Source organism: Mya arenaria, chromosome 10 (genome assembly GCF_026914265.1).
Source record: "Mya arenaria isolate MELC-2E11 chromosome 10, ASM2691426v1".
Classification (NCBI taxonomy): Eukaryota; Metazoa; Mollusca; class Bivalvia; order Myida; family Myidae; genus Mya; species Mya arenaria.
This window is the reverse complement of record NC_069131.1, coordinates 5,171,200-5,243,288: the sequence shown is the minus strand read 5'-3', so window position 1 is coordinate 5,243,288 and position 72,089 is coordinate 5,171,200. Positions and strand designations below refer to the sequence as shown.

The following is a 72,089-nucleotide window of genomic DNA, read 5'->3' as shown; positions in this document are numbered from 1 at the left end:
TATGTTATGTTTCTCGTAATACTAAACTTCAACACTGTGTTTTTATCATTTTTATTTTTCGATTGTTATTATAACGTTCTTGGTTCTAATGATTTTAAAAATATGTTAATATACGACGGTTAAGAACCAATATTTGTTAATGATATAAAGATAGGGATATGCAAAAGTCAAATAGAAAGAAGGCAAATCGTTGAACTCGTTACCTCTGGTTCTGGATCAATAACTGTATCGACTGCACTACTTGGGACTCATATGAATTGGTTATTCGATTATAAACACATGCCTTAATGGCTGTGGAATATGTCAAGTTGCATTGTGTTGTATAGGCAAATTGAATATTCAGTACTTTGGAACAAACTTATAATGTCGCATACGGTTTGCGTAAAAGCTGTTTGGTATTTAGAAGTGTTGAACGGTCCAGTTAACCCTTTTCTGTATTACATCGTTGTCAAAATAATATTAAATTAGAGCGAATACGCCGGAATGCCCATCCAATTGATAGTTTAACGTCTTCCTGCTGATTTTCCATACAGGAAGGAGAGCAAGAAGACGTATGAAGATATATCACCAGGAAGAAGCCAAGATGAACCCTACACAACATTGGCAGCTGCGAGCACGAGTATACACATTTTGTTCCTTGTAGTTTTGTTATACTGTCAGTGTATAGTTAATACATCATAGTAAGAATCTCAGTGACAACATGTGTTTCCTTATTATTTGAACTTTTATCAAAAGCAATGCTAACTGTGACAACAGTTTCCTGGTACATTTCAAAGCATTGCCTTCGAATACCACAGGTATCAGGATATCATTTTATATACCCTTTTCAGATACATTGATAATTTGAAGGTAATCATTTTAACGCCTGAAATTTTCAAGTTAAAATGGTATAGAGTGTATTCAAAAATGTTTTGGACAACAAAAGTCGTTCATGCAAAAATAGTCTCATAGTCTCATGCTTCTGTAATGGGCAGAGTTATGGGGACTGAAGTATATGCAAAGTTTTGAAGCTGTGCATGTTTATGCTTGAACAAGATATCTGATGGTTCCTGCTAGTGGTTGTAATGATGCAGTTTTAGCTGACTTAGTGAGATAACCTATCAGTATCATGTCTGCTACTTTTATAAATACGAAGAATGATAGATATGTTAAAAACGTTAAGATATATTTTTACTATGATAACATTGGTTTTTGATGTAGGTGGTCAAACATACAATAATTTGTATACCAATGGGTTTGAATATTTATGGGAACGACAAAATGTTGGTATTCAAAAACTGTTTGCATATCAATATGTTCAACAGAACAAACCAAATAGCACTGCACCAAACGAATGGTCGCTGATCAAACACTCAACACTAAATTCACCCAATAGACAGTTATTGAACAAAACATACACTGCAACAAATTAAACAGACACTGAAGAAATCAAACAGACATTGAATAGACAAAAATAGATACTGAACAAACGAACAGCATGCAAACACTAAGCAAACTGAACACACGCTGATAAAATATACATAAAACTAAAGAAAAAAACATGAGCTGAAATGGCCGAACCAACACTAAACACATCAAATATACATTGTTTAAACCACACACATACAAAACAATTCATGTAGACATTTAACAAACGAACATACACTGCAAATTCAAACTGATATTGAACAAACAAAATATACACTAAAACAAATCTAGCACACACTGAACAAACCAAACGGACACGGAATACACCACATAAACAAACAGACGATAAATATCAATAAATAAAGCAAACAGACGCTAAACATCAAAAGGACAGTGAACCATACATACAGTTAATGTTCAAACTGACACTGAACACGACAAACACTGAACAAATTAAACATATACGCAACACACTAAACACTGAACAAATGAAACATGCACTTAACACACCAATCGGACACTTAACCATATAGTAACTCAACAAACATACACTGAACAAACAAATATTTACTTAACATACAAAGCTGATACTGAACAAATAAACAGGCAATAAACTAACCATACAGACACTCATGAAACAAAGTGTTTGTTCAACACACCGGACAGATACTTAAAATATCATACAACTATTGAACAAGATAAATTAATGTTAACATACAAAACAGATACTTAACAAACCATATGGCCACTGAACGCAACAATCAAAATCTTAACGAAACACACCAACTATAAACAAAACAAAACAAACAGTATTTACCAAGCAGACAGTGAATACGTAGGAGTTCCATGGGGATTAAAGCAGTGTTTAAGAGCAGCTAAGCTTCACAGGCTTACAAAATGCCCTAATTCCTTAGATTCTTTACAGTATTTACAAGCAAAGCCAACTATCTGTTTTCTTCTGGAACAATTTTTAAAGAATTATGTGATCGTCAAATTCAATGATTTCTTTAGTTTACATTTGGACCTTATACAAACATAGTAATAAAAATACATCTGTAAGTATGCCTGTATGTATTTATCAACTGTTAGTACCAAGTACTATTAATTAACTACTACGTACTGGACGGCAGTGTTTTAACAGCTAACGACAATACATGCCAAATCTCACCCAATATCGACCAATGTCGGCCAATACAAGTTTCTGCCGTTTTAATTTGCTACTTAACTCGCCAAATACGGGATTAGAGGAATGGACCATGTTCAACTCGCCCTAATATTTTGAGGTGAATGAGATAAATGTTGAAGCAAAATGTTTTTATCATTCTTATATTCAACAGCGTTTTTATTATTTTTAATTGTTAACCTGTAATCTTAAACCAATACGGTGTAACGTATAGATATTCATTTTTATCTTCATCCTACAGTATAATAATTTAGAATAACAATAGGAAACGTCGTCAAAAAGACTTGCAAATATCAGTAGTCAAGTACAATGTAAACGAAACAACCGCCGTATAAGTGTTAAACTTTTGAAAGATATAGTTTTTTATCTGATATATAAAATATTAAAAAGGTATGTTGAGATATAAACCATAATGGAGTTGCCATCTGTAACCATTTCTTTACAAATTCAATACAAATTTAAATTGCCGAAACCTTTGTTAAAGCGAGACATTCATATCGAAGAGTTTTAAAACCTACAATTCAACAAACTATCACAACAATACGACTCTTTAACAAACTCATATACTTAGGTAAAAATACATACCAATCAGTCCGATTGGATTAATGTTAAAGGGACTAGACAACATACGAAAACATTGCAAGGAAAAAAGAGAATTGTCAAACACTTACATAAAATTGAAATCGTTGTACATTGTAGCCACGCAACACCGTTCTGTCGGGATCTGGATGGTGGTAGGCTACATTGGGGCGTTGCTGATGTTCATAATATTCGTCCGCATCTGATACAATACCGCGGTAGAAGCATGGGCAGGGCGAAGATCAAGAGTTATTTAAATGTTTTTTTGGCGGTATTTCGACTGACAGCGACGAGACGGGTAGTCAGTACAAGTTGACAAGAGCGGTAATAGCGACGATTACAAGGGTAACAATACTGTAAAAACAACGGCGATGGGGCATACATCAAAACTGACGAATTGAACAAATGACGCCGACTGGTGATGTTGACGTCGACGGCAGAAATGACGTAGGGAGCATAAATTTCGGCCACCAAACTGTACACAGAAGTTTGCATATATCAGGTAAAATTACATGTTATGACAACAGTGAATGTGAAATAAAATTTTGCTTTAATAACCACATTCGATAAAGTACATAAATTCAACTTTCGCTTTGATATGAAAACCTTATATCCTTTTGACAAATGAAATGTTAAAGCTTATCGATATGAAATTTTTATGGTCAGATATATTTTCAACAGTTCCATGACATATAAGGCTATTGTCTTAATTGTTTCCTTATGCAAATAATTGGATACAAGTGGATAATGCCATTAAGAGGATGCATTATGATGACAAAGACAAAAACGCTTGTTTTGCTTTTTTTGAACCTTCGTTAATACTGCAATATATTATTCTTGTATCTAATATAAGAGTCTTTACCTGATGGTTTGGGTTAAGTGAGAAATATGTGTATAAACTATCAACTGGCGGAACTTTTCGCATTTTTCTTTTATTATAACGGTCGAATTACATAACCATAATTGCCAATTTTCCATTCAATGCAGTTGTGATTCACTAATTCAACCATGCATTGCAAGTTGCAAAGGAGATCATGATACAAGTAAAATATCATAAGCAAATGAGTTAACTCCCATGGTTAAAAAGACCGAGCAGCATAGGTTGATATGGTCCAGTTAATAGACGGTTATATACAGTTGACAACATTCCTCCATATATGAAAGATTAAAAGATTGCGATTGCTTCTAATAAATCAATGATGAATGAACTTATGCAGAGGTACACCTTTATTTGATCTGAAAGCCCTGTTTTTGGTTTGAATTAAAAAATGCTGATGAAAGTAATATAAACCATTTCCATTATTGAACTAAAATATGACAAAAAGGAGACAGGTCTATCGATACGCATTTGGGTTTTAACTTTCTTTTTACCTGTAAAGCGGGATTGGTAAACTGGCTTTCCAATCAGCAGGATACTTATCCTGTTCCAGAATGAAATTAAGTAGAGCAGATAACATACCCTCGCCGCCATGTACTACATTCTTATTTAAAATTCATTCTATTCACGGGCTTGCAACCCACTTTAATGATTTGATCGCGCACTGTACCTGCTCAGCGTAGTACTCCAGTCATAGATACCTTTATTTTGATCACAGTTATTTAAATATCTTTCTTAGCCCTTCCACTGTAATTGAATCATTATTAGGCATAAACGCTTTCATAAAATAGCGTTTGCAAACGTGAGATTTTTATCCGAATATGATATCATTTTAACTATCATCTCATTGCCAATATCTGGCATTATACTTCTTTTGTTTTTCAGCAGCTTCCAGAGAAAATTTTAATCAAGCTCAGCAGCAGAATGTAAGCCATCACCAACTTTTGTTTTAGAATATTTTCGCGTTGTTCCGTGTATTCGCCAACAGTCACTATTCGCGGCTATTTAGTTACAGAGAAATGTATGCTGAATATTTCCTGGGCGCCCTTCTTCAATTCACAATCTTTGCATGTAACAAGCCTTGTTGTGGGTGGCATTTATGTCACGGAGGCAGTAGGGTTGAGCCTCAATTTTGAATTTGAAATGCTATAAGTCACATACTGATTTTTGAAAAGTTTAGTTTTAACGTCGCTGAGAACGTCAGGGTATCCACTGTTGGTCCAGGCGTTGCCGCCCCCCCCTCCTTAATTGCTTTCGTAACAGTGGCTATGTTTTGACACGCTACATTGCTGTTTTTGTATGGAGCTGGCCGCAATATAAAACCGGAAATATTTAGATGTTTAATCCTCCGATACTGTACATGAAAGTAAACCTCTGCCGTAATTGCCCCATATCAGATGTTTCAGGATTAGAACCTTGCACAAAATACATAGACGTTTCACTAATTAATTTTCAACGCATCATGTCAAACATAAGGACTTGTCGGTATAATTTTGTAAGACAAGATCAAACAGTGGCTGCAAAAACTTTAAAAGGTTTATTCATTGTAAATATCATCAAAGCGTATCGTTCACCAAACCAGGATTTAGGATCAATAATTGTCACTCGCATCATAAATGATAAACTACGCTATAGCGAACTTCCTGGTTTGAATTTAACATTGTGGATATATGAATTATACAAAGTTTGTTGAGTTGAAAGCTGGATACCAAAAAATGCAGATAAAGGCTAAAAACATTCTTTTGAAAACAATATTCTTCGTTTCCTTCGGATTTTGCCTTTGCGGTGGTAAGCTGAATACTATATTGTGCATCATTTAAGATTGATTTAATTTTACAACAGTCTTGTACTAAAGAGATATGTAAATATTAGTATAGTATGTTGATATTCAAGTAATCTTTAAATCAAGTTATATAGTTCAGAAATGCGTCTCTTTGATCTGATTAAATGTAAACGTGTACAATTAAAACAATAAAGTAGTTTTATCAATCGCTCTGCAAGTTGCCCAATATGTAATTTTAAGTGTAATGACATGCTGTCGCATTAGCTAATGTGGCAGTGACTTTGTAATTGTTACGTATATTCCCAAATAAGAAATAGTTCGACGATATGCATTTTCATATGAGCCCTTAGCAAATTCTTTGTTTAATTCATAGAACATGATAGTTCTTCAACGAATTCTCTTGCGTAAAACGGTTAATATATCTCGTGTTAATCATTGTGGCTTTAAACAATATCAACTTTAAAAAAGAAACAAATGATTAACTATTCTTTCAATCCTTTCGCGAGAAATCACATTCAATAAAAACCTCGATCTTGTTTCTTCCTCGTTACTATCCATATCTTCAGAGGCATCTTCTGTTCTAATAAATCGAAAATACTTCAGAACTTCACAGGAGAGGTTGGGAATGTTTTATCCTTTCGTTAACACTTTTTTTGTTTCACTGTATATATTAATGGGGTTGTACTCCGTATGATGAAATAGCGAAAAAAAGAAAGTTGTCGGAAACTGACATAAACTTGATATCGATGTGTACAATGCATTGAAACTTATCAACTGAAGTACCACATAGTTTACAATTAATTTATTTTTCGCAGTTTTGGGGTATTTTACCATTAAAATATATTACTAGGTATCTCTACCTAGTAGAATTCATTCCTTATGCGTGATTGGCTAGTCTGTGTTATCACGTGATATTACCAAGTAAGGTATCTGAAATATTCCAACAGTTAAGGTTAAGCCTTCATAGCACAATAGATACATTTTTTTACATTTTGGTATTTCTTTACAATTATGATATCAAAGAGTAAACAAATTCATTGAATATTTGTCCTGAGATTCGTTACAGAAAAAAAACTTGTTTTGGTGCCAATCTGTTGTACAGTCCCTTTAAGTTTCAGTAAGGTGTGTAATATAATAATCGTAATGTAACATATACCAATTTTAAGTAAAACAACACAGCTATCAAATTAAGGTATTTTCTAACCTAATTTTATACGTCTTACTATATATAGAGTTCATCTACTTAAACATCCTTTTATCGTTGTGTTTTAAATATGGGTCAATATTAATTTAAGATATATATATTGTCTGTTTCGTCGGAAATTACAGAGTGTGTTTATTATATAACGGAGATACAGTGAACACGATTGGATATAACACCAAAGAAATATACCATTCAATATTCCTTTATCAAAATATAAAAAATGATTTATAAAAAAAGTATTTTATTTGTCATTTTAAACAATTACTTGTTCAGGTTATCATATATGATTTTGAAATTCGAAGATGCTGTTAATAGTTAAACTACTTTTGTTTTTTGTAGACGTATTGTAGGACTAAGACACACCCATAACACATCTGATTTAATAGTGTACACTCATACACCCAAACACAAGAAAGCATAAACCGTACTTGTATGATGGGTTTTCTCGCTAAGTATGGGTAACTAATGAATAAGTGTATACCATTGGAGAAAAACCTATTGCTGCACGTGATAGACGGACAAATCTTTAATATCAATGGAAATGTGTTTTACAAGATTCGAAAGCACTTTGACTTGAACTCAGCCTGTATCTCTCCTTTGGGTACTATTTATCTAAAACTCTCTCATTTCCAGGCATACTGTAACACACATACTGAAGTTCATCTCTCTCCGGAAACTAATTGGCCGATTAATGATTATTAAGAAGCAATTAATCAAATAAAAAGTCATTCAACCTGTATTTATTGTTATGTATTATTATTATAAGGTTGATATCGTTGAAACAACTAAATCTTTGTAATGTATTGTTTTGATATCTGTAAGTCATTCTTATATCTTATACTATCTTTAGGTATCCAATGTGATTCCAACTGCACTGACTGTGTCACCAGTGAGTCCTCTGGAGCATGCCTTAAGTGCAAAGACGGCTTCTATTCAAACCAGTTTAATTGTCAACCTTGTACTTATCCAAATTGCAAAACATGTTCTAATCCGTTATATTGTGACACCTGCCGAGACGGTTTTTGGGGTGAAAACTGTGACGCAAAATGTGCAGAAGGGTGTGTTGATAGAAAATGCAATACTACTAACGGTTTGTGTTCTTGTCTTATGAACTATTACGGAAATAAATGCGAAGGACAATGTTCAGACCATTGCCTACCTTCCACTTGCTTTGGTGAAAGTGGAAACTGTGCATGTAAACAAGGTTATTATGGGGCATCATGTCGCTACAAATGTGGCGATTATTGCGCCGATTGTATGAATATCACGTCATGCTCATTGTGTGAAACAGGAAAGTTCGGTAGTTCGTGTCAATTCTATTGTCAATGCGATGTCAATGCATGTGATATTGAGACCGGAATGTGTCTCCCTTGTGGAGCAGACTGTTTGTCTTGCAATAATAACGTGTGCACTTCATGTGTAACCGGTAAATTTGGAAGTCGATGTGAGCATACGTGCTTGTCTACTTGCTATTATGGATGTGACATTGAAGGGAATTGTCAGTTGTGTGATTCAGGGTATCATGGGCATAAATGTGAATTTCAATGCAATTGCGAGTTCGGGTGCGATCAACTTCATGGTCACTGTTTGAATGACACTTGTCCAATAAACTGTAATGGTACTTGTGATGATTCTTCACTTACATGTTATTCATGTAATCGTGGTTATGACGGACCATATTGCAACTTAACGTGCCCTATTAAATGTGCTGATTCACGATGTTATACCAATGGAAGCTGTTTGTCATGTAAATCGGGATATTACGGTAACAGTTGCAACATTGAATGTCAACAGAACTGTGAGAGTAATAAATGTCGTCAAAATGATGGATTATGCGAGGTCTGCCCTGCGAACTGTGTATCATGTGAGTCCAACACCGCTTGTGCACGTTGCAAAGAATCTAAGTATGGACAAATCTGCCATTTATCTTGCAACGACGAGTGTTTAGATAAAATGTGCAATATCAAAGGTGTATGTTTCAATTGTTCTTCGGTATCTACTTTTGGTAGTTACTGCAATTTAACATGCAATCATAAATGTTACTTGTCTACTTGTGATAGGAAAACAGGTGCTTGTAATAGCTGTAAAAATAACTCAGTGTTTGGAATGTTTTGTAATGAAACATGCAGTCCGCATTGTCTTGGTAACGAATGTAAACGAGAGAGTGGGGTGTGCTTAAACGGATGCAGGGATGGTTACTTTGGAACTATGTGTGATCAGGAATGTTCTCAAGGATGCCGAAATAATGCTGGAACAATATGTGATCTAGAAGGTACATGTCTTGGAGGATGCACTGAAGGATACGTTGGCAAAATATGCAAACCAGGTACAACGCTAAAAGTGTTTCATTAAATAATTAGCTTGCAAAGTACCGAAAATAAAGATATCAACAGTAAAATTTCGACTGAATGAAAATAACACAGAGATAAAACATGGTATTTCATGTAAAAGCTTTAAGGAAAATGTATTTTATTGAATATTACATAAATTAAGTTCGTATTCAAAGTGTACGTATTCGGAATGTTGCATGAGATCTTTAAAACACACCTTATTTTGTTAATTATCAATGTTTTATATTTCACACGGATGTACCCAGCGTCCGGATTGTTTTAAAACGTATACGGGTTTGCTTCAAATCCCGTGAACGACTATAGTTAGGTATAAATAGGACTTAAACGAAATATTTTACCAGAATAATAAGGTTGTACTGTATTGGTGAACATTTTTCATAGACACTATCTTTGGTAACATTATTTCATATATTCGTTGCATGGAAGCTATCCGTCAAATAATTTAGGCATAAGGTAATAACCAAAATTCCGCAAAATACAAATTTCAAACACAATCTCTATCTTTCTGTTATAACAGATATGCTATTTATCAGCGTCAGACTTTTCTGTTTGTTACTTTACAATTGCAACTAAAGATATTCATCATATGCGAATCAAACAACAATTCCCTTCAAATACATCTTATTCACTTCCAAATACAAGAACAAGGCTTACCTTTTTCAAACTTTACTCTGCAACCCTAGAAATGGCGCGATGTTTACTTAGATATGTATAGTATAAATTTCTTGCTCTCGATGAGAATATATTGCAATATTTAATGACACTTTAAAAGCAAATATTTACAAGAATTTATTAAACACATAACATATTATATCAGTGTTCAAAGCTGAAACGATTGACAATGTTCACGGTACTGAGTTATTTTGAACTTAAGACTAAATCATGTTCCTAGTGTTTTATTTTGTCTTTTGATAACACTAAATTTAATTAACAATTACACACGTATACATAGTTGATGTCGAGACTAGAAACAATTGAACCAGATTCTATACTTGAATTACCCTAGTCATCACCAATAAAAAAGATATTTAAGTAACATTCTTTCACGATAATCACTTCGTTTGTTTACCTTTATCGTCATCGCATGTAAACTTCCGGTATTGATAAGTAGGCGTTAATGATGATCCTGGTAGCCTAGCTGGTCCTTAAATTATGATCGGACACCCCGAAACAGCGTGCGAGATTGTTTATCCGATTCTACCTTCTATATCCATTAATTTGTTAGGAAGCTGCTCCATGGTACTTTTTTAAACACCTTTTGTTGTGTAACGCTGCACGTGCACTTCTTCGAATGCAATTATTCTAATGAAAGGGCGCATTTGAAAAGTTTCTCTCTACGTTTTGTTTTCTTTTTGCTATAAATTGTAACATATGTATTATTAAGACATTAAAAATGAATTATGAATAATTGAAAATAAACGTAAAATCTCTTTCATCTTTGAACACACAGATAGGCCATTTATCCAAAAGATTCGAAATAGCAAAAGCCCAAAAAGGAATATATAACGACTACCTTATTCTTTATTTAATCGCGAATAATGGACATAAACGATGAACATTGATGTTTTCAATGTCCTATTTCTTTACGAGAGAATTACGCAAACTTGGTGTACAAAAAATGTTTGCTGAAAGGCATTGTCTATTCAAGCTTTGATTAGTGCTTAAAGTGGTAAAGGACGCAGCAAACTCCGAATACGGAATAAGGATATGGTTATTTATTCCATTTCAATTCGCGAATTATGAATATAAACGATGAACTTTCCTTTTCTTCTTTTTTTGACAATAATTATGTAGCATTAATCTTTACAGAACAGTTGTAAGAATGCATTATCTATTTAAGCAATGCTCAGTGTTTAGAGTGCTTTAAACATGCTTCGACATTTGACGAAATGACAATGCAACATTAATCTACACCGACTGTCTGCACAAATATTAGTCCTTTTAAGCGTTACTTGGGTCTTACCGTGCTATAAAACGCATAAAACTTCATACAAGGAATACGGAACTCAATTCGATTTTCTTATTCAAATGCTAATAAAGAAAACTTGGCATGGTTTATTTCCGTGTTGACGAACTAATTATGTAACAATGGTCTTTACATGTATTATCTATTTAAGCGGTTCTCATTTTTACACAGCAGACTGCAGTTGTCGTACAATGTGGTATTCCAAGTGTCGCCTGTACGCGTTGTAAAATCCGAAAACCAATACTAAAATATGGTTTCATGTTCATTTGTTATAAAAACTTTCTATTCGTAATATGGAAATTATTCAAAAAATGAAACCTCTTATCACTTATTAGTCTTTAAGACTGGTGGGTATAGAATACTTGTTATATTAAGAACAATATTATTCTTCCATTGCAGCAGCCGTCGATCACATTGTCGATTACATTGTACCAGGAAACGTTATAACAACGTCTCATTATTCTAGATTATTAATGATTTCATCATGGGTTTTAGAAGGCCGTAACCAACAGACTGAATAAACTCACTCTGGTTCTGTGATCGGTGGAGCGGTTGGCGGTGTGCTTGGCGTGTGTGCTGTCGTAGCGCTGGTGGTGGTTGTCCTGGTATTGAAGAAAAAAGGGATTATTTCGTAAATGTTTCCTCATGAAATCATAACGTTAAAGCGATAAAGAATTACACTATGTTATGTTTTTCGTAATACTGAACTTCAGCGCTGTGTTTGTATCATTTAATTTTCAATTGTTATTATAAAGTTCTTGGTTCTAATGATTTTAAAAATATGTTAATGTACGACGGTTAAGAATCAATATCTGTTAACGATATAAAGATAGGGATATGCAAAAGTCAAATAGTAAGAAGGCAAATAGTTGAACCCGTTACCTCTGGTTCTGGAGTCAATAACTGTATCGACTGCACTACTTTGGGACTCATACGAAGTGGATATTCGATTATAAACACATGCCTTAATGGCGGTGGAATTTGTCAAGTTGCATTGTGTTGTATAGGCAGATTGAATATTCAGTACTTTAGAACAAAAGTATAATGTCGCATACGGTTTGCGTAAAAGCTGTTTGATATTTAGAAGTGTGTTAAACGGTCCAGTTAACCCTTTTCTGTATTACATCGTTGTCAAATATTAAATTAGAGCGAATACGCCGGAATACCCATCCAATTGATAGTTTAACGTCTTCCTGCTCATTTTCCATATAGGAAGGAGAGCAAGAAGACGTATGAGGATATATCACCAGGAAGAAGTCAAGATGAACCCTACACAACATTGGCAGCTTCGAGCACGAGTATACACATTTTGTTCCTTGTAGTTTTGTTATACTGTCAGTGTATAGTTAATACATCATAGTAAGATTTTCAGTGACAACATGTTATTCCTTATTATTTGAACTTTTATCAAAAGCAATGCTAACTGTGACTACAGTTGAGTTTCCTGGTACATTTCAAAGCATTGCCTTCGAATATCACAGGTATCAGGATATCATTTTATATACAATTTTCAGATACATTGATGATTTAAAGGTGCTCATTTTGGCGCCTGAATTTATCAAGTTAAAATGGTATAGAGAGAATTCCAAAATAATGATCATAAGCAAATAAAATAGTTCCTATATAAAGCAATCTTAAATCAAATTACGCGGTAGTACAAACTTATAAAAACAAATATTAAACCTATTTAAACTATTTTTGTTGGCCAAAATGTATGAGACCGAGAGCTTTGTTAATACTTGCATCCTTCCATACTAAATGTTTTAGATGCTTAGTTAATAATTAGCATCATTTCCGTTACAGCCAAGTACGAAATACCGATTCGGAGACAAGGTCCGAGCTGACCATCGAAGGTGAAGACAACAGGGTGTATTACAATGATGAGAGGGCCTACTACAAGAATGTCGGTGGAAATGTTCATAAAACATGAACATGTACACAAACAGATAGAGCACATGTGTTTATAGTATGTTTCCACCGGTGTTTACAACCGCTTACTTAATGTATCAGCGCTGTGTTTGGTTTAGATTTAACGGCATTATTAGGTAATCCATGTACACTGCACAAATTATATAAATGTTTCGAGTCATTAAAATATTTTTGTAGGTCTACACGAACTACTCGTTCCTACATTTGCATTATATGTTTAAAAGCTTTTCATGCAAAAATAGTCTCATAGTCTTATGCTTCTGTAATGGGCAGAGTTATGGGGACTGAAGTATATGCACAGTTTTGAAGCAGTACATGTTTATTCTTGAACAAGATATCTGATGGTTCCTCCTAGTGGTTGTAATGATGCAGTTTTAGCTGACTTAGTCAGATACCCTATTAATAGCATGTCTGCTAGTTTTATAAATACGAAGAATGATAGATATGTTAAAAACGTAAAGATATGTATTTTACTATGATAACATTGGTTTTTAATGTAGGTGGTCAAACATACAATAATTTGTATACCAATGGGTTTGAATATATATGGAAACGACACAATGTTGGTATTCAAAAACTGTTTGCATATCAATATGTTCAACGGAACAAACCAAAGAGCACTGCACCAAACGAATGGTCGCTGATCAAACACACAACACTAAATTCACCCAATAGACAGTTATTGAACACAACATACAATGCAACAAACCAAACAGACACTGAAGAAATTAAACAGACACTGAATAGACAAATATAGCTACTTAACAAAAGACAGCATGCAAACACGAAACAAACTGAACACACGCTGATAAAATATACATAAAACTAAACAAAGAAACATGAGCTGAAATGGCCGAACCAACACTGAACACATCAAATATACATTGTTTAAACCACACACATACAAAACAATTCATGTAGACATTTAACAAACGAACATACACTGCAAATTCAAACTGATATTGAACAAACAAAATATACACTAAAACAAATCTAGCACACACTGAACAAACCAAACGGACACGGAATACACCACATAAAAACAGACAATAAATAAAGCAAACAGACGCTAAACATCAAAAGGACAATGAACCATACGCACAGTTAGTGTTCAAACTGACACTGAACACGACAAACACTGAACAAATTTAACATATACGCAACACACTAAACACTGAACAAATGAAACATGCACCTAACACACCAATCGGACACTTAACCATATAGTAACTCAACAAACATACACTGAACAAACAAATATTTACTTAACATACAAAGCTGATACTGAACAAATAAACAGGCAATAAACTAACCATACAGACACTCATGAAACAAAGTGTTTGTTCAACCCACCGGACAGATACATACAACTATTGAACAAGATAAATTAATGTTAACATACAAAACAGATACTTAACAAACCATATGGCCACTGAACGCAACAATCAAAATCTTAACGAAACACACCAACTATAAACAAAACAAAACAAAACAAACAGTATTTACCAAGCAGACAGTGAATACGTAGGAGTTCCATGGGGATTAAAGCAGTGTTTAAGAGCAGCTAAGCTTCACAGGCTTACAAAATGCCCTAATTCCTTAGATTCTTCACAATATTTACAAGCAAAGCCAACTATCTGTTTTCTTCTGGAACAATTTTTAAAGAATTATGTGATCGTCAAATTCAATGATTTCTTTAGTTTACATTTGGACCTTATACAAACATAGTAATAAAAATACATCTGTAAGTATGCCTGTATGTATTTATCAACTGTTAGTACCAAGTACTATTAATTAACTACTACGTACTGGACGGTAGTGTTTTAACAGCTAACGACAATACATGCCAAACCTCACCCAATATCGACCAATGTCGGCCAATACAAGTTTCTGCCGTTTTAATTTGCTACTTAACTCGCCAAATACGGGATTAGAGGAATGGACCATGTTCAACTCGCCCTAATATTTTGAGGTGAATGAGATAAATGTTGAAGCAAAATGTTTTTATCATTCTTATATTCAACAGTGTTTTTAATATTTTTAATTGTTAACCTGTAATCTTAAACCAATACGGTGTAACGTAAAGATATTCATTTTAATCTTCATCCCATAACGAATCCTACAGTATAAAAATTTAGAATAACAATAGGAAACCTCGTCAAAAAGACTTGCAAATATCAGTAGTCAAGTACAATGTAAACGAAACAACCGCCGTATAAGTGTTAAACTTTTGAAAGATATAGTTTTTCATCTGATAAATAAAATATTAAAAAGGTATGTTGAGATATAAACCAAAATGGAGTTGCCATCTGTAACCATTTCTTTACAAATTCAATACAAATTTAAATTGCCGAAACCTTTGTTAAAGCGAGACATTCATATCGAAGATTTTTAAAACCTACAATTCAACAAACTATCACAACAATACGACTCTTTAACAAACTCATATACTTAGGTAAAAATACATACCAATCAGTCCGATTGGATTAATGTTAAAGGGACTAGACAACATATGAAAACATTGCAAGGAAAAAAGAGAATTGTCAAACACTTACATAAAATTGAAATCGTTGTACATTGTAGCCACGCAACACCGTTCTGTTGGGATCTGGATGGTGGTAGGCTACATTGGGGCGTTGCTGATGTTCATAATATTCGTCCGCATCTGATACAATACCGCGGTAGAAGCATGGGCAGGGCGAAGATCAACTGTCATTTAAATGTTTGATTGGCGGTATTTCGACTGACAGCGACGAGACGGGTAGTCAGTACAAGTTGACAAGAGCGGTAATAGCGACGATTACAAGGGTAACAATACTGTAAAATCAACGGCGATGGGATATACATCAAACTGACGAATTGAACAAATGACGCCGACTGGTGATGTTGACGTCGACGGCAGAAATGACGTAGGGATAAGAAATTTCGGCCACCAAACTGTACACAGATGTTTGCATAGATCAGGTAAAATTACATGTAATGACAACAGTGAATGTAGAAATAAAATCTGCTTTAATAACCACATTCGAAAATACAGTACATACATTCAACTTTCGCTCTTATACCAAAACCTTATATCCTTTTGACAAATGAAATGTTTAGGCTTATCGATATTAAAATTTCATGGTCAGATATATTTTCAACAGTTCGATGCCATATAATGCTTTTGTCTTTATTGTTTCCTTATGCAAATAAGTGGATATAGTTGTCAATTTTCCACTCAATGCAGTTGTGATGCAATAATTAAACCATACATTGCAAGTTGCAAGGGAGATAATGATACAAGTAAAATATCATCTACAAATGAGTTAACTCCCATGGTTAAAAAGACCGAGCATCATAGGATGCTATGGTCCAGTTAATAGACGGTTAAATACAGTTGACAACATTCATCCTTATTTGACGGATTTTAAGATTGCGATTGTTCTAATTAATCAATGATGCATAGTCTCATGCAGGTTCAATGCAGCAGAGGCACACCTTAATTTTATCTGAAAGCGTACAATGCTGATGAAAGGTTATATAGACCATTTCAATTATTAAACTAAAATATTGCACCAAACAGACAGGTCTACCGATACGCTGTTGGTTTTTTTTATTCCGGCTTGCCATTAAAGCCGAATTAGAAAACTTGCGTTCCAATTAGCAGTATACTTCTATTGTTCCATAACGAATTTAAGTAGAGCAGATAACATACCCTTGCCGCCATGCACTACATTCTTATTTAAAATTTGTTTTTTCCCTGGGCTTTTTACCCACTTTGATGACTTGATGACGCACTGTACCTGCTCAACATAACAGTCAAATAATATATATTCTATATTTTGATCACAGTTTAAATATCTGTCTTTGCTCTTCCACTGTAATTGAATTTTTCGGCCTAAACCGTTTCATAAAAAAGCTTTTGCGAACGTTGATGAGATTTTCATCCCATTATGATATCATTGTCACTATCATTTCATTGCTAATATCTGGCGTTATACTTCTTTTGTTTGTCAGCAGCTTCCAGAATAATTTTGAATCAAGCTCAGCCGCAGAATGTAAGCTATCACCAAATTTTGTTTTATAATATCTTCGCGTTGTTCCGTGTTTTCGTCAACAGTCACTATTTGCGGCTATTTAGTTCCAGAGTGATGTATGCCTAATATTCCCTAGGCGCCCTTCTTTAATCTACAGTCGTTGCATGTAGCAAGCCTTGTTGTGGGTGGCATTTATGTCACTGGGGCAGTAGGCTTGAGCCTCATTATTGAATTTGAAATGCGATAAGTGACAAACTGACTTTTGAGAGTTTTAGTAATAACGTTGCTGAGAACGTCAGGGTATCCACTGTTGGTCTATGCGCTGCTAAGGCCCCCGTTTATTGCTAACAGTGGCTATGTTCTGACACGCTACATTGCGGTATTTGGATGGAGTTGGCCGAATAATTACTTTTATGCAATATAAAATCGGGAGTATACAGATGTTTAACCCTACGTTGAAAGTAATCCTCTGCACAAAATACATAGAACAATTCATATCACTTATTAATTTTCAACACATATTGTCAAACATAAGGACTTGTCGGTGTAATTTTGCAATATAAGACCAAATAGTAAATGCAAAAACTTTACACATTTTTTCATTATAAGTATCACTTAAGCGTATCGTTTACCAAATCAGTATTTACGATTAATAAATTGCCACTCGCATCATAGATGATATAATACGCTGTAGCAAACTTCCTGGTTTGAATATAAAATTGTGGACATATGAGTAATACCAAGTTTGTTAAGTTTAAAGCTGAATAATGGAGATAAAGGATCAAAACGTTCTTTTGAAAATAGTATTATTCGTTTCCTACGGACTTTGTCTGTGCGGTGGTAAGTTGAACATTAAATTATACAGCATTTTAAAATTAATTATTTTTTTAACCCAAGAGTTTTGTACTAAAGAGATATGTAAATACTATTATAGTATGTTGTTGAAATTCAAGTAATCTTTAAATCAAGATACATATAGACAGAAAGTCGTCTCTTCGATTAAATTTAATAAAGTGTAAACGTTTACCAGTAAAACAATAAAGTATTTTATCAATCGCGCTGCAGAAAATATATAGTTGCCCATTCTGTACATCTAAGTGTTATGACATGTTTTTGCATGAAGCGGCAGGGACTTCATTTGTGTTTACGTATATGTCCTTATAGGAGATATTTCGACGATAATTTCGCATATTCCTGTCAGTCGCTTTGGAATAAATATTTGAACTAATAGTATATAATAGCTCTTCAGCAGTACGACCCCATTCAGAAAACGGTGTGTATATCTCGTGTTTATCACTGTGGCTTTATACTAAATCTACGTTAAAAGTGAAACAGAGTAATATTTTAATCCTTTTCGCGAGACATCACAACCATGAAACCCCCGGTCCCATTTCTTTCTCGTCAGTATCCATACCTTCTGAGGCATCTTCTTTTCTTGCCCTAATAAATAGGAAATACTTCAGAACTTCACAGGAGAGGGCGGAATAATATAGTCCTTCATTACTACTTATTTGTTTCACTGTATATATTAAGTTTCAGTAAGGTGTCTTATAAAATATTCCTAATGTAAAATATACCAATTTTAATTCAAACAACACAGTTATCAAATTAAGGTATTTCCTAACCTAACTCTTTACGTCTAACTTAACATAGAGCTCATCTACTGAAATATCCGTTTATTGTTGCGTTTTATTATGGATCAATATCAATTTAAAATATATATTTCGTCTGCTTCGTAGAAAATTACGGAGTGTGTTTCATTATAGTACCGAGATACAGTACACATGATTGGATATAACACCAAAGAAATCTACCATTCAATATCCCTTTATCAAGATAAAATTGTTGATTAAAAAAATGCATTTTTGTCATTCTTAACAATAATATGTTCAGGTTGACATATATGATTTTGATTTTTCGAAGATACTGTTTATATATTTTAACTACTTAAACACACCAAAACCACATCTGATTGAACATTCCACACTCATACACCCAAGAACACATTCACTTTGTTATTAAAGTCATGATGGATTTTCTCGAAAAGTATGGGTTACTAGTGAATAAGTGTATACCATTGGAAAAACATATTACTGCACGTGATAGACGAATAAATCGATTCAAAAGCACTTTGGCTTGAACACAGGCTGTATCTCTCCTTTGGGTACTAAGTAACTAATAGTCATTTTCAGGCATACTGTAACACACGTACTGAAGTTCATCTCCCTCCGACAACTAATTGGCCGATTAATGATCACTAAGAAGCAATTAATGAAATAAAAAGTCATTTCACCTTATTTGATTGTTATTTATTTTCACCTCAGTATATAAGGTTGAGATTGTTGAAACAATGAAACTGTTTAAATGATTTGTTTCGACTTGTGTTAGTCATAATATAGTATGATAATTATAATATGATAGTTATAATATGGTATATTATCTTAAGGTACCCAATGCGATTCCAACTGCACTAATTGTGACACCAGTGGAACGTCTGGATCATGTCTTAAGTGCGAAGACGGCTTCTATCCAAATCGGTATGATAATAGTTGTCGGCCTTGTACTTATCCAAAATGCCAAACGTGTTCTAATCCCTCCCTTTGTGACTTATGCCAAGACGGTTTTTGGGGGGAAACCTGTATCGCAACATGTGCAGAAGGGTGTGTTGATGGAAAATGCAATACTTCTAACGGTGTTTGTCCATGTCTAAAGAACTATTACGGAAATAAATGCGAAGGAAAATGTTCAGACAATTGCGTTCCTTCCACTTGCTTTGGTGAAACTGGTAATTGTGTATGTAAACAAGGTTATTATGGGGCATCGTGTCGCTCACAATGTGGCGATTATTGCGCCGATTGTATAAATGTCACGTCATGCTCATTGTGTGAAACAGGAAAGTTTGGTAGTTCGTGTCAATTCAAATGTAAATGCGATGTCAATGCAGAATGCGATATTATGACGGGATTGTGTCTCCCTTGTGGAACAGACTGTTTGTCTTGCATTAATAACGAGTGCACTTCATGTGTAAGTGGAAAATATGGAAGTCGATGTGAGTATACGTGCTCGTCTACTTGCAATGATGTGTGTGACATACAAGGGCATTGTCAGTCGTGTGTGTCAGGGTATCATGGTCATCAATGTGAATTTAAATGCAATTGTGAGTTTGGGTGCGTTCAAGTTCATGGCAAATGTGTTAATAAAGCTTGTCCAGTCAACTGTTATGGTACCTGTGATGATTCATCACATACATGTTCCTCATGTAACCGTGGTTATCACGGACCATATTGCGACTTAACGTGTCCTGGTAAATGTGCTGATTCACGTTGTTATGCCAATGGTAGCTGTTTGTCCTGTGAATCGGGATATTACGGAATCAGTTGCAACATGGAATGTCAACAGAACTGTGAGAGTAATACATGTCGTCAGAATGATGGATTATGTGAGGTCTGCCCTACAAACTGTGTATCATGTGAGTCCAAATCCACTTGTACCCTTTGCAAAGAATCAAGTTATGGACAATTCTGCCATTTATCTTGCAACGACGACTGTACAGAAAAAATGTGCAATATCAAAGGTGTATGTTACAATTGTTCTACGTTATCTGCTTTTGGTAGTTACTGCAATTTAACATGCAATCATGATTGTTATTTGTCTACATGTGATAGATACACAGGTGCTTGTAGTAGCTGTAAAAATAACTCAGTGTTTGGAATGTTTTGTAATGAAACATGTAGTCCGTATTGTCTTGGTAACGAATGTAAACGAGAGAGTGGGGTGTGCTTAAACGGATGCAGCGATGGTTACTTCGGAACTATTTGTGATCAGGAATGTTCTCAAGGATGCCGAAATAAAGCTGGAATAATATGTGATCTAGAAGGTACATGTCTTGGAGGATGCACTGAAGGATACGTTGGCAAAAGCTGCAAACCAGGTACAACGCTAAAAGTGTTTTATTAAATTATTAGTTGCAAAATATCGAAAATTAAGATATCAAAAGTGAAATTATCACGGAACTAAAAATCACACAGTGATAAAACATGGTATTTGATCGAAATGTACTATATTGAATATTACATAAATTATATTCGTATTCAAAGTGTACGTATTCGGAATGTTGCATGAGATCTTTAAAACACCCCTTACTATGTTAACTATCAATGTTTTGTATTTCACACGGATGTACCCAGTGTCCTGATTTAAAACGTATACGGGTTTGCCTCAAATCCCGTGTACGACTATAGTGAGGTATAAATAGGACTTTAACGAATTATAAAACTAGAATCATATGGATATACTGTGTTGGAGAACATATTAACATAGACACTATCTTTGGTAACATTGTTACATATATCCGTTGCATGGAAGCTATCCGTCAAATAATTTTAGGCATAAGGTAATAACAAAATTCCGCAAAATACAAATTTTCTCATGGTAATATATTACGAATATAATTACGAATTGCACTTAAACGACGGTGTCGGTGATTTAAATTTGTAATTATAACCATAAAATGGTTGCAAATAACAACCCCGTAATTATTTATACCTCAATAAAATTTTAAAGTGTAAATGCTGTACAAATATCGACAGTTGTCGAAAGTCAGCGTTGTGCAGTAGACTGTGTCGAAGGAAGTGTTTCACTGTTACAGCCTGACTTCCTCGTTTATGTCTTTTTAAAGATTTTCAAGTTGCATTGAACAAGTTAATTTTTCGGACATCATGTTTCTGTAATAACGTTCTAGTTTCTTTTTTTTTAAAAAGGTGAATTTCATTTTTTTTAAAGCGTTTGTTTCGTTTACATTGTACTTGACTACTGATTTGCAGGTCTTATAGTTGACGTTTCTTTTCGAAATTGTAGTACTGTATAATTCGTTGCTGAGTGTATATATCAATAGTATGTAAAATATAGATCAAATCGTTCAACAATTAAGAATGATGAAAACATTGTTGAATATAAGCTTATACCAACGGCTATAAAAAAATATACCAATTTTCTTGTCAACGGCTATAATGTAACTGGATATGCCCTAATATGGTATTCTTAATTATGGTGAGAATTATACCCATTCTATCAAAACTGCATTTGCATATCCTCTATAATTTAGGTGCATACCATATATTATTACACAATGTCACAAACAACACAATCTCTATTTTTCTGTCATAACAGATATGATATTTATAAGCGTCAGACTGTTCTGTTTGTTACTTTACAATTGCAATAAAAGGTATTCATCATATGCGAATCAAACAACAATTCCCTTCAAATACATCTTATTCACTTCCAAATACAAGAGCAAGGCTTACCTTTTTCAAACTTTACAACCCTAGAAATGGCGCGATGTTTACTTTGATATGTATAGTATAAATTTCTTGCTCTCGATGAGAATAAATTGCAATATTTAATGACACATTAAAAGCAAACATTCTTGAGAATTTATCAAACACATGACATATTGTATCAGTGTTCAAACTTGAAACGATTAACAATGTTTACGGTACTAAAAGCAATTGTTACTTTTTTCTAACCGGGGCAATCAGAGCCCCTAGTCAACCATATATTGTTCCGTTCAGTAGATTTGCGTCTTACATATTTCTTTTTTTAACTGTTTGTATACGATAAGAGCACAAACAGAAAAAGAAAAAAACACACCTTTTCATAGAAATACATTAAAGAGCAATTTGTTTAAGTTATTTTGAACCTAAGTCTAAATCATGTTCCTAGTGTTTTATTTTGTCTTTTGATAACACTAAATTTAATTAACAATTCCAAACGTATATATAGTTGATGTCGAGACTAGAAACAATTTAACAAGATTCTATACTTGAATTACCCTAGTCATCACCAGTACAAAATGATATTTAATTAACATTCTTTCACGATAATCACTTCGTTTGTTTACCTTTATCGACACCGCATGTAAACTTCCGGTATTGATAGGTAGGCGTTAATGATGATCCTGGTAGCCTTGCTGGTCCTTAAATTATGATCGGACACCCCCGAAACAGCGTGGGAGATTGTTTATTCGACTCTACTTTCTACATCCATTAATTTGTTAGGGAGCTGCTCCATGGTACTTTTTTAAACACCTGTTGTGGCGTAACACTGCACCAGCACTTCTTCGAATGGAAATAATCTAATGAAAGGGCGCATTTTAAAGGTTTCTCTCTACGTTTTGTTTTCTTTTTGCTTTAAGTAGTAACATATGTACTATTAATTTCTAATGGACCTTTTATACCTATAACATTTACTGAAATCTAAACATGCCAAACTGATATAATATAGAAAACTCCTTATTTCTTAGTCAAAATGAATTATTGTGAACATGAAATCACTCCTGAGTATATAATTTGTTTGTGTTAAAACAAGCATTTCGGCAACTTGTGGAATACCAAAATGTTCAAACATAGCAATTACAATAGAATAAGAAATTAAAAAACACAACAACTTATTTCTAAAAATTATTTATGCTTCAGATCAGAATTTAACGACATTAAAACTATACAAGAAATAATTGAAAATAAACGTAACTCCTCTTTTATTTTTGAACACACAGATAGGCTATTTATCCAAAACAATGAAAATAGCAAAAGACCAAAAAGGAATATGGAATGGCTACTATTTTTATTCAAACGCGAATAATGGACATAAACGATGAACATTGATGTTTTCAATGTCTTATTTCTTTACGAGAAAACTACGCAAACTAGGTGTACACAAAATGTTTGCTCAAAAGCATTGTCTATTCAAGCGTTGCTTAGTGCTTAAAGTGGTTAAAAAAAGCAGCAAACTCCGAATATGGAATAAGGATATGGTTATTCATTCCATATCCAATTCGCGAATTATGAATATAAACGGTGAACTTTCCTTTTTTTCTTTTTTGACAATAATAATGCAGCATTAATCTTTACAGAACTTTTGTAAGAATGCATTATCAATTTAAGCAATGCTTAGTGTTTAGAATGCTTTAAACATTTAGTCCTTTTAAGCGTTACTTGGGTCTTACCGTGCTATAAAACACATGAAACTTCAAACAAGAAATACGGAACTCAATTCGATTTTCTTATTCAAATGCTAATAAAGCAAACATGCGATGATTTATTTCCGTGTCGACAAACTAATTATGTGACAATGGTCTTTACATGTATTACCTATTTAAGCGGTTCTCATTTTCACGCAACAGACTGCAGTTGTCGTACATTGTGGTATTCCAAAAGTCGCCTATACGCGTGTTAAAATCCGAAAACCAATGCTAAAATATGGTTTCATGTTCATTTGTTATAGAAACTTTCTATTTGTAATATGGAAATTCTTCAAAAAAGGAAACCTCTGATCACTTATTAGTCTTTATAACTGGTGGGTGTAGAATACTTGTTAAGAACAAATATTATTCTTCCATTGCAGCTGCCGTCGATCACATTGTCCATTACATTGTGCCAGAAAACCTTATAACAACGTCTCATTGTTCTAGATTATTAATGATTTCATCATGTGTTTTAGACGACCGTAACCAGCAAACTGAAAAAACTCACTCTGGTTCTGTGATCGGTGGAGCGGTTGGTGGTGTGCTTGGCGTGTGTGTTGTCGTAGCGCTAGTGGTGGTTGTCCTGGTATTGAAGAAGAAAGGGATTATTTGGTAAATGTTACCTCATGAAATCATAACGTTAAAGCAATAAAGAATTACACAATGTTATGTTTCTCGTAATACTGAACTTCAGCGCTGTGTTTTTATCATTTTTTTATTTTCCGATTGTTATTATAAAGTTCTTGGTTCTAATGATTTTAAAAATATGGTAATGTACGACGGTTAAGAATCAATATTTGTTAATGATATAAAGATAGGGATATGCAAAAGTCAAATAGAAAGAAGGCAAATCGTTGAACTGGTTACCTCTGGTTCTGGAGTCAATAACTCTATCGACTGCACTACTTGGGACTCATACGAAGTGGATATTCGATTATAAACACATGCCTTAATGGCGGTGGAATTTGGCAAATTGCATTGTGTTGTATAGGCAAATTGAATATTCAGTACTTTGGAACAAACTTGTCGGATACGGTTTGCGTAAAAGCTGTTTGGTATTTAGAAGTGTTAAACGGTCCAGTTAACCCTTTTCTGTACTAAATCGTTGTCAAATATTAAATTAGAGCGAATACGCCGGAATGCCCATCCAATTGATAGTTTAACGTCTTCCTGCTGATTTTCCATACAGGAAGGAGAGCAAGAAGACGTATGAGGATATATCATCAGGAAGAAGTCAAGATGAACCCTACACAACATTGGCAGCTGCGAGCACGAGTATACACATTTTGTTCCTTGTAGTTTTGTTATACTGTCAGTGTATAGTTAATACATCATAGTAAGAATTTCAGTGACAACATGTTATTCCTTACTATTTGAACTTTTATCAAAAGCAATGCTAACTGTGACTACAGTTGAGTTTCCAGGTACATTTCAAAGCATTGCCTTCGAATACCACAGGTATCAGGATATCATTTTATATACCCTTATTTCAGATATATTGATGATTTGAAGGTGCTCATTTTGGCGCCTGAATTTTTCAAGTTAAAATGGTATAGAGAGTATTCAAAACTGTTTTGGACAACAAAATAATGATCATAAGCAAATATAATAGTTCCTATATAAAACAATCTTAAATCAAATTACGCGGTAGTACAAACTTATAAAAACAAATATTAAACTATTTTTGTTGGCCAAACTGTATGAGATCGAGAGCATTGTTAATACTAGCATCCTTCCATACTAAATGTTTTAGATGCTTAGTTAATAATCAGCATCATTTCCGTTACAGCCGAGTACGAATTACCCGATTCGGAGCCAAGGTCCGAGCTGACCATCGAAGGTGAAGACAACCGGGTGTATTACAATGATGAGAGGGCCTACTATAAGAATGTCGGGGGAAATGTTCATAAAACATGAACATGTACACAAACAGATAGAGCACATGTGTTTATAGTATGTTTCCACCGGTGTATATTTTCACAACCGCTTACTTGTTGTATCAGCGCTATGTTTGATTTAGATTTGACTGCATTACGAGGGTATCCATGTACACTGCACAAATTATAAAAATGTTTCGAGTCATTAAATTAATTTTGTAGGTCTACACGAACGACTCGTTCCAATATTTCTATTATATACCTCATGCTATGTGTTTTAAAGTTTTTCATGCAAAAATAGTCTCATAGTCTCATGCTTCAGTAATAGGCAGAGTTATGGGGACTGAAGTATATGCAAAGTATTGAAGCTGTACATGTTTATGCTTGAACAAGTTATCTGATGGTTCCTCCTAGTGGTTGTAATGATGCAGTTTTAGCTGATTTAGTCAGATACCCAATTAATACCATGTCTGCTAGGTTTATAAATACGAAGAGTGATAGACAGGTTAAAAACGTTACGATATGTTTTTTACTATGCTAACATTGGTTTTTGATGTAGGTGGTCAAACATATAATAATTGGTATTTCAATGGGTTTGAATATATATGGGAACGACAAAATGTTGGTATTCAAAAACTGTTTGCATATCAATATGTTCAACGGAACAAACCAAATAGCACTGCACCAAACGAATGGTCGCTGATCAAACACTAAACACTAAATTCACCTAATAGACAGTTATTGAACAAAACATACACTGCAACAAACCAAACAGACACTGAAGAAATCAAACAGACACTGAATAGACAAAAATAGATACTGAACAAACAAACAGCATGCAAACACTAAACAAACTGAACACACGTTGATAAAATATACATAAAACTAAACAAAGAAACATGAGCTGAAATGGCCGAACTAACACTGAACACATCAAATAGACATTGTTTAAATCACACACATACTAAACAATTCATGTAGACATTAAACGAACGAACATACACTGCAAATTCAAACTGATATTGAACAAACCAAATATACACTAAAACAAATCTAGCACACACTGAACAAACCAAACGGACACGGAATACACCACATAAAAAACAGACAATAAATAAAGCAAACAGACGCTAAACATCAAAAGGACAATGAACCATACATACAGTTAGTGTTCAAACTGACACTGAACACGACAAACACTGAACAAATTAAACATATACGCAACACACTAAACACTGAACAAATAAAACATGCACCTAACACACCAATCGGACACTTAACCATATAGTAACTCAACAAAGATACACTGAACAAACAAATATTTACTTAACATACAACGCTGATACTGAACAAATAAACAGGCACTAAACAAACCATACAAACACTCACGAAACAAAGTATTTGCTCACCACACTGGACAGATACTTAAAATATCATACAACTTTTAAACAAGATAAATTAATGTTAACATACAAAATAAGCACTTAACAAACCACATGGCCACTGAACGCAACAATCAAAAACTGAACAATCAAACTTTACTAACCAAGCAGACAATGAATACGTAGGAATTCCACGGGGATTAAAACAGTGTTTAAGAGCAGCTAAGCTTCACAGGCTTACAAAATGCCATAATTTCTTAGGTTCTTTACAATATTTACAAGCAAATCCAACTATTTTCTTTTGGAACAATTTTCAAAGAGTTATGTGATCGTCAAATTCAATGACTTAGTTTACATTTGGACCTTATACAAACATAGTAATAAAAATACACCTGTAAGTATGTCTGTATGTATTTATCAACTGTTAGTACCAAGTACTATTAATTAACTACTACGTACTTGACGGCAGTGTTTTAACAGTTGACGTCAATACATGCCAAATCTCACCCAATATCGACCAATGTCGCACAATACGAGTTTCTGCCGTTTTAATTGGCTACTTAACTCGCCAAATACGAGATTAGAGGAATGGACCAATTTCAACTCGCCCTAATATTTTGAGGTGAATGAGATAAATGTCGAAGCAAAATGTTTTATCACCCAGTTTTTAGGTCATATAATGTAACTTATTACCGTTGGTATATTCTTATATTCAACAGTGTATTTATTATTCTTAATTGTTAACCTGTAATCTTAAACCAATACGGTGTAACGTATAAATATACATTTTTACTTTCACCCCAAAACGAACCCTACAGTATAACAATTTAGAATAACAACAGGAAACCTCGTCCATAACACTTGCAAACATCAGTGGTCAAGTACAATGTAAACGAAACAACCGCCGAATAAGTGTTAAACTTTTGAAAGATATAGTTTTTCATCTGATAAATAATATATTAAAAAAGTTTGTTGAGATATAAATCATAATGGAGTTGCAATCTGTAAACATTTCTTTACACATTTAATATAAATACAAATTTAAATTAAAACCTACAATTCAACAAACTATCAAAACAATATGACCCTTTAACAAACTCATATACTTAAGTAAAAATACATAACAATCAGCCCAATTGGATTAATGTTAAAGGGACTAGACACTATATGAAACCATTGCAAGGAAAAAAGAGAATTGTCAAACACTTACATAAAATTGAAATCGTTGTACATTTGAGCCACGCAACAGCGTTCTGTCGGGATCGGGATGGTGGTAGGCTATTTTGGGGCGTTGCTGATATGTTCATAATATTCGTCCGCATCTTATACAATACCGCGGTAGCATGGGCAGGGCGAAGATCAACTGTTATGTAAATGTTTTATTGGCGGTATTTTAACAGACAGCGACGAGACGGTTAGTCAGTACTAGTTGACAAGAGCAGTAATAGCGACGATTACAATAGTAACAATACTGTAAAACAACGGCGATGGGGCATACATCAAAACTGACGAATTGAACAAATGACGCCGACTAGTGATGTTGAAGTCGACGGCAGAAATGACGTAGGGAGCAGAAATTTCGGCCACCAAACTGTACACAGAAGTTTCCATCTATCAGGTAAAATTACATGTAATGACGACAGTGAATGTAGGGATAAAATCTGCTTTAATAACCACATTCGAAAATAAAGTACATACATTCAACTTTCGGTCTATGAAAACCTTATATCCTTTTGACAAATGAAATGTTTAGGCTTATCATTATTAAAATATCATGGTCAGATATATTTTAAACAGTTCGATGCCATATGAGGCTATTGTCTTAATTGTTTCCTAATGCAAATAAGTGGATATAATTGTCAATTTTCCACCCAATGCAGTTGTGATGCAATAATTCAACCAAACATTGCAAGTTGCAAGGGAGATAATGATGCAAGAAAAATATCATCTACAAATGAGTTAACTCCCATGGTTAAAAAGACCGAGCAGCATAGGTTGCTATGGTCCTGTTGATAGACGGATATATACAGTTGACAACATTCCTCCTTGTATGACGGATTTAAAGATGTATAGTCTCATGCATGTTCAATGCAGCAGTGACACACTTTGATTTTATCTGAAAGCCCTGTTATTGGTTTAAATTAAATAATGTTAATGCAAGGTTATATAAACCCTTTCTAATATTGAACTAAACTATGGCACCAAAGAGACAGTTATATCGATACGCGGTTGGGTTTTAAATTTCGTCTTGACTGTAAAGCGGGATTATTAAATTGGCTTACCAATTAGCAGGATACTTCTCCTGTGCCAGAATGAAATTAAGTAGAGCAGTATAACATACCCTGCCGCCATGCATTACATCGTTATTTAAAATATGTTCTATTCCTTGGCTTTTTACCCACTTTAATTGTATTATTGATCGCGCACTGTACCTGCTCAATGTATTAGTCCAGTCATATATATTCTTTATTTTGATCACAGTTATTTAAATATCTGTCTTGCTCTTCCACTTTAATTGAGACACTTTTCGGCAAACACGCTTTCATAAAATAGCGTTGACAAAGTTGATGAGATTTTCATCCGAATGTGATATCTTTTTGCAAATGTCTGGCGTTTCCTTTTGCTTTTCAGCAGCTTCCAGAATCAAGCTCAGCCGCAGGATGTAAGCCATCACAGACTTTTGTTTTATAATATCTTCGCATTTTCGCTGTGTTCGTCAACAGTCACGCTTGGCGGCTTTGTATAATGTATGCTGCTTAGTTCATGGGCGCCCTTCACCAATCCACGGTCATTGCCTAAAATGAGCATTACTGTGGGTGTCGCTTACGTCACGGGGGCAGTATAGTTGCGCCTCATAATTGAATTTGATATGCGGTAAGTGACATGCTGAATTTTGAGGATTTTAGTTATTGCTGAAAACGTCAGGGGATCCATTGTTGGTCTAGGCGTTGCTGAGGCTCCCGTTTACAGATTCCGTATAACAGTGGCTATGTTCTGATACATTAAATTTCTGTATTTGGATGGAGTTGGCCGACAAATTACATTTCCGCAATATAAGACCGGGAGTAATTAGATGTTTAACCATCAAATGCGGTACATGAAAGTAAACCTCTGCAGTAGTTGTCCCAAATCAGACGTTTGATGATTCGAACCTTGCACAAAATACATAGAACAAGTCATATCTCTAATTAATTTTCAACGCATCATGTCGAACATAAGAACTTGTCGGTGTAATTTTGTAATACAAGACCAAATAGTAGCTGCAAAAACTTTCAATCATTTTGTCATTGTAAATAATCACTAAAGCTTATCGTTTACCATACCAGTATGTAGGATCAATGAATTGCCACTCGCATCATAAATGATATACTACGCTGTAACGATCTCCCTGGTGTGAATATAAAATTGTGGACTTATGAATTATACAAAGTTTGTTAAGTTTAAAACTGAATAATGGAGATAAAGGCTCAAAACGTTCTTTTGAAAATAGTATTATTCGTGTCCTTCGGATTTTATCTGTGCGGTGGTAAGCTGAATATTATAGTGTACATCATTTAAAAATTGATGCATCGTCCATCGGTTTTGTACTTAAGGTAGCACACCCCTAATGGGCACCATTTCAAACTATGATCACCTTGATAATTTCATGTGTATCATATCCTAGATTCAAAAACAAAATTTAAAAGAAATTTACCGTCAAATAATAATTTTATTTAAATTTGAATTACCATACCCCCATTTCAGAATTGTCTATATAACGTCATCACCCTAGAGACAAGAACAATCCTTTATTTCATTTATTTTTCAACATTTTAGTAATAATTTGATATCAGAATAACAAGAAATACATTTGCTTTCAGAAATAATACATTATTGATCACATCACCAACAAATATAATCATACTGTACTGAATAGCCATATCGTATTTCAATTTTAACATACTGTTTTGACCGTGTAAAATTGGAACATCGATGTTTAAAAGCAAAAATAACAAGTTCGAGAAATAATCATGACCTGTTCTTTATTAATATTTCTCTTAAATCTTTTGGGAACAGTATGCCAAAAAATCAAAATGTTTTACCGTCTCATTTTAAAAAATATAAAATTTGTAATTCCAAAATTTCAGCCGTTCCTGCAAGTTCTAAAATATTCACAGGAGCTTATATTCATGTGTAAAAATGTATTTAATTACTTTTTAATGGAAATACAACATTAACTTTTGCAAAACAATTGTTAGCTAATGAAAACAAAGAATAAAAAAAATATCTGTGCTTCTGGCTGGATTCGAACCACTACCTTGAAACCCTCAAAATATTTGTAGTCCTGTGCATAACAACAGAGGCTAAAGCATTAAAATTGAAGAGTTTCAAGTGGAGGTTTTCGTTAGAGGTGTGCTACCTTAAGAGATATGTATACACTTTAATATTATGTTGAAATTTCACAATAAGTAATCTTATAATAAACTTATATATCACAGACAGTCATCTCTTCCACTTAGTTCGATAAAGTGTAAACAGTAATTAACTTATCAATCGCTCTGCAGCCAATATGAACATGCCCATGATGCACTTGTTAGTGTAATGGCATATTGTCGCCTTAGCTTATGCGGCAGTGAATCCTTGTTTGTTTCGTTTATTCCATAATAAGAAGTATTTCGACGATATGTTCGCATGTTCCTATGATTCCTTTGAAGTAATTAGTTTAAGTCATAGTTCATGATAGCATTTATACGAATTCCCGTGTGGAACGCAGTGTACATATATATTGTTCAATGCGAAAAAATGGGATACTATTCTTTTAATCCTCTCTCGAAAACTCACTCTAATAAAAACACCCGGTCTTATTTCTTCCTCGTCACTTTCTACATCTGCTGATATTAGGCATATTCTCATTTTGTGCTAATAGCTTGGAAATGATTTAGAGTTTCACAGGAGGGATAAATAATTCACTCCGTCATTACTACTGATACTGTATGTATTAAGTTTCAGGAAGGTGCCTTTTATAAAAATCTTAATGTAAAACATACCGAGTTTGATTAAAACAACACAGTTGTCAAATTCCGATCTTTTTTTAACCTAACTCTATTCATCTAACTATACATAGAGGTCATCTTATTACATATCCATTCATTGTTGTGTTCTCTTCTAGTATGGATCAATATCAATTACACAATATATTTCGTCTGTTTCGTAAGTAGTAATTACAGGATGTGTATTATTGGTTTGTTTTTTATAATACCGAGATACACTGAACACGATTGGATATAACATCACAGTAATTAACCATTCAAAATTATGTTATCAAAAATAAAAGGCTGATTTTTTGTCATTCTAAGCAAGTATTTGTTTAGGTTACCATCTATGAATTTTAAAAGATGCCGTTTATAGTTAAACTCCTTTTGTTTCCTGCAGAAGTACTGAAGAACTGAGACACAAACATAGCACATCTGATTAAACAGACGAAAATCATATACCCAAGAGCACATTCACTTCTTTTTACACAACAAGAAAGCATAAACCGTTGTTTTTTTATAATGGCTTTTCTGCAAAAGAATGGGAAACTAATGAATAAGTGTATACCATTGGAAAAACCATTTTGGTCGCGCCAGATCGAATAATAATTTTTTTGAAATCATGTAAAATGTGTTTTACCAGAATCGAAGGACTTAAGCTTGAACTCGAGCTGAATTTCTTCTTTGGTTACTACTTTACGGTCACACTCTGGGTATTAATTGGCCGATAAATGATCATAAAGAAGCATTTTTACTATAGGACAGATCACAATAGGTATTTTTGAATTCTTTCAAAATGCAAAGTCGCATTATATTGGTATTCTTGTTATACAAGATTACATAATGATTAAGCATCTCTAATTTAAAATGGATCGTGCTGATACTGTACATTTGTTATCGTTTAATGTTCAAGAATTACGAGAAAAAAAAAACGTGTACGTTTAATTGAATAGTTTAAAGCCCAGAGAACCGACATTGTATTATTACCAGAAACGCATTTTGCAGAAGATATTGAACAAATTATTAAACATATTTGATCAATTGTACACTTATTAATTGTTAAGGAAATTCAAGCAGTAAAGGTTGCCAAGTACTAATTGAAAATAAGTTACAAACTAATATTTTTGACAAAGCTTTTGACCTACAAGCCAGATACATACAACTGACAAATCAATGAATACAAAAGTAAATAAAATATTATTACTATCATGCAAAAGCATACCTCTTAATGATATTACGAATTTAAAAGACATTTACATAATCTACATAAAACACAATTTTGAAAATCCCTATATCCACACCTGTTTGAATTAGCGCACACGTGAGAATATAATTGTAAATCTTGGTATTGTATAACACGTAAATCAGTCATTGACAACAAAGTAAAGCAATTTAAAATAAAATTACTTAATAGTTTGTTTCGACCAACTCAAATTTATTTTCTTGGATTGTAAAAGAATTCCCTCTGTGTATCAGTTGTACCGGAGTAAAAGATTACGAACATTTTTTCATACATTGTCCCTACCTATCTGTGTTTTGGAACTCTTATTATTGACGTGTTCAAAAATTGTGGTTTAATCATAACTTTAAAACAAATTAAACATATTGTCAAAGGATATATAATAGACCCAAAAAGTATAATGATCTAAAAATTGTCCTTAGCCAAATAGCATACTGTATCTATAAGATATAATTTGTATGCGAACAAATATAAGTTTATGTAAATATATTATTTTATTTGAACTACGATTAAATTGTTCTCCAAAACATTATTCAAACAAAAATGTGTCATCTCGTTTTTGAATGATTATGTGAAATATACTAAAGATACTTTACATATTTGATTTCTTGATTCGACATGTAAACTATGTGTATTCATACTTTTTGTCTATGTGATTTTTTGAAATGAATAAACGGATTATCATGCTTGACAATTCCAAACAGAAGAAAAAAGAAGCAATAAATGAAATAAAATAGTAGGCTAACCTTATTGGAATTTTATTTATTTTTCCCGAAATATCAGGTTGATATCGTTGAAACAATTAAGTTGTTTAAATTGTTTGTTTCGACTTTTGTAAGTCATACTTATAATTATACTATCTCAAGGTACCCAATGCGATTCCAACTGCACTGACTGTGACACCAGTGATTCCTCTGGATCATGCCGTCACTGCCAAGACGGTTTCTATCCAATCAGAGGTAATTGTATATATTGTACTTTTCCAAAGTGCAAAACATGTTCTAATGCGTCAAACTGTGACTCCTGCAAAGACGGTTTTTGGGGTGAAAAATGTGATGCACAATGTGCAGAAGGGTGTGTTGATAGAAAATGCAATATTAATAACGGTTTTTGTTCTTGTCTTACGAACTTTTACGGAAATAAATGCGATGGAATATGTTCAGACCATTGCGTTCCTTCCACTTGCTTTGGTGCTAGTGGTAATTGTGTGTGTAAACAAGGATATTTTGGGGGAGCGTGTCGCTCACAATGTGGCAATTATTGCACCGATTGTACAAATATCACGTCATGTTCATTGTGTGAAACAGGGAAGTTTGGTAGTTCGTGTCAAATCAATTGTAAATGCGATGGCAATGCATGTGATATTGTGACCGGAATGTGTCTCCCTTGTGGAACAGACTGTTTGTCTTGCAATAATAACGTGTGCACTTCATGTGTAAGCGGAAAATATGGAGATCGATGTGAGCACACGTGCTCGTCGACTTGCTATGATGTGTGTGACAATCAAGGTCATTGTCAGTCGTGTAAGTCAGGGTATTATGGTCATCAATGTGAATTTGGATGCAATTGTGAGTTTGGGTGCGATAAAGTTCACGGCAAATGTGAAATTAAAGCTTGTCCAATCAACTGCAATGGTACCTGTGATGATTCTACACAGATATGCAATGCATGTAATGATGGTTATCACGGACCATATTGCAATATAACGTGTCCTGGTAAATGTGATGAATCACGTTGTTATACAAATGGTAGCTGTTTGTCCTGTGAACCGGGATATTACGGAAACAGTTGCAACATGGAATGTCAACAGATGTGTGAAAGTAATAAATGTCATCAGAAAGATGGATCATGTGGGGTCTGCCCTGCAAACTGTGTATCATGTGAGTCCAAATCCACTTGTACCCTTTGCAAAGAATCATTTTATGGACAAATCTGCCATTTATCTTGCAACGACGAGTGTGCAGATAAAACGTGCAATATCAAAGGTGTATGTTTCAATTGTTCTTTGGAATCTGCTTTCGGTAGTTACTGCAATTTAACATGCAATCATGATTGTTATTTGTCTACTTGTGATAGAAATACAGGTGCCTGTCATAGCTGTAAAAATAACTCAGTGTTTGGAATGTTTTGTAATGAAACATGTAGTCCGTTTTGTCTTGGTAACGAATGTAAACGAGAGAGTGGGGTGTGCTTAAACGGATGCAGAGATGGTTACTTCGGAACTATATGTGATCAGGAATGTTCTCAAGGATGCCGAAATAATTCAGGAACAATATGTGATCTAGAAGGTGCATGTCTTGGAGGATGCACTGAAGGATACGTTGGCAAAAGATGCAAATCAGGTACAAAGATCCTTATATTTTTTTCAATTAATGGCTTATAAAATACCAAAATTGTTTAACATTTGCAATTAAGTTAAAGAAGTTGTATTGCCTTTCGAGACATTTACTGTTTGTAATTAAAGAAACAATACACATAAAGACTGAACTGTTAAATACAGACACACAAACGGATGAGTTATTGAGTACTTCAAATACTTCAACTATTGCTGCAATTGTTGGAGGCATAGGGGGTGTTGTTGTAACTGCTGCCCTTGTAGTGACGATCCTTTTCTTGCTCAGAAAAAGGTAGTTACCGTATTCGATCAAGCTCTTTATTATTTTAGATATATTTGCAATAATTGTGCTTTTAGATTTACTATTTCTCTGTTTAACATGAATTGATTTTATATTTGATGTCGTATTGTATTTGCATGCTTCTATAACACTTATTTAGCTTTGGCTTAATGGAATATTTCTTGATTTTTAGGAAAACCCGAAAACCGTACGAGGAATACACAGACAGTGTTGGTAACGAATATAACACAATCGGACCTGTTTCTGATGGTATCAAAATTGATTTAACAACTTACATTGACAGAATGCTTTCACAATAGCGTGGCAAGATTATTTTCCCTACAGTTGATATGTTTTTCCTGTATTGTTTCAAAAACAATGTTGTATTTGACAAGTTTAAATTGTGCTTTAAAAAAAGGCTGTTAAAATTATAAAGTCGATCGATCTAAACGTTTTCGTTTGTTGAATGTTTACAGGATGTTTTATATTTGTTTGCTTAACCGGTATATTTTACAGAAGGTTTAATGTCAAATTTTGTGAACACACCATATTATACTAAGCCAAAATAAAGAGTTTTCGTGCCACTGTTAAAATGTTTCTGTGTATTCCTTAGGAACTCCTAAGACGAAAACTTTCCCAAAGACATCAGAATATAGTCCTACTAGGTATGACACAGCTGCAAATATTGTAATGATCGGTGAAAATTTGGAAGCACCAGAAGAGGAGGAACTTGAAATAGGTACAGAGATAAATTTAATTTGCTAAGCTTAATTTTTCGATGTTTTCAGATTGATGATGGCTCCGATTAAGCTTATAATTTTCATTTCTAAAACTAAAAATAAATGTTCTGACAAGTCACGTTAGTATGCGGTTGAATACCAAATGACATTTTGTTTCGCTTACCGATCCAAGGCGGTTTCCTCAACATGTATTGATAAATATATGTTATTGCATTTGAAAACAGTTTGTGCGTTTGCTCGATGCGTGTCACTCGTTTAGTGTGGATAATGCCTGAGCCTGATACCCGTAATCATGGTCGCTGTTATTGTTTTGGGTACAGGGTTTGTCCCTGTAGTTTGTAATGCGACAGTGATAATAGTAAAAAAACATTGTTAAACTTAGTTTGGGCAGTACATTTATATGTTTAGCCAGTTACAGCCTTCGAAAAAGATAGGGAAATATTGCATAATAGCGCAGATTCAGTCAAGTTTCTATAAACCAATTTATTTTTCTTTAACAGATTTGGACGAAGAGAGGCGAACACATAAAAGGAAACTGGCCAAGAAGGTTGAGGAGAACGTTTACTACATCGGTATACAGGATATCGAGAAACGGAAAGTGAAGGTGGAGGAACTGGCAGCTTTTGTGGCTGGAAAGACTCTTGATTACTATGAGGAGGAATTTGATGTAATTTATTATTAACAAACTTAAAAGCATCACAAATACAATGTAGTTTTGTATAAGTATTTCTCCAAAAAATCAAATAAATATAGCTGTTTTACTATGAAAGTAATTTATATCAATACAAATTACGTTTAACACATGTTTTGCTTCTTTTCTCCCCCAGAAATTCTCTGACGGCCTCACAAGAAGCTGTGACGTTGCCAAATTACCTCGAAACAGAGAAAAAAACAGATACAAAGGATTATATGCCTGTAGTACTACCTTTGTAGTTTGATAATAATTACACTGTTCAATTTGCATGAAATACCAATTAATATTAATTACACAGTAGTTCATTTATATGTGCGTTTTGAAGCTAGTGTTTGTAACGGAAAAAACAAGTCTAAAGTTTCTTATATTACTTTATCTGGAAATTATAATTATTATTATTATTATCATTATTATTATTATTATTATTATTATTATTATTATTATTATTATTATTATTATTATTATATTATTATATTTTTTATTTGTATTATTTTATTATTATTATTATTATTATTATTATTATTATTATTATTATTATTATTATTATTATTATTATTCCAGATGATGATACAAGGGTGAAAGTGATTGGTTTTGACACTGATTACATCAATGCTAACTACATCGATGTATGTAAAACATAAATTCAAATAAGGATCAAATATTCGTTGGCTATAATATTTGGATTTTGAAGTGGAAGTGAAATAAATCACAGACGTTTCAAGTACACAAATAACAATGCTTATATTGATACTCTATTTGCAGGGCTTCAAGGAGAGAAATGCGTATATTGCTTCGCTTGGTAAGGATATAGGTTATTCATAATTTTACATATTTATTGTGTCTTTCTATCTTTGATCCTCGAGTTATTTGGTTTAACAGATCAATTGCATATCAGATACCTGTGTAATATTTCTAAGAGTAAGACAAACTACATAAATACACGTATTCTTCAAATAGACAGAACCACGAAAAACAATAATTAGATACATGTATGAATAAAGGGACACAACATGTAAGATGATTGCTACGTTCTATGTTATCTAATCCTAGGTCCAATGTCGAAACAGATGGGAGACTTTGGCATGTTCTGGAATATGATTTCGCAACAGAAGGTGGAGAAGATCGTCATGGTTACCAACCTGATGGAGGAAGGGGTCTGAATACATCTTTATTGCTATAATGAATATGTATTGATTGACAAACTTAACCCCGAGTTTATATGTGCACGTACTTGAAACAAATACTAGTATTCTTATTTAAAACATTCAAGTACACCAATATTTGAAAAAGTATCAATCTAGTTAAATGGTTTCATTCACTGGAGGCTTGCATATTTATTTATTTATTGGTCATTGCAATTGTATACGATATGTTAACATCGGAAATTGACATACAAGAATGTTATATCAGTCAAGTTTAATTACTGCATTGTCTATGGCGTTTGTAAACAATAGGCCACGGCAACACAACAATATTGAGTAGATAAGTAGATTCTATCATAGGTAATTAAATCCATTTTTGCCCTTTTCCTATCATTCAGAAAGAGAAATGTGAGCAGTACTGGCCCAATGTTGGGATCACTAAAGACTACAGCGGGGTGAAGGTCACCTGTCAGAGCGAGGATGCGTATGCAGAGTTTACGAGAAGGTTGCTGCTCCTAAATGATGTAAGCGTATAAGATTTCTTTTACGTATTGTGAACACGAAATCTTAGTCCATTTTAATCATTATTTGCGTCTGAACTTGAATGTTATTTGAACACGTGAATGAAACAAGCTTTAATAAATTAGTTCAATCATGTTGCATAATTCGTTTACAATGTGTAAATTGCTTATTTTCTAAAGGAAACATTGAGAATCTTAACAACTTTTATCATGAACATAAATCAGTAAGTCGGATATTCTCACTCAATTTAAACACTTAAAGGTCATAAACATTTAACATTACTTGCGAAAAATAGGCAAAACACACGGAAGATTAAATAGTACCTTAAACTACATGAAGGGCGTTCATAAATGCTGTCTTCACTTCACGCTTAACGAACACGACTAAAACCAATGTATGGAAGAACATTCATCACCTTCTCTGTGCAAATACAATAGCTTTAAATATGTTCGTTTCCTTAATTACATGAGACACTTGATATTGATATCAATATAAACAATGCAGTGAAAAATAACACAATTTTACTTGTTTCCAGCTTTCTTTTGAGTTTTGAGATCAAATGACAACAAATAATGCAAACTGACATGTTCTTGCTCTTTTTTATTTTGGTTCTTTAATAACTTAGGATTTCATAAGCTTTATATAAATTTATTTTCGACAAGCATCACAGTACAACTGAATACATTTAGACAATGCAAACCATAAGTAATACCAAGCTATAGTCTATTTCACATTATTACATCCTTCCCCCCTAAAATAAGAGTTCATTCATGAATCCATCGAAAATGTTTCCCTAAATTCCCATGAATGGACCTGCATAGTCGACATGCAGTCTCACCCAAGGTCGACAGTTATTTGGTCCATTATTTGTACCTGTGCACCTATACACGGCTTACCACTTGCTTTTCCAGGTTGCCTGTTTCTGTAGCTTTTTGCATATATATTGACTGGTGAAATTAAATTGCACATCAGTTTGTATGTTTTTGCACCAACCACTGATAATAAAATCGCTTTCTTCTTGTCCGCATCAGTAATTTCATTTGCAATAAAATTATATTACAATCTTTCAATGTACTCGTTCCAATCCTCTTCCCCATAGCAAAACTCTTTTATTCTTCCGTACACAGCCATTATCCACTATCCTCGTCGCCAAATGTAATAACTTAAGATTTCATAAGCTTTACGCACATTTATTCTCGACAGGCATCACAGTACAACTGAATACATTAAGACTTATGCAAATCATAAGTAATATCAAGCTATAGTCTATTTCACATTACTACAGGTTCTGTTTTCTTCCACGACAAAACTTACATTTTAGTGACTGTCCATAATAATACACTTAAGCACATGCCATACAATTCTTAATGGTGAGTGTTAATAAGCAATAACCTCAATATATTTTGAACGTTTCTTAAAACAACGTTATTAATGAAACAAAAAACATATCAAAGGTTAAAACATTACTACAGCAGGGCTCAATGTCACCTGTCAGAGCGAGAATGTATGACTTAAAAGTGCCGTTGACGCGGCTGCATCCAAATGCAGTACTCGAATTAGAATGTTATATTAGTACATGCACGTATTTGTGAACCAATGAAAATGGACATTCGAGCTGCGCCTTCTGCGAGATTCCTTTCTCTGTAGCGCGTTAAAGATGTAAGCCATTGTGTACTTTATGTATTTTTTGAATTAACTAGTGTGCTTTTAAATTTTCACAAACATAATCGTAGTCATCAAATCAATCAATGATTCGGATATATCTACTCCGTTCAACCTTAAACGTCTTCACTATTCATTATGTAGTTTGACAAGGCTTAAAGAAAATATAGGCAAAATACACGGAAGTTTAAATAGTAAGCAAAACTAAACTTAAAGCACCCGTATATGCTAATGATTATTTCGACTTCACGCTACCGGAATAAACACAAAAGATTTACGGAGCGATAGACACTGTATTGAAGAATGCTTTTAACTTCCAGCGTTCAGTTGAGAGTGAAGCGATAAAATGTTTATTTCCTTTCTATTTACGTATTATATTACATTTTTAAATCGATGCATCCAATGATTCTGCTTATTGCTAATAATATCAGTAAAAACATTACATGGGAAGATAACCAGGTTTTACTCGTTATGTGCTTCCTTATGAGTTGCTGTTTAAATACTTACACAATTGATACGAACTTATTCAATAATAATAATTTTGTTGAAAGGTAGAAAGAAGTGTACAAGCTGAGGCATTAAATAAATAATACATATTACACAAAACCATCCAAAATAAACGTCTTCTTTGTAGAAGGATCAAGTCCGTTAAGAACGAAGTTGATTTACATGTTTCTACATGAAGTACACGTAAATGAAAAGATGGTTAAAATCCACTTTTCATTAAAAAGGTCAGGTAATTTGGTCGGTCACGGTGTATGTGATGTATAAGATTGTAAACACATTTAAGAACTATATCAATTGAAACTTGGTTGCAATATGCCTTCCCCTTGACTACGGCATCATGGTTGTATGGCATCAACAAAAGAACAACATTAACAACGATCAATTGTTTGCAGTATATACAATTTATAACTACGTACCAAACAATCTCATTAAAACCGAAGAGAGAGAGAGTAAGTGAGTGAGTGTGTGTGTTTGTGTGAGTATGTGTGGGTGTGTGTGTGTGTGTGTGTGTGAGTGCGTGCGTGCGTGCGTGCGTGCGTGCGTGCGTGCGTGCGTGAGAGAGAGAGAGAGAGAGAGAGAGAGAGAGAGAGAGAGAGAGAGAAGGGGGTGGGGGCTCCGTAAAGTATTATTAGAATATGGAGTCCACAAAGTGCAGGTTATTTTACAAATAGAAATATATGACCTTATTCAAAGTTCACCACGCAAGTATGCTTTATTTATAACCGGGGCAAAGACTAGCAGCCAGAAAGCATAATAAAAATGATTTCAGGGTAAATCTGAGAGGCAGTTGCACCACCTGCACTTCACGGCCTGGCCTGATAGGGGAATCCCAGAGGACGTCACAGCGCTGATTGAGTTCCGACAAAGAGTGCTTAATTCTCCTGCTCACCTCGACGGTCCAACGCTGGTCCATTGCAGGTGTAGATTATTTATCGTCATTTTTAAAACGTTTGCACCTGTTATAAAGTACTATTTGAGAGCAATATAGAGCATTCCAAGCATAGAGATTTGTTTTTATTTTGTACCAGTTCGTGCCAGCAAGGAATTCGAGCCAAGCCAGTTTGAGCTAACGGGGTTCGACTGTTATTGCAAGTGCGAGATGTATTTTATTGCATATTCAAGAGCCCTTGCCATGTTATTAACGTCAAAGATCAGAGCGTAACGGTGCTGATTAAGTTTTGAAAGATGGTTCTCATTACTAATTGTCCCTTTCCATGTTTATTTCCCAACGCTGCATATAAGCAAATTATGAATATGTCCTCATGGTTTTACAACACTGGTAAGGCTTTATTGGACCTTTTCAAAGAAATAAACAGAACGAACTAGGGAAACTGAAATTGCTCTCAAGTGCAAGAGTATTAGGTCAGACAAATATATCAAAACTTGTGGTACTGTTTTTTGTCTTCGTGTTGAAACAGAATCAGCAATTAGCACATCTTAAGCTATGTTGTTTCTCCTTTAAAAAGCTCATGTAAAGTCTAGTAGTGAAAGTGTCCTCCTCTTATTCAAGAAGTCCTGTTTTCGATCACCACCTTTTCTTGGCCTATAAACTATGACACAGTATTGGTTTCCAAACGGACTCGAGAGTGATTTATATCAGCTTTCAGCACTCTTTATAATAGAGGTGAAAATACATTTGTTTAAATTAATCAATAGCGCATAGCCTTTTACCATTTGTTACGATCGATAAATGTCATATGTAGTTGTTCCTTTTAGTGCGGGAATCGGTCGAACAGGGACATATATTGCGTTAGATATTCTAACAAAGGAAGGCAATTCGAACAAGGCCGTTGAGATTCCAGGATGCATCATGACTATGAGACAGAACAGGCCGAACATGGTCCAGACAACGGTAGTTTTTTTATATTTGAATTTTTTTACTTTATATCGTGCCTAAGAAAGTGTGTGCTTTATTTTTGTAACTTATTTATGCACGTCGTTAAGATATACTGATTATATAAAGGCTGGAAATATACTATCTCAGTTGGAAATATACTGTCTCCCTTTGCAGCCTCAGTGGTTTATCAGTTGTATAGTTTATCTTGCAATTTTGTTTGTCTACGTTTGCATGTCATATATGAACTATTGTTTATGCTTTATTTCTGATATGCGTTTCCATAGAACCAATGAACACGGAAATGAACCATGAGTATATAAGTGTGTCTGTCCTGATTTCAGGAACAGTACGAGTTTCTACACCTTGCACTGGTTCACACCCTGTCTTTTAACTGTGAGCAGATACCAGAAAAACAGTTTCAGGACTACATGATCGAGACAAGCAAAGGCGATCTTATCAGGCAATTTAAGGTAATGGAATGTGATATTTGCTCAAACTGTGTATGGTTATCAATCTTCAGCTCTGTCAATAAGTACTTTTGTACCAAAAATTACAAAGCGATGTTCACTTCGTATTTAAAGTGTATTTATTATTTATCCAGATATAAACAGTAAAACGAAGGTAATTTTCCCACCGATTAGGCTCAAAGTCATAGTTAAATTCAAAATGTATTAGTAGTTTGTTTCTTTGAAGCAGATGTAAATGCATATTTGCCCAGAACGCATATGTATATGCTCAAAGCGCAAACGAAATGGCAGTGTAAAATATTTCTCCTTTGAAGAAAATAATGGACACCCCCCACGTTCACACTGACGATGAAATCGTTGCTAAAGAACGAAACAAGTCTGAAAAAGGAAAGAACAGAAGTGTGGCAGATATCCCAGGTACACGTTTGTAATGAATATCGCCAGTATAACTGCTCTATGTTGAAATGACGTTCGGTAATGTTTGTAAAGAATATCGTGTACCCATAACCAACTTTATGAAAAACCCATCATTTATCTATAAGCCATACGTATCGCAAAGTAAGCTTCAACTCTGCTGAACTAATATCATAGCCAGTATATCTGCGCGATGTTGCAATGACGTTCGGTAATGAAATAGTGTGCTATTAAAATGTAAAATGTAAAATTATGTTAACCCAAAAGTTATAAAATAAATGGTTAATTACTTTCAGGCGATGAATACCGCCCTCGACTATATCTGGGAATAAGACATGGTGATTCAGATTATGTCAATGCTGTCTTTGCTCATGTAAGGGTATATAAATAGTATTATTCAACATTTTTAAAGACCATAATTAAGTTTGAAAATTCTCTGATTTAACATTTGCTCTAATAAACGGTAGTTTTTCCAAACATATACAGCCATTTAAAGCTGCTAAATATTTACGTTACGAGAACATTCGTTTGAAAATCCTATTCTGAATGCTTAAATCAATGCATTCATACTGTTACCTTTAACTGCAGTAATTTATTCGTATATCGTGTTCACCCTCGCCGTACATTCAATTTGTTTTGCAGGCGTTTCAGGCGAAACGGAAGTACATTGTCGCCCAGTCTCCGTTGCCAAATACTGTACAGGATTTCCTTACATTGGCTTACCAAGAAAATTGTTCATGCATTGTCAGCTTTGAGCAAAGTGACGGCAAAAAGGTACGATTTAGAAAATACATATATTCTGTCATTTTGTCAAAAGATTGTAGTGAGTCAACTCAATGATATAACATGATATGCACATTTCTCTCTTGATGCTGTTTTATTCCAAACATGATCAATTTCATTTATCTCCTACTGTAGAAGATGTTCTTTGTATACGTCTTGATCAAATCCTTATTAGCGGAATTTCATTAAAAACGAACTTAACATTATTTCCACCAGGATATAGGTGAATATTATCCAGCGGACAATCAAGTGCTCAAGAAAGGTCAACTGTCTATTTCATGTGAGAGGGATAAAGTCAAAAACGAGTACAGTATTCAGAAATGGCTAACTATTGAGTTCAAGGGAAGTACACAGGTTAGTTTAATATCAATCTTATACATGTAACTGAATTTACATCATTTGAAAGAAGATTTTTGTTTTAAAACAAGAAAATAATTTCGATGTAAAAATGTAAGGGATGCCATCAAAAACAAAGAGTTATTTTGAAACTTGCTAAAAAAGTTTTCAATGAACAGTATAATGTCTTTTATTCATTTCGTTTTAAACCAGGGGATTTCTTTGTAATTAATGAAAGTTTACCTTCATATATTATTGTAGCTTTGGTTTTGTTACAGGGTGAAGGTGGGAAGAGTACACTGCGACACTTTGAGTTTACCGACTGGAACCAGACTGGAAATGTTCCATGCAGCCCTGCTAACTATGTTGCATTTTTGAGAGATGTCAAAATGGCATCGTCCAATAAGCCTGTTCTTGTCCACTGCAGGTAGTACAAATACAAGCCTTGTAATCCATGCATGGTCTTTGGATTGTATTGTCGATCTTATTTTAGATATCTGGGTTGCAAAAATAAGGGATTTTATTAACGAAAACACTGCACCAATTATATTCTTATTTTTAAATTTAAATTATTTATCATGTTTTGATTTATCTGTTATGAAGGGATTTGTGCCCAAATATGTTTTTGTTAACTTACATTCATTTTAATCAATCTCATATACTGTATATTTTAGGGACGGAGGTAGTAAGAGCGGGCTGTTCTGTGTTATGGCATTCCTCATGGAGAAGATGGTAGTAGAGCACGAGGTCAGTGTGGTTAATGCAGTCAGGAAAGTCAAGGCCAGGAGACCCAACGCCGTGGCCAATCAGGTTAGCTAACCATTTAATTGATTTTAATTTCGAATTAACATATATCTGCGCTTAATACAAGTGCGCATTATGCCCATTAACGAAAAAGTCAAAATAAATAAATCAAATGTATATGTTCAATAATGTTTGGTCTTCTTTTAAACCCTCTTTCTTTGGCAAATAGTGAGCGTACTATAAGCTACGTATTCGCAGGGAATAACCATGACAACCCCGATAACATTAAGTAGTGTAATATATTCAACTTAATATCCTTTACAAACAATGCAAAGAACGGTGAGTCATAGCTTACTCTACTGCATGTAACCAATGTGTTTTGAAATTTTCTATTTGTAGGCACAGTTCGACTTCTGCCATGATTGTGTTCTGGAGTTCGTCCGTTCGTTCAAACCATACTACAATTTCAGAGGAGAAATATAATGTGGATTGGAAAACAATACTTAATTATCTTGATTTGTTATATTGTCGTCAAATGTTTTGTTTGTTTTAGATTGTATACCATTGTGTAAAGTTTGGGGCACTTCAAGTTTAGCGGTTCCGTCAATATAAGTATTCCAAGTTCAAACAGCTTACACAATTATCTGGGCTATATTTAGAATACATAATTCCAACAGTTATTTGAGTTCACCGCTCCCAGCCAGCCCCGATTTACACTTAAAATAAAATAATTTTATTAGCGAGGTTCCAACAGGGACATCTAAATGGTATCTACTCAAAATACTTATGTGAACATACATTTAGCACATCTAGTTATATCTACTCGTATATTAGCTACTATTACGTACTTATGTAAATCAAGCCAATTGCTTCGTGTGTACATCTTATGAACGTTTCGTTTATGGATTTTGTTAAACTGTAGTTATGACCCTAACAGTACGGCTTTATCTATTCACAGATGTGTTTTATTTATACACACGTTTCTGCATTCATCTGCCTTATGCTTTATGCTAATTCTATAAATCTGAGCGTGTTTCTTCTTTGTGTAAACTTAATTAAATGTTAAAGAACTTCTGTGAATAGGTTCCTTCGTTAATTGGAATATGGACACATGCATCTATATTGCAGAGATGAGATTCTTTTCTGTATTGCTCATAACTACCACAGTTTCGAATACTCCAAGGAGTGGTTCCGCACAAGGGACAGGCTCCGGTATTGTAATAAGTAATGTTAAACCGCATATTAACTGCCGCTTTGTATCGCTATTTTCGTTTAATTACATAATCATGGCTTTGTGATGATCATGCTTTGAATGAGTGGTGTACTAATTAAAAATCTAAACATTTGTTGTGTGAGGTAGTTTTTATTACATCAACATGCAGATTCTTGTGATATCTAAGTGACTTAGTCCAACCGACCAACGTAATATTCCCCTTATATTGTAAGTATACAACAGACGGACTTGATAGGTTATAACTCGGCCATGGGCTCAAATCAACATAGAAAATGAATAGTAAACTGATGAAATCAACTATGATTTTTAATAAATATATTAAAAAAGGGAACGCCAATGAGCACAATACATTGTATTGCTTGTATAACAAGAGCTGTCACAGAGAAAGCGCGCTCCACTATTCCGCCGCTTTTCAGTGTAAGGATTGAAAAGTTTTGGCGAAACATGCATTGATCACTGTTAGATTAGATTTCAATGCAATACATGATGTGCTGAGATATAAACATAAATGTATTTACATGGTACATTTTAACCAGAGTGTTTTAGTCTAATAAAAAGGGCCATTATTTGCAAAATACAGTTATCTAACTTGGTTATTCAATTACGTTGGGTGGTTGAATACCATTGTATAAAGTCTCAATGCAATGCATCAAGTAATTGCTGAGATATTATCCTATATGTGCTAACATGCAAAACCTAAACCAGAACTTAGTCGCATAACAAAGGGGTAAAAATTATATTATATAAAAGATAGAGTTATCTTCCTTGATTAAAGAAGATGGTTAAATGGTTGGGAACATGTGTGTAAAGTTTCAATGCAATACACGATGTATTCGCTGAGGTATTGACTTATAAGTGGTAGCAAGCAAAACCTTAACCAGAATTTCTATGTCAAAGAGGGCCATGTTTTAATATAATGCAAACTAGAGTTATTTAACTTGGTTAATTAAGTAGGCTGGATGGTTGAGTACCATTGTATAAAGTCTTAATGCAATACCTCAAGTAGTTGTTGAGATATTAACCTTTGTGTTCTTGCACGCAAAACCTTAACCAAATTTTCTAAGTCGAATATGAAAGGCCTATTTTTTGCATTAAATACAAATTAGAGTAATCTTACTTGGTTAATTAAGTAGGTTGGATGGTTGAGTGCTACTATATAAAATATCAATACAATACCTCAAGTAGTTGCTGAGATATTAACCTATGTGAACTTGCACGCAATACCAAAACCATAACCAAGATTTCTGAGTTGAATGATAAAGGGCATATATTTGCATAAAATGCAAACAAGAGTTATCTTACTTGGTTAATTAAGTAGATTGGACGGTTGAGTACCATTGTATCAAGTAGTTGCTGAGATATTAACCTATGTGTGCTTGCACGCAAAACCTTAACTAGAATTCGAATAATAAAGGTCTATTATTTGCATAAATGCAAATGAAAGTGTTCTAACTGGGTTAATTAGATAGGTTGGAAGGTTGAGAACCACTGTATAAAGTCTCAATGCAATACCTCAAGTAGTTGCTGAGATATTAACCTATGTGTGCTTGCATGCAAAACCTTAGCCAATGTGTGTCGAAAACGCCGACGCCGACGCTTGGGTGAGTAGTATAGCTCTCCATATTCTTCGAATAGTCGAGCTAAAAACAATGGCTTTCAATTTACACCACATGTAATGTTGAATGAATAACAACTTCATCGTATTTATGAGTCATATAAACTTACAAATGAGTTGCATCTCATGCACTATATGGGGCTTGAAGAAATACATTTGCTTTTCTTGTTTTATATACCTCTTGACGTTTTATGTTCATACCTAAAAAGATTCAAGAGATATTTAAACATCCAAAGAACATTATATTGATACGCATATTTAATATCTAACCAAAACAACAAGTAGTTTTGTCATTATCCGAATAAGGTGTTCTTATCAAACATAATATAAATGAAATTTGATGAATCATTCACTGATTAGATTAGACCGTGTAAACTGTATATTTATTACCTTTCATGACTGTCTGATAAACGTACACCGATTAGATACACCCTTGAATAAATATAGGCATTTTCAGCATGCATGTGCATTCATGTTCAACACGTATTAAGCGTACTAGGGTATAATTCAGTAGTTATATGAAAACCAAAACCAACGTTACAAGATAGGTAAGGCAGACGATTGTTTTCGGATCACCGGAGCATTAACGTGGATCAACAAAACGATGCCAGTGTCGAGGAAAATGAATCCGAGAACGTACGATAAGCTAGTGAAACACAACTTGGTTGATAAAAAGACGCGGAACAACACATCACTTGTTCAACATTGAAATATGTCTATCCAACCCCTTAAATTCTTCAAACCTACTATTTCAATAGTGTATGTCCTTCAGGGACAAGCAAAATATCCATCAATCTGATTATAATTTTGTTAAGTGCCACACTTTTGTCATTTAACCTAGCCCTCCCCGCTCAAAGCTACAGCAGTGGGACGCGCCCTTCTGCACAGAATTCCGGGGCACCCAGTTAGGTGGCCTTCTTGTGAAACCCTAGTAACATTAAGGTATACTCGGTAGTCAAGCGGTTGGTACTACTACTACTAACACTTACTAAGAGACCCTCACAGACGCGGAACAAATGCTCTGCTCCAATACAAAACTCAATTGAATAAACAATTTAATTATCTATTGTTCAACATTGGAAATCATTTACTGCTTGAATAGTCTAGTAGTTTTATATTGAATAATAACGCCCCAAAAGTGACAAGCTTTATTCTTTTATGATCTGTTAAACCTTATGACTTCGTGTATCGATCAATGGCAATTTTATAAAATCAATACTAGATTAACCAAACAGTCTAAATAAGCGTTAAGCTTGCTCATATAATACATGTATTTAAACTATGTTCAGATTCGTATTTTGTACACTGGTGTTGGCTAGAAGTCACGCATGAAACATTGTTAAACCATTTCAAAATTAAATCCAAAATAAAACTCAACCGATTCTTCGTTTAATGGCATCTGTTCGTTGTATCAATCAAACATTTATCAAAAGATGAGATAAGATGAGCAGTGTGTCTTGTACTTTTAAATTTTGATCTAGATTTTTAATTCAAAAATATTATGGCCCCAATTTTCTCGAAATTTCTTACCCATTACACTATTAAGTCTAATTTCCTTATTTCATCTCATTTTCCTACTTTATCTCGATATTACCTATTACAAATTAGTTTAATGTCTCCAAAATAAACTTTTTACACAAAGTATACAAAAACACTAGCTTAATCCTGTTATAAGAGACTTGAGATGTTTCGAGAAAATGGAGCCAGATTTATCATTGTGTTGCCCGAAATGACATTTCTACAAACAAGTACACACCATTGCATATTATACAAAACAAAGCATTAATTTGAAACATATGAATCAGTTCATTAAACAACAATTAATTGATCCAAACAGGTTAATATTTCGGGCTTATTTGAAACAAACAGATAATAAAGACATGGGAGAGATGATGTGTCAACAGATAGAGGAAAAGAGTTATTAAAAGGAAGGCAAAATAATCCAAGCTTAAAGAAGGTTCATATTATAAATGACAGTAGTATTTAAATATGTCATAAGGATATACCAGCCTGAATGCATACTAGTATGTAAGAGGGAACTGCTATTAAAAACTATATATTTTCTAACTGTTGCCTTTTCCTATTAAAGGTATACTATTTTGTAAAAAAATCACTTGTTCATGTAACCAGTGATTTATTTTACCGTGCAGCCGAGACATATAGTAGAACAAAATTTGAAGACCCCTTAAGTCTTATACATGTAAACCAGAAGTATGCACACTTTTAAATTATGGTATACAAAAAACTATGACTTGGACTCTCTTTTTCTCAGGACTCATGGCTATAAGAGAACAAGAAACTCAAGCGGATTTGAAAAGCAATCATTGCAAATGTACGTTCCAAGTAGAGTTCGCAAATAAAATAATCTATGCTTACATAATAATGCTTTACATGATGAATTCTGTACAACATGAATGTGTGAAATATAATAGTACAGTAAATAAAATCTTCACTTATTTGATATCTTTACACAGCTGTTAATTTAATTGTATTAATACAATTAATCAAACACATGAAGGGCTGTATCAGGCTGGTTATCCTCCGAATACCGGAACATCACTTCATCATGTCAGTTGAACGTCGATTGCGTAGATAAAGCGTACGCCGATTGACGGTAAATAGGCAAACGATTGGCGTCGGCGTTTTATTTTCAGCGTGAATCACTTATATTGCAAGACGTTTTTTCGTAGGGCTTCTTGATAAGCCTGAACCTGCGTATCTTATATAGATAGAGATTGTCCAAAGTAATAACCATGCATTTTAGCAAAGTTGTCTTCATAAATACTGTAACGTGTGTTTTATGTCGATGTTAAAGCGGTAAGTCTTTATTTGTTTCACTATCGAAACTTGACTCACCGTTGAATTCTGACAAATTATGATGTCGAACTATTGCTAACATAACTTGAATTCGCTTTCATGAAATTGATTGAGTTGTTGAAGGGCTGCCTGGAGTTGAAATGATAGGTATACTATTTTACCTCCCGTTGTTGAATCAACTCTAGGGACTTGATTCTCGGCTTGACATTCAGTTGATGGTCGCTGGAATGTTTTCCTTTTTTTGAGCGTTACAGTTTGTTTGTTTGTTTGTGTTCGTTTGTTCTCCTATCAGCATAGAAACTGCCACAACTTTGTTTTGAACTGAATCTATATCATCTTTACAGATGATGGCGCCGCTATCGCCTTTTGTTGCAAATGTTGTATTGCCACTCGCAACATTTCCCTCCTCGTCAGATGTATCTTCGTCCTCAACTCCCACAAGATTCCTTGTATGTCTTTCAAAATATTCTGGCATTGCTATTTTCCCTTTTCCAGGCGACGACGTCCCGCCCCAGATATACACAAGTTCACCTGTAAGTTGACATATATGTTCAGTTGCAAAGTCGAATATTTGACTTTTACTTTCATTTCCGTCCGAATTTTTCTGTTTTGTCTCAGAGAATTTCAATAGTTTAGATTTTACTTTTGTTGCACATATGTCAATGGGATTTGAAAGTTGCAGGCTATCCTGGGATATTAAAATTTCTCCTAGTAAGTTTAAATTTCCTAGCGGTCTGACCATTTTCAAAACGTTGCTCTCTGCATTTGAAACGACATGGTTGGCGGTTAAAACGCACACATCGGTAGTGCCCTCTCTTGTCTTTTTCAGCAAACCCACCAAGCGTACTAAAGCTGCATTCTATTGCAAACACCTGAAAAGCTGTCATAATGATCCCAATCCTTAAAACGTAATTGTCGACATCAATGTTTAACCTTGCTAAGCTTGCATTGATATCAAGAACGAGTTTTTGCTTTTCTTCGTCGTTCAAAATGTTACTCTTTGCATAGAAATTTAGGGTCCCAAATCGGTAGCCTAAACCTTGAATGCCTGCAACTTCCTGTAGGATAACATCAGCGATCTAAAATTAACATTTGATAGCATGTACATTAAAAAAAACACATTAGAATTATTAAGAATGTGAAAAGATCGTATTGTTATAATTGATATAGTTCTGCATGTTGACAAAAAGCACCTTGTTGAACATATTAAAGCCACTGATACATACTTCCGAACGCTTATATATAGACGAAGTACTGAATCAAACGATATTAAAGGCATATTTATATATAATTGCTTACGCATTTGTCGACTTTATGGTCGATATCTCGTGGTTTGGGCTTTTCGTTATCTGGTCGGTTACTTCGCCCATACATTGCAATGATTTCACCATGTAAATCTCTTATTGACTGCTTGTTTTCGTCAACAAGTCGGATATGTGCCTCCTTGGAAACAGTCAGATATTCCTCCACAGTGGAATCGCGGCTGTCTGAAATGATAACCGGAAGGATATAAGTGAAAAACTTTGATTTGCTAAAACAATTGAAGCTCACATAGTTTGAATCTTATTTCAAATCATAAGTCAAAAGATACCTCAAACATTTGTAGGGATGATACCGAATCAAATGCATACTACTGATTGTTTTCTCCATAAGTTCATTGAACAAAAGGCAAACTACGTACATTGTCTGTGGGTTTGGAAAGAATGGTGATCACCTCTAATAGTCGAAGGAATGATAACAGGACTATTCATTGCATTTGTTTGCGCGCCTTAACAACTTTGTAAGGCATGGTAGTACGCCTGGTCATTACATCCTCTGGTCATTGTTAAAAGAATGTCTGTTCTCTCTCGGATATGTCTAAGTGCGTACATTTCAAGCATGTTACAGATGTTTTGGGAAAGCTTTTCCTTGGTCGAAATCCAAATATGAACGTCATTTGCCTTCGATCGATGCTCATCCTCTACAGGGTTTTCGGCTACTAGTTTGATTAAGCGCCCAAAGAAGCTTGGAAAGTCATTAGCCTTGAATGTTTCATATTCAGCCACAAAAATGGTAGGTATCTTCAGACCCTCTCTAAAGCTGGAACAATTGAGTTTATTGAACTCTTTAACATTTAACGCTTTTCTTTGAATCCTACTTGAATCGACAGGTTTATATAGTAATGTTTTGACATCGACGAGGTCACCTTGACCTTTACATGTAACGTTTATGACGACATCTCCAAATCCCAGAATATTCGTGTCATCTCGAATCCCACATTTTGTAATGAGTCTATGGCTTTTCGGTTGAGACGGTGTACGTTTTGACAGGTGTGCTTGTACCTCGGGTATGCCTCAGCGGTAAAGTGTGTTGCATAATTATATCCATGCCGTCTGCAGTTATAAATAATAAATTATATTTTAGTTTACCATTGCTAAAACCAAGATCTTAGGGAAATACTTGTTATTCTTCTTAAATGACAATTCCATGCCCAAACAAATAACGTGGTAGTGTTCTTTCTGGACGAAAACAAATAAAAGTGTGCTAAAACGTTATTTATTGTCACTATATTTAGATTGTTAAGACATTTTCGTATTTCAAATTCTCAAAACGTGCTTACAAGGAGGCAATGTTAAACCAAAAACAAAATACAAAAATGCTTCTGCGTACATGAAGCTAATATTGTTTGTTTAAATTGCTTCTGTTCAAACTAAGGTTTATACAGACAAGTCAAGACAAAGGTATATCTTATGAAGTCATTAATAACATATAACTAAAGACAATTAGATACCGATAACAATCACAGTGATTGTTTAATCTTCATTTGACCTTACTTATATATTCATATTGATGGCGCGTTTGTTAAAATACGGAGTAAATCGTTTAAAGTTCTTGTTGATCTTTTTTGGTCAAGTAAAATTCAACAATAATGTTTTTAACATTTCCCCTTAGACACAACATTGAAGCAAATCCAACATAGACAGTTAGAAATTTAAAATATGAATTTCTCGGTAGTTTAAAAATGTATCCTTGAGATATTCATTATGTTATAATCCACTTTGTAACTGTTACCAACTTTCTTATGCATAACAAATTCAGTGCGCTCACATCTGTGTAAAATATGTGTGACGTCATTTCCGATATGACGCACATAAGGCACCTATCAGTTGACATGTAAACTTATGTGTTAAAATATTTTTCGACATAAAATAAAAATAAAAACTGCTTAAGTAAGGTATGGGTATTAGCTATTTTATCTCGTGAACAAAGTAAGTTTACAATTTGACTTAACCTCTCATGCTAATTTGGCTTATCGTCTGCCTTTAAACATGAAGTTGGATCCAATTCGGTCTGCTCGGCTTGTCACTGTAGTTTCCTTTAAAAAAATCGGCGGTTTTATTCTAGTATAAACACTAATACATTTAAACGATATATCTTCTACACAAGCATATTTTATCATTACACACCTCCTTATTTGTTCCTTGTTAAAATTTAGTATAGGTGACAAATAAAGATGATACTACTATGTAAATGTGCCTTTTCTGTTCTTAATAAAGCCGTACTTAAATGATCCAATTGTGCCTTTCTATATTCTGGAAAGGATTCTTAAATCCAAATTTTAAAACATGCATCGGTATGTTTTAAAGTATTGACATCTTACTTTAATGCGCCAAGAGACATGAAGTTATCGTTTTACATTCATGCAATTATACATTGCATAGTATCTTAATAAAAATGAGCTGTAAAAAGGTTCATTGAGTTTCTTTCAGAGCGTATAAACATTTAATTGTCACCATATCGCGTTTCTTAAGCTTTTCGGGAATATAAAAGAACACCGAATAATATGATGAACGTCATTTCTTCTCGGTATTTCAGTGACTATTTGCCTATGACCTTGTTCATAACACTGAAGGAAGATTTTAAGAAGCAATGGTTATTACAACAACATCTATAATGTGTACAGATTAACTTAATATATATTAGTCAAAATTCACACGCTAAAGAAATATAAACACACAATGAAACACTAATGAGATTTATTTAAATTAAAATCGGTTTATGAAAGCAGCTATAATGTTTCACAAGAAATGAATGTAAAACTTTCTATCTTACCTTTATAGTGCCAACAATGATACTATTTTTTTAAAATACACCATTGACCAAATGTTTACAATAACATCTAGACATGAAATAATACGCTAAGTATAGAAATTATATGATATAAGCTACAGTGCGTTCAGTTGCATCATTAAATAAAAAATTTATAAAGTATTTCATTAAGGTTGTTTTAATATTTGTTATTGTTTATTGTAGGTAAAAACATGGGTATGTTAAGTATATTGTGGCCATTTTTCACACTACAAATCGATAAAATGTATGCTTTAGTTTAACTTAGAGAGTTGGATTTCTGGAAAATATGAACATAGTATAGTTTCTTAGTACAGTAGCTGTTATGTTTACATTATTACTTTCTACTCTTATCCCTCCCAAGTCTGTAGAGAATGTATTATTCAAGAAGTGTGAAAGCCCTCAGTGACCAAAGGAACTCAGGAACCGAAAAACCATTGTATATGTTAACGCTTGAGGGACCCAGTTATTATGTATGCTACCTCGAGAACACTTTAGACACCAAAGATAGTATTGACAACACTATATATGTTTTATATGATAACCGCAATATATAATAATAATAAAGTAATCTGATCTGGTTAATGTTAAGTTTGATTTTCTTTACTTTTGATTTCATGTGTTTCTTGTTTTAACCTTGTGATTCGCTTCCATTTTAATTCCTTGTCTTGTCACTGTGGTTGCTACTTGAACAGGCTCGGAACATAAACAGTTACCTTTGATTCAAAGATATGATAAATGGATTTACATATCATAGATAAAGATTACAAATAATATATAAGCAAACTTATAAAATATTGAAACTTAAAGTGAAATTTGTGATCATACTCGTCGACTTGGATGGTCTACTCTTAACAATTGCCGAATTAAAACAATGAAAAACGGGACAAGTAGGCAAAGGAAATTCAGAGAAAGCTATGACTTTAGCATCTTTAGGTTTAACCTGCCCTGTCCCACAACATGACCAAGAAATGTCAAAGTAGCATGACAAAACTCACTTTTTGCTAGATTAATTGTCAGGTTGGCACTTGTAAGTCGATAGAAGAATTCTCGGATTTTCTGTAGATGATCATTCCACTCGTCGGTGTGGATAATGGCATCGTCAATGTAGGCATCACAACCATGATGATCTGCGAGTATCATGATTATAAGCCGTTGAAATGTCGCTGGTGAGTGTGTGTTTTTTTCATTTCGAATGGCATCACCTCCTGTACTGATAAAGACCATCAGGTGTAACAAATGCAGAGATCTCCTCAGCTCTCTCAGTCAGTGGAATCTGCCAAAATCCTTTTAGAAGATCAAATTTTGTAACATATTTTGCTTTTCTAACATTGTCAATGCAGTCGTATATTCTTGGAATTTGAATAGAATCTGATTTGGTTACAGAGTTCACTTTGCGATAGTATGTACACATTCTGTATGTTCCATCTGGTTTTAGCACCAATATACAAGAAGAGCTGTAATTACTTTGGCTAGGTTCAATGACATTATTGTCCAAAAGATAGTTTACTTCCTTTCGGAGATACTCCTGTTTTGATGGATTCATTCTGTTAGGATGTTGCTTGATTGGTTTGGAGTCTTTAAGAATGACATCATGTTAAATTATATGAGTTCTTGTTGGGATGTCAGGGAATAAGTGCTCATACTCCTAAATTAGATTTTTCATCTCAGATTGTTGTTTTGGATCCAGGTGTGCAAGTTTCTGGTCTAAATTGTTCAAAATGTCCGAGTATTGAAGTTTTGACTGAACCAGGATCCGAATTTTCAAATTGTTTTCAACCTTTATATTCCTATTCTTGAATACATTGTTCATGTGGGACAGAGCTTGCTACTGACACAGGTTTTGAAATTGAGCTATCTCTATCAATATATTCTTTCAACATATTTACATGACACATTTGTTTTTGTTTACGCCTCCCAGGAGTGTTTATAACATAGTTTAAGTCACTAACGTTTTTGTCAATTGTATATGGGCCCTAGCTTGTAAAGGTTTTACTGAAATAGGCGAAAGAGCAATGACCTTGTCACCAGACTTAAAACTTCTTTCTACTGCATTCTTGTCATATCTTAATTTCATTTTGCCCTGTGTGGCTTTGAGATTTGAACGAGCCAGATCACATGCCTTTTATAATTTATTTCTGAAGTCAGAAGCATACTGAAGCAAATTCAGTGAAATTTCATCATCAGAAAGAATTTTATCTTTTAATAATTTCAGAGGTCCACGAACAGTGTCTCCAAATACTAGTTCAAATGGACTAAAACCAAGCAATTCTTGCACAGATTATTTTACTGCAAATAACAGTAAATGAATGCCCTCATCCCATTCCTTTTCAGTGTCAAAACAGTATGAATGATATTTTTCAATGTTTGGTGAAACCGTTCCAGTGCACCTTGACTTTCTGGATGATAAGCCGAAGATGTATACTGTTTAATCCCTAATTCAAGCATAACCTGTTGGAAAATGCCAGACATGAAGTTGGATCCTTTATCAGATTGAACTGGTTTTGTTAGACCAACAAAAGTGAAAGCACCTGACTTAGTTCTGGGTAAAGGACCGACACATTCTATTAAGATCCTTCTGAAAGGTTTATCAAAAGCAGGAATGGGTTTCTGTGAGCTTTTGGTATCATTTTATACGGTTTCCCTACCATCTGACAAATATGGCAACTTTTGCACTACCTCTACTTTAATGCCAGGCCAGAAAAAAATATTAAGAATCTTGTGATAGGTCTTGTTAATACCTAAATGACCAGACATGGGTGTTGCATGGGCTAAACTAAGTATTTCGTTCCGATACGTCTTAGGTACCAAAATTTGGTGGTGTACAGCAATTCATCATTAGCTGACGCATCATGCGGTCGCCATTTTCTCATTAAAATCCCATTCTTGTCATAATAACAGACTGAGTCTTGTGAAGTTTCATCTTCATTCAAAGCTTTATGAAACAATTTCGAATTTCAGGATCATTATGTTTTTCCTGGATAAAATTTGACCTTGACAGTTAGTCATGACCTATGTCTTTTGACTCTGGTGACTGATCAGACATTGACAAGTCTGACTGAGATTCCGCCAGGCCAGGGGTAGAAAGTTCATTAGCCTTATAAAAAATCTGACCTATGAAAGAATCAGATCTGAATGATTGTCATTTTGAACGACTTTCTGTGCCATAGCTCGAGTATCAACACAAGAAGGATAAAGGTCAGGTATTTCCTCCTCAATGGGGTCAGTTGTCTGATCAATATTTGGTGTGTCAGTTACAAGTGGAATAACCGCAACCTTACCTCTAGCTAAATCATTGCCTAGCAGTAAATGGACACCCTTGAAAGGTAAAAAAGGTCGAATACCAACAGTTACAGGTCCAGTAACCAAATCTAACACTAAATAAATATTATGGAGCGGTACATTAAGATTTTCACACTCTACTCCCTGAATAAGAACATTTGTTCCAGAAGAAGTCTTCTCAGAAAAAGGCAGGGTATCTGCTAAAATAAGAGATTGAGAAGATCCGGTATCTCTTAATAACGTAATAGGGGTAGGTGTGAAAGTATCACTTGAAAGTGACACAAAACCATATGAAAGAAATGGTTCATAAATCTCGATAATAGAATCAGACTTAGGTTCTGTAACCTTGACAACGGTTTGGTTCTCAATACAACAATGAGGTTTTGACCTTAGAGTGGTGACACCTGTAGGTTTAGACTCATCACGTTGTTGTTGCTTCCTTTTTAAGGTTAAGCACTCTGAAATTAGGTGACCAGATTTTTTGCAATCATTACATGTAGGTCAACATAAGGGATTTTGACCTTTGGTGTCATTGAATGACCTTTGTTTATGTGTACTAGACTGACTGTTCAGACTAGAATAATTACTGGAAGTTAGTTAAGAACTATTGGTTGAGAAAGTTGGTTTTGTTTTGTTCACAAACGTAACTTTGTGTGTAAGTGAATAATTATCGGCCATGCAGGGGCTGCCTCATTCAATGTTTCTACTTGCTTTTCCTCTACTGACTTCACGTCAGAATGAATTAAACTTTTGAACTCTTCAATCAGCGTAAGTTGTCTTAAGTTTTCATGGTTTTGTCAATTTTCTTAGAAGAACACCATCTATCAAATAAGTGTTCTTTTGTTCTAGCGAATTCTACATGGGTTTGACCATTTCTCTACACTTCACAATTTCTGTCTATAAGCCTCTGGAACTAACTCGTAACCCTTAAGAATAAGATCTTTTACAGTGTCGTAATTAGAGCTTTGTTCGACACTGAGCTGAGTGTAAATTTCTCGAGCTTTGTCGATTAAGACACTGTGTAAGAGTAAGGTCCAATGCTCTCTAGGCCATTTCAAATTTTCAGCTCTTCCTCAAAATGAAGAAAATACTTCAATTTCTTTTTCTTGAAAGGAAGGAACAAGCCTAATATTCTTTGTAACATTAAATTGAGAAATTGACAGAGATTTAAACTGATTTGCTCTCTCTAGAATTTCTTGCTCGTTTATTCTTAATTGAAAATTCCTTTCTTCTTTTTCCTTTTCAAATTCTAACTCTCTTAAAATTTTACTTTCTTGCATTTCTTCTAATCCAAGTTTGATTTCATGCTCCCTAAGGTTAGTATCAGACTGAGCTTCAACTATGAGCGCATGAGCACTTTCATCAAATAACCCCTCATCATTCAAATACTGAGTCAAAATATTTTAACCTCTTGATTGCGTATTGTAGTTTTGTCTTCAGACAAATGGTAATGTTTTGCAAGGTTAAGCAAATCAGATTTCTTGGCCAAATTAAACATCTCCTGCGAAAGTTCAGCTAAGAAGGATTCTTGGTTGAACAACGCGATAGCTTGCTCCTTGTTTTAAACTGTAAAAATATATAATAATAAGTAAGCTTTAGTTTAATAAATGTATACATAATTTCGCCTTATCTGTTCAAAAAGTTATATCCCGGACGAGCCCTAAATTTCTGTTACGAGCCAGGCGTAACGAGAAAAACAAAGCCAGCAACAAACTTTACAAGATTATTATGTTAAAGTTAAAATGTTGAAATACAATTTAAATATCTGTTTTACACTTTTAAATAGATTAGATAATTCCAATCTGGTTCATTTTCTTTTTCCAATTTAAAAGTCCAAAAAGCTACATGTTTTTGAGCACTTATAATTTAAATAGTCCACACAGTAAACTCCTAAATGAATAATCCAAATGTAAATATGTATTTTAAAATTTATGAATGTCACAAAAGATAACCTAAGATCCCCCTCTAACTCTGCTATACCTTATAGATATATAGTCAAAGATCTTTCTAGAATAATCTTCTTCTAGAATATACTTGATAAGTAACAAACATTCCAGAAGTTTCCATACTATTCTATAACTTTCTTCAAGTATCCACAATGTTCCAAATTTATAATTTGTAATAAACATCATTCTCAATACAAAGCAAGTGCATAATACATAAATAAGCCGTCTACATAACACTTGGCCTTGCAATGTCAATGGCCTAGTTTCAGATAAAATTGGAAGGCATACATGTATAATAAGACAGGAACTGCATTGTGTTTCAGAACACCCAAAATATAGCGTTATGTGTTTGCTTCGCTTAAAGCGTCAAGTTGTGTTGTTGTTGTTTTTTCAACAGTCAGTTTGTCCACTCGTGGACCTTGGATTTAAATAATGCAAAATCTCATTTATACCAGACTGCATATTGTCAAATTTCGACTCAAGTTGGTCAACTTTAGCATCTAATTGTTTAAGCAACTGCTCGCTTTTTATTTTCCTGAAATTCTTTAATTTTGGAACGCCAAGCGTTTTCAAAATTGAGTTTATAGGAGTGATAACAGTTGTGTCATATGATGTACCACCAACTATCATTCCAACGCATACCAAATCGTCCGTCGAACGCCAACAATAAACAAAAGCTCCAGAATCACCGAAATCTGCAAAAGACTTGTCCATCGACAAAGCTTTGATTTCGTACTGTTTATGTAAAACGAGAGGTTTTAACTCGTCAAATTTCATTTCCTTAATGCTTAGAAGGCCATCGTTATCAAAGTCACTACTGATTTCACCAGAAGTAAAGGATGTCGCGCTTCCATATTTACAACAATGATAGTCTGGGTAAAAGTATGCACTTCCTAGTGATTTTCCTGTTTCAAATGAAAATGTAGCTGGTTGACCTAAAATTTAAAAACATTTAATTTATATGTAAATGAGTGAGCTTTAATAATTCATGTCGTTGAAATTTAAGTTAAATCAGTTTTATGACGATTTCGAATATTTTAAAATGTCCATATTTTCTACTTTCACATTTAAATAATTAAAAAGCAATTACCTTGGCGATTATTTCCTTCAAAGGACACAGACACCTGATCGGATGACAAACTACTATCGATGACAAAAACGGCAATTTCTGCACCTGCCTCTTGGTCATTTCCTTCGGAATAAAATGCCATAACAAGACGACCAATATCTGAATGATCGTTGCATGTTTTAATTTGATATGTTTCATCCACTTTGTTTGCAGGAAGTCGTCCATCTTCCATGCACTGTTTTAGTTCCTCTGGCTTAAGTACAGCGTGTGCTGAAGTTATTCCACAAAGCCCAAGCGAAGGATGTTCAAAAAATCCGCCCAAACTTCCTACCAAACCGACGCCATCACGGAAGATGCCATCGCCAATACGAACGGTTTCATTAAAGCCCCAAAATCCTCCTTCTCTAACATCGACAGGTATGTCATGATAACTTTTTTCAAATGCCTCCTCGTCTATTGGAATATATCCTTTTGTGTGAACATACAAAATAATGCAAATCTCTGGTTCAATCGCGTGAGCTTTTCCAAAACCCCTGGATCTAACACCACTTGCAGTTATCATGTTTAGGTATTTATGCTTCTGCATAAGCAGTGGTGACAGTTCGGATATATGTTGTTTCATTTTAGACTGATCACCGGGAGATAGACGGTTTCCTCTTGTGATATCTGAGTACGCTACAATCTTTCCTTCAGCTTCATATCGGTTCATAACCTTCGTTACGATGTTGTGATTAGAATAAGTAATATCATTTTCTTGATCCTTACTGACAGTGGCAATAAATGCTGTTTGTCTTGGTTTGTCTGGACGGTCAAAAATTGCTGCGTAAACATCGAGTATGTTCTGACTTTTCGATTTTATTTCTTGACAAATATGGCTGCATTCTTTTTGAAAAGCGTTACGATTTCCTTCATAAAGAATATCAAGCCATTCTTGCCTTTGATTTTCCCTGTGTTTGTCTGAAAAACATATTATTGATAAAAAAGTTAATAGCTATGTTTGAGCAAGCGAATCGAAATACTGTTGAGGATCTCTATATGCATTCATAGGCTACAACTACAATGTAATACCGTTTCGAATATCTATGTTTAGTAACGACCGCTGAAACCTAAACTGAACAATAAATTAAAGGAGCACTATATTATTCATGTGTACTTTAGAATATGACATCTGAGTGAAACAAAGTGGTGAATTTGAAAATAAACTTTAGTGTGTTTTTGCTGCCGTGTATGTGCTGTCATTTGTGTGCTGAATTATAGGTACTGTCTTGAATGTGTTGTCTTATGTATTATGTGTGCTTTTGTGTTGGGGGCTCAAGAAGCCAGGACTAAATATACAAAAACAATTTTATAAAATTAGCAAACTTACTGGTAGGAATAGCGACTTGTTGATGCCGTTTCTGACGACGACCTCCATCCGTTATATCTAATTGTTGAACCGCGGGTAACGAAATGCTTGTCCTTGGTAATTCAATGGACGTCGATGCAATAGGCGCATCTTCATCGGAGTTTTGTCGTATATGAATGGGTTTCGGCAGAACACATTCTTTTGAAGTGTATGTTTTTTCATCCAAGTAGCTTTTCAAAATATCACTTGATTTTGTAGAAAGTGACCGACTCAATTGTGGATATCGTTTTGTGAAATGTATCTGAAATGTACAGAAGGCAAACACTTATACAATATACATTATACATCATTTAATTACCAACTTGTTTGCATGTTTCGTAGTTTCATTAATTATATTGGGTAAAGAATGTCGATATTTTCAATTGTATTATAATTAAACAAAATAAGAAGATTCTAATAAATTAAAAGCGTGAAAAGATTTCAATTTAGTTTTCTGAATACCAGCTCAGGCAGACTGTGTTGTTGTTCTAGTGGCGTTATAGCAGACAAGAATTCTTCGAGTGCTTTCTGATACTGCAGACAATTTTTCTCCGAATCGAGAAACATATTTTCTTTCTTTTTTCGAATAAGAATATCTCGCAACTGCAAAACAAGAATGGCACAAAAGTGAATGTATATACATGTGTGTGTGTGTGTGTGTGTGTGTGTGTGTGTGTGTGTGTGCGTGTGCGCGTGCGTGTGTGTGTTTAAATGTGTGTGTGTTTAAATGTGTTTGCTTTCAGTTTAATCTCTTTAGTTCAGGTAATCGAGCATCTACAATGTAAACATGCTTAATGAGTTTTATAAACCTGAATCGTCGCTCTTTCATTGGCTCTAGACTTTCCTATCGAAATATCGGAAAACTTGCAATTGCAAACACTTTCAACCAGATCCAATAACTCCAGATCATCTGCGCTTGTCGTCTGAGCATTGGTATCGGATTCGGGCAGAAAACACTTCGCTATCTCCCAATAACCATTACACCAATCTTCCGGTCTGGTATTTGACCATGAAGGATTGGTATTTATATGGCTCAACTTGATGAGGTCCCTTATTTTGTCGCATATCAGACGGGGACAAGTAAACGAACTGTCCAAAAGGTCATTCCAAGTGCATTCGTCACATTTTACCGCAGCATTTCTTTCACTCTGCACACTTTTTCTTATTTCATGATGGAAATTCCTAAAATGTCTTTCAACATATAGTTTAGTTCTATAAGTGACCAATGCTTCGATTGGGTTTGCATCAATCCGTGTTGTATGCATCTGGAGGTATTTGGTGTGATGGGTGCTAATATGATATCTGAAATGAATAAAAAGCTGACAGTTAATCGGTCTTTCTATGTCTGCCATCTTAAAAATTGTTTGTATAAAAAATAGATAATCCTATTGTTGTGTCCATGTAGTTATGAAGTTGTTGTTGCTTGTTATGCTTGTTCGAAATAACAAACATCTCTAACTGATAGAGGTTCATATGAATAACAACGAATTACTACGATAGTTGGTTGATTTGTGAAATTTTATCATTGTTCATTCCTTGCTTGAAGGCCGACGGTCTCGTGCGAAATAGATCTCACGCAAGCAACTCGAACCCCACAGATCAACAAACCAACATATTATTCTGTATTCATACGCAAAAGGATTTAGTTTTATTAATTTTTTGTTTGACGAACGTCAGATGTTATTTGTTATGATATAAGACGTGTGAACTGTTGATTTCTGTTTTGTTAAATTTGCAGGAATACTTTCAACGGTCAGCGGAACCCCTTCGACATTATAGATTTACGCGCGAAATGCCGTCGTCTTCATGGTACATTAGAAGTGTCGTCATGTCACTTTCTATCCTATACGCGATCTTCCACGCGAATAATGGAATGATATTTTATCCTTTATCGAACATCTCTGTCTAATGATAGGTTTCAAGTCAACTATAGATATCAGATTTGCAATACAATATAACAAATAAATTCGTTTTTCTATATATTTAGACCTTACAGTTAATGAAAAAGTAAGAAGATATAACCACGACTGTTTTTATTATGTCTGAACTACACTATTACTTATAGTATTACCTACTTGGAGTTCTTGTTCAAAATAATTAAGACTGGTTCGTAATTTAATTTGATGTTTGCCTTACAAATGATTACACCCTTGCACTCTATCATGTATACAATAAATTGTTTGTTTCGGGTTATTCGACTGATTAAACATTTAAGGTGGGATCGATCGGGGTTTTGTTTTCAATTATTATTCTAATTTATATTCAAATTTAACGGATCTCCAGTTACACCTGTGAATATTTACAATAAGATTTAATCGCTTTTTTAAGACGAAGAAAAATCCGGTAGTCGTATTTAGCCTTAAATTTACAAATATATATATATTTGTTATCATTAAATTAATAACATCGCACTCAGGGAGAAAATTGGAAGGGCCGTTGTCATTCTATGTAAGGTCAGGCTTCTTGAAAAGAATTACTATTTTCACTCGCCAAAACATTCAAATTAAGCTAAACAGCAATGTTTACTAAAATAAACGACAAATAATATTATAAAATGGATAACTTAATCTGTCAATAAGGCTTTCATAATACGTTTTTAATTTTAAAACAGACCCTTTGAACATTGTTAGAAACTCACTTGAAATTTCAATACTTTTAGATTCCCAAGTCAAAATATAGTTATATAATAACCTATTATTTTAATAATGATTTTCTTTCATATCTTTCGACTAATTAAATGAAAGAAAATATAAGGTTTTGAAACACATAGTTTGATGTGTTTGATATAGTATTTCTTTTGCTTAACATACCTTGATTGCGTAGTAATGGCAAAAAGCGCGCAGAATGAAGGACAACACATGATTTGGCGCATGGGGAAGCACGGGTGGAAATGACAAATCATTTAATGTTATTGTTTTCCTTGATAATTGTGGCCGATTATATGGTATTAAACCAAATATGTCACACGCTAAATAGGCCAAAAAAAATAAAGGCCCCTGACACTGAACGTAGAATACAAAAAGGCCCGAAATAAGCTTTTGTCACAGAGATGGTTAATAAAAGTTTCAAAACATTAACTCTTGTCATATTTCAGTTATAACTATTGGTGTCTTCAAAAATCAAAAGCATTTGGCGTACACATTTACCATTGCTTAATTAAATATTGACACCACTGAAAATTGTGCATGCGGTGCTGTTTTGGACTTATTTGATTGTCATATAAATAATGTTAATTAATAATTATTAATAAGCTAGCCTCAAACATAATAACAAAACTGTGTGTATGACTTTGTATTTTTTATAAAAATTAACAAACAGCCTTGATGAGTAAGTGTACCATATTCCCCTTTATAGTGCACTTTGACGTTTCAGCATGTTTGCATTTCGATATGAAAGTAGTTATAAATATAGCAATTGAACTATAGCAAAATCGACTGACAGTTAATACGTTCGGTCAAGGTCGAAGAATAGCAAAATAATAATTATAGGACCCAAAATTAAAAAGTCAGAATTAAGCATTCGTGCGTGTATCATGGTCATTCGAGACTGTAAAGAATATGTTGAAAACACATTCTCTGGGGAAACAGAAAATAACTGGTCTCTCGATAGGATATATATCGCATTTAGAAATAAAAAGAGTGTTAAAAGTAATAACTTATGACTAATCGCTTACTCAAATAGGACCATTTTACAGTATATCGTAGTGGAGAATAAACGGAATAAACTGAACTAAACTAGACTAAACATTACCATTCACTTTACGTCTGTAAATCGAAGATTGCCAACGCGCTGCATACCTGGGTCTATCAATATCTAAAATATATTACCTTTAAGATTCATCTAGTACACTAAGAAAATCTGAAAATCCCATTCCGAAACATGAAATTAAAAATAAGCGACAAGGTACGTATCAGGAAAGAGAAAAAATGACATTCCTACACAACGAAATGAGCACATTCAACGAACTGATATTAAAGTCCAATATATTTTGAGGCCTTTGTTTTAACAATTTCACACTATCAGATATATCGTGTGCATTGTTTAGTCATTTGGAACATTTAATGTGCGAATATTATTAGGCCATACAAAATTTGTTCAGTTTCAACCCGACACCTAACATATGAAGTCATTTTGAAAAACAAATTCTACTCATATAATAGAAAATGCATCATTTAGATGTTTTAATGAAGGACACGTCATAAAAGCATACCAGACATACTACTTCTAAATTGTCAAAAACCTGACATTTAATGTTTTTGGAATGGTTCAAAGCCATAGAGATTGCTCAAATCTCGTGCCATGTGACGAATCTTCACTGGCTTGGACAACTTTTTCAAAGATCAATAAGAGCATCTAATCAACTTACAGCGTAAGGACATTTTTATCACACTTATGGCGAAAACTATGCTAGTCTAAAGAATTGCTCCTCACAAAACACGTGACATGTGTAAAATATTACCTTTATTGAGAAAAGGCGCATCTGTCAATTTTCTTTTTCCGGTTCTTGGACAAGAAGTTTTCGGATATTTTCTGTTTATAGTTTTATTTTGGTCCAAACCTTTTATGAAGATTAAAGAATAAACTTTGAATAATGCATCTTTGTTCCAAATCATAGTAGATAATGCACGAAAACACTTTTAGATTAAACAGGGCATGAATACATACCGAATTACTCATAATTTGAATGGAATAGAGTTATTGAATGGAAGCTTGAAAAGTCGATCGTGTAAGCAAACATTTGCGGATACTCATTTGATTAAAACAATTTTATTTATTTGAGAGTTCGTTTCATGATTCATGTGTATTTAGTCATCCGTCACTGTCAGAGGCAAGTCTAGGCCATTTTAAGACGTGTCGTTGTCCAGGTAAAAATTGAAGTCTACGCTAGCTTGTTGACAAATTTTGGGGCGTTTATTGGGTAAAAATCATCAGTAAATCTGGTAATTGTTGTGTTAATTTTCCCGGAAGTTCGTATTACGTGTTACAATGACAAACAGTTCAAAATGATATGTGAATACTGATATAACTTCGTATTTATGTTCAAGCAGGTGTTTTCGTCTGTTATTTGTTTTGTATGAAAGCAAACGTTCGAATAGTTTGAAAAACAGGATTACTTTTACTATTAAACGTAACTTGTTTATTTCCAAATACATCTTAATTAAACTTATGCATTAAACTTTAGCAACTAAAGTGACGTGTTAGGTTTTGATCAAGGGGAAGTTACTACAGTGGATTTCGAAAGTAGTTCTTATAGTTCATATCTTTATTTTCACTGTTGTTATTGCATTGATAAAACTCCATATTTTATCGAAAAGCATAAAAAGCTTGTTATTTGTCTATACTTTTTTAGGAAATCTTAATTCATTAGAAAAACTTAAAACTACTGGAAATGGCTTTACCATTTATTTTCGATAATCTATGCTGAATCTGGATCGATTTCAAATCCTTATAAGTAATTTTATTGAAGTTTACCAAACGTTTTTGTATGGTTATTTTGCTCGCGCAGCTCAGAACCGAGGCACACGGTCACGCCTAACTAAATAATAAGTAGAATGGCCTTATATCGACCAATTAAGAGGTATATATAAATGACTTTTAAGAACTTGAACAAATGCCAATTAATTGATTTAAGTGTCACACCTAATGAGTTGTATTTTAAATTCATTATTTGAGGTATATATCTTTCTACTTATTAATACATTGATTATCAAACACAGTGAGTATGAACAGAACAAAATAAATCTTAACCCCCGGATGGTCATAGAACTGTTGCAGAACATCATACAACGAACGTTCATATACGCAAACATATTGAACAATCAGTTTTTAGCAACTAGATTTACAACAATAATTACAAAATAAATAAATAAATGCTGATTAAATATTGGTTCGGAATCAAACGTTTTTACGATTATTACCATATATGGTGGTCATGGTCAAGGTCGTTCCGACTATTGCCATATATGGTAATGGTCACTGTGCTTACATAAGTAAACGGCTAGTATAAAAGCCGTGTATAAGCGTGCATTCGTCATTCGAGGTTATATCTGGCAGTAGACAGGAGAAAACTGGTAGTTCCGTCAAGCGGTGAAGAGAGTGGAGGTGCACGTGCTCAGGTTTAGTCCTTAACAAATTTAATTCGAATTAAATTAGGAATTTCAGGAAGACTTGGAACGTGTTATGCAAATTAATTTACCTGACGGAGCACAGGTCATTGTTTCGGAACTATTTTTTAAAGTCAAACGCAGAAATAACTTTTCAATTGGCAGATAATACCCCCAGGGGGCTGGGCAACAGTTAAGAAATATGAACAGCCGAAACTTTGTTCAGATAGCGAGGACGAAAAGAGGCTCAGACAAGCCCAATCAATGGCTATTGAAAAGATTAAAACTTCCAAGCCTTTGCGCAAACAATTATCATCCTAATAAGCGTTCTTCTTCTTTATTAGCAAACAAAACCACCGGAAGTGAGCGGCAGTCACGTGGTCCGGCGGCATTGGGATTTCCTGCTCAGCAGTCCTTACGTACACAGCAGCGTATCAGCAGCGACAACGACATCTGCTTCTCATGTGTCCAGCGAGGGCACTTCCAGAGGGAGTGCCGTGCCAACGAGGGCGTCAACCGGAGGGCCAATAACTACTATGGCGACAAGTCAGGAACCACAGCAGCAATGACAGGAGTCAAGCAAGAATATAATTGATAAGTACTCAATTGACTGTTTATTAGATAAAGACTTCTTTGAGGATGAGGAACACAGTTTTACACCAGATTGTTTTAGAGACACTAGAAATGTTAAGGATAGATTAAGATCTCACATTGACTTTTGGTCGCAAATAGGTGCAAATGAAGATATTGTCGATGCTCTTTATAACGGCTACAAATTACCATTTGTTTATGTTCCAGAACCTTCATTTTCGAAACATAATAAGTTCGCTTAGTAAAATATAGATTGTGTTGATACGGCTGTAAATGAGTTGTTACCAAAACATTGTATCGATGAGACCCCTTTTATTCCCCATACAGTAAATCCATTGAGCGTCGCTTTTAACGAGCAAGGCAAAAAACGATTGATTTTGGATCTAAGAAAGATAAACAGGTGTTTGTGGACAGAACGTTTCGAAAGATTCATACTGTTTTAAATTTGATCTTAGTCAAGGTTATCATCACATTGATGTTTTTGCTGCGCATTACACTTTTTTTAGGATTCTTTGTAAAGGGGAAATCTTATTGTTTTACGGTGTAAGCTTTCGGCTGCAATACAGCCCCCTTCATATTAAGTGAAGTTCTCTCAGAAATGGTTAAATAAATGGAGAATAAATGGAATTAAGATTCTTATGTTCCTAGATAATGGGTGGAGCACAAACAAATCCTTTGCAAGTACGTTGACATGTTCTCTTTTTGTTCAAGATAGTTTAATTAAGGCTAGGTTTGTCATTTATAATGAAAAGTCAGTTTGGATTCCAGTGCAACTCATTGAATAGATAGGCATTCTCTGGAATAGTACATTATTTTGTATAAGCATTCCGGATAAAAGACTGTTAGATTGATTAGCAAACATTGAGCATGTCTTGAAAAATTATGGAACAGTAACAGCGAGGTGTTTAGCAAAATGTGTGGATTAAATATTTCTATGAAACCTATTTTTGGGAAACATTGTAAGGTTAATGACTAGATTTTTGTACATTTTGATAGAGAGTTGCAGTGCTTGGGACGTTTGCTTTAAGATTCTCGAAGGGCATCCGTCTATTAAAGAATTGGAATTTTGGCCCTTGAATTTACAAAAATCTAATCGCCTTATTACCCAGTCAAAGTTTTAGTCCATTCCGACGCATCCAATATGAGAGCGGGGGCCTATTTAGTTAATTGCAAAAACAGCGTTTTTCGTGCTATGTGGTCCGAAGCTGAAGCAGTTATAAGTTCCACATTATAGAGAATAAAGGGCGGTGAAACTTCCTTTACAAGTTTATGGAGGTTTGTTAAATGTTAAAACTGTAAAATGGTTTTCTGATTCTCAATCATGTGTACATAATTTTCACAGTGATAGTACCAAAGTAGAGTTGCAGCAAGAATAGTTGATTATATTTGACCTTTGCCAGAGGTATAAGATTGAATTGTGTATTCAGTGGATTCCTAGGGAAATAAATGAAGTTGCAGACGACATAAGCATTTTTCAAATACTGACGAGTGGGAAGTGACAGATGAATTATTTTATAATGTAAATAGTATTTGGGGACAGCATGATGTAGATCGCTTTGTAACGTATAAGAAGTTCTTATTAAGAATAGAAAAAAAACAAAGCTGTATCATTCATTGTTTATGGACTATGAGTCGGAGGCAGTT

At 34.1% G+C, this 72,089-nt stretch overlaps 4 protein-coding genes across 6 annotated transcripts; 3 read left to right on the top strand and 1 right to left on the bottom strand.

The window, feature by feature from the left end:
- Nucleotides 1-3,411: 3,411 nt before the first annotated feature.
- Nucleotides 3,412-8,763, top strand: LOC128206311 (uncharacterized). The gene is made up of 3 exons (XM_052908683.1): nucleotides 3,412-3,671; nucleotides 4,932-4,972; nucleotides 7,884-8,763. The coding sequence occupies exons 1-3, from the start codon at nucleotides 3,575-3,577 to the stop codon at nucleotides 8,142-8,144; spliced, it is 399 nt and encodes a 132-aa protein (XP_052764643.1). The 5' UTR covers nucleotides 3,412-3,574; the 3' UTR covers nucleotides 8,145-8,763.
- A 9,235-nt stretch (nucleotides 8,764-17,998) lies between these two features.
- Nucleotides 17,999-26,386, top strand: LOC128206310 (multiple epidermal growth factor-like domains protein 10). 2 transcript variants are annotated; one of them, XM_052908681.1, is made up of 5 exons: nucleotides 17,999-18,138; nucleotides 19,745-21,229; nucleotides 24,799-24,934; nucleotides 25,512-25,597; nucleotides 26,112-26,386. In XM_052908681.1, the coding sequence occupies exons 1-5, from the start codon at nucleotides 18,066-18,068 to the stop codon at nucleotides 26,237-26,239; spliced, it is 1,908 nt and encodes a 635-aa protein (XP_052764641.1). In that variant the 5' UTR covers nucleotides 17,999-18,065; the 3' UTR covers nucleotides 26,240-26,386. The 2 variants fall into 2 exon arrangements, with proteins under 2 accessions (XP_052764641.1, XP_052764642.1); XM_052908682.1 differs by lacking the exon at nucleotides 19,745-21,229.
- Nucleotides 26,387-31,000: 4,614 nt separating this feature from the next.
- On the top strand, nucleotides 31,001-47,607 carry LOC128206308 (receptor-type tyrosine-protein phosphatase kappa-like). Its single transcript, XM_052908680.1, has 21 exons — nucleotides 31,001-31,107; nucleotides 34,700-36,175; nucleotides 36,334-36,460; nucleotides 36,642-36,718; nucleotides 37,062-37,187; nucleotides 37,689-37,855; nucleotides 38,016-38,103; nucleotides 38,444-38,508; nucleotides 38,645-38,681; nucleotides 38,933-39,036; nucleotides 39,423-39,548; nucleotides 42,485-42,633; nucleotides 43,432-43,567; nucleotides 43,894-44,022; nucleotides 44,334-44,436; nucleotides 44,730-44,806; nucleotides 45,076-45,207; nucleotides 45,433-45,570; nucleotides 45,831-45,979; nucleotides 46,227-46,362; nucleotides 46,696-47,607. The coding sequence occupies exons 1-21, from the start codon at nucleotides 31,035-31,037 to the stop codon at nucleotides 46,777-46,779; spliced, it is 3,699 nt and encodes a 1,232-aa protein (XP_052764640.1). The 5' UTR covers nucleotides 31,001-31,034; the 3' UTR covers nucleotides 46,780-47,607.
- A 13,840-nt stretch (nucleotides 47,608-61,447) lies between these two features.
- Nucleotides 61,448-67,721, bottom strand: LOC128206307 (uncharacterized). 2 transcript variants are annotated; one of them, XM_052908678.1, is made up of 6 exons: nucleotides 67,501-67,721; nucleotides 64,560-65,052; nucleotides 64,213-64,353; nucleotides 63,733-64,012; nucleotides 62,388-63,323; nucleotides 61,448-62,232 (listed from the first exon to the last, which is right to left on the bottom strand). In XM_052908678.1, exons 2-6 carry the CDS (start codon nucleotides 65,013-65,015, stop codon nucleotides 61,688-61,690), a joined length of 2,358 nt encoding a protein of 785 aa, XP_052764638.1. In that variant the 5' UTR covers nucleotides 65,016-65,052; nucleotides 67,501-67,721; the 3' UTR covers nucleotides 61,448-61,687. The 2 variants fall into 2 exon arrangements, with proteins under 2 accessions (XP_052764638.1, XP_052764639.1); XM_052908679.1 differs by having other exon boundaries at nucleotides 67,578-67,721.
- Nucleotides 67,722-72,089: the final 4,368 nt, after the last annotated feature.

What these genes read in the sequence shown, in the direction of transcription:
- LOC128206308 (XM_052908680.1), top strand. Translation starts at nt 31,035, where the DNA reads ATGGAGATAAAGGCTCAAAACGTTCTTTTGAAAATAGTATTATTCGTG. An exon ending in AGAGGAGGAACTTGAAATAG is followed by an intron (nt 37,188 to 37,688) that starts GTACAGAGATAA and finishes TTTCTTTAACAG; the next exon opens with ATTTGGACGAAGAGAGGCGA. An exon ending in AGCAAAGTGACGGCAAAAAG is followed by an intron (nt 45,208 to 45,432) that starts GTACGATTTAGA and finishes TATTTCCACCAG; the next exon opens with GATATAGGTGAATATTATCC.
- LOC128206310 (XM_052908681.1), top strand. Translation starts at nt 18,066, where the DNA reads ATGGAGATAAAGGATCAAAACGTTCTTTTGAAAATAGTATTATTCGTT. An exon ending in AAGAAGAAAGGGATTATTTG is followed by an intron (nt 24,935 to 25,511) that starts GTAAATGTTACC and finishes TTTTCCATACAG; the next exon opens with GAAGGAGAGCAAGAAGACGT. An exon ending in ATTGGCAGCTGCGAGCACGA is followed by an intron (nt 25,598 to 26,111) that starts GTATACACATTT and finishes TTTCCGTTACAG; the next exon opens with CCGAGTACGAATTACCCGAT.
- LOC128206307 (XM_052908678.1), bottom strand. Translation starts at nt 65,015, where the DNA reads ATGCATACAACACGGATTGATGCAAACCCAATCGAAGCATTGGTCACT. An exon ending in ATGAAAGAGCGACGATTCAG is followed by an intron (nt 64,354 to 64,559) that starts GTTTATAAAACT and finishes CTTGTTTTGCAG; the next exon opens with TTGCGAGATATTCTTATTCG. An exon ending in ACAAGTCGCTATTCCTACCA is followed by an intron (nt 63,324 to 63,732) that starts GTAAGTTTGCTA and finishes TATGTTTTTCAG; the next exon opens with ACAAACACAGGGAAAATCAA.
- LOC128206311 (XM_052908683.1), top strand. Translation starts at nt 3,575, where the DNA reads ATGACGCCGACTGGTGATGTTGACGTCGACGGCAGAAATGACGTAGGG. An exon ending in CAGAAGTTTGCATATATCAG is followed by an intron (nt 3,672 to 4,931) that starts GTAAAATTACAT and finishes TTTGTTTTTCAG; the next exon opens with CAGCTTCCAGAGAAAATTTT. An exon ending in ATCAAGCTCAGCAGCAGAAT is followed by an intron (nt 4,973 to 7,883) that starts GTAAGCCATCAC and finishes TACTATCTTTAG; the next exon opens with GTATCCAATGTGATTCCAAC.